General features: G+C 37.0%; 4 protein-coding genes and 1 pseudogene across 4 annotated transcripts in view; 3 read left to right on the plus strand and 2 right to left on the minus strand.

The window, feature by feature from the left end:
- Positions 1–22,001: 22,001 nt before the first annotated feature.
- LOC143578293 (uncharacterized) lies at positions 22,002–28,021 on the plus strand. The gene is made up of 17 exons (XM_077061920.1): positions 22,002–22,223; positions 22,334–22,422; positions 22,514–22,614; positions 22,692–22,746; positions 22,830–22,918; positions 22,986–23,052; positions 23,154–23,216; positions 23,365–23,523; positions 23,641–23,734; positions 23,900–23,979; positions 24,068–24,143; positions 24,271–24,314; positions 24,429–24,496; positions 24,825–24,910; positions 25,014–25,171; positions 25,799–27,080; positions 27,747–28,021. Exons 1-17 carry the CDS (start codon positions 22,112–22,114, stop codon positions 28,019–28,021), a joined length of 2,898 nt encoding a protein of 965 aa, XP_076918035.1. The 5' UTR covers positions 22,002–22,111.
- Positions 28,022–28,482: 461 nt separating this feature from the next.
- LOC143578285 (uncharacterized) lies at positions 28,483–30,491 on the plus strand. Its single transcript, XM_077061913.1, has 3 exons — positions 28,483–28,694; positions 28,857–29,013; positions 29,866–30,491. The coding sequence occupies exons 1-3, from the start codon at positions 28,557–28,559 to the stop codon at positions 30,153–30,155; spliced, it is 585 nt and encodes a 194-aa protein (XP_076918028.1). The 5' UTR covers positions 28,483–28,556; the 3' UTR covers positions 30,156–30,491.
- Positions 30,492–32,416: 1,925 nt separating this feature from the next.
- LOC143578286 (putative galacturonosyltransferase 9) lies at positions 32,417–36,662 on the minus strand. The gene is made up of 3 exons (XM_077061914.1): positions 36,446–36,662; positions 34,126–35,286; positions 32,417–32,828 (listed from the first exon to the last, which is right to left on the minus strand). The coding sequence occupies exons 1-3, from the start codon at positions 36,620–36,622 to the stop codon at positions 32,553–32,555; spliced, it is 1,614 nt and encodes a 537-aa protein (XP_076918029.1). The 5' UTR covers positions 36,623–36,662; the 3' UTR covers positions 32,417–32,552.
- Positions 36,663–67,482: 30,820 nt separating this feature from the next.
- On the minus strand, positions 67,483–67,950 carry LOC143578294 (protein NDR1 pseudogene; annotated as a pseudogene).
- Positions 67,951–71,650: 3,700 nt separating this feature from the next.
- The window catches only part of LOC143578287 (electron transfer flavoprotein subunit alpha, mitochondrial-like), a 5,144-nt gene continuing 4,705 nt past the window's right edge, over positions 71,651–72,089 (plus strand). The window contains exon 1 of the mRNA XM_077061915.1: positions 71,651–71,786. Coding sequence (XP_076918030.1) covers positions 71,727–71,786 — 60 coding nt within the window. The 5' untranslated portion in view covers positions 71,651–71,726. The remainder of the gene's footprint in view (positions 71,787–72,089) is intronic.

The following is a 72,089-nucleotide window of genomic DNA, read 5'->3' on the forward strand; positions in this document are numbered from 1 at the left end:
CTTTCTCCAACCACCAACCCTAATACCACTGCATTCTGAACCGAAAACTGCCGACCTTCAAACATTTTGCGAATTTCTTCATCAAATCCTCGATTCCAAACCTAAGGTATGTTAATCTAACAATTGTATTGTCCAAATTCATCATTTTAGGTTCAGTTTAACCCTAAAATCGCTCAAATCGACCGAATCGGGTCAAAACCCGAAAAGGGTATGGGTTAATTTGCTTGCATTTGATGAATAGATTGGTGAATGTTGAATGTTTAGGGTTTAATTGCAATAAACAATCCAGGTTTTGGGTATTGGCATAAATACCCGAACCACCATTAAACCAGTTTGATATACCCGGTTAGGAACGAGGGTTCGAGTCTGAGTAAGTTAGAAATCGATATTAATAACACGAGCCGTGCCCAAAACAACACGAGTCGTGGTCAACCAAAAGACAAAGGAACTAAACCAGAAGCAGCAGCATGGGGCCGTGCTTCTGAAAGCACGCCGCCGTGCTTTGCTCTCTGTTTCAGCAAAATGAAAATTTTTCATGAAGTTTTGACTAATTTAAGTGTAAATTGCAGATGGCTGAGTATGGGGAAGATTTTCATGCATTCCTAGTCTTCGGAAACCGCAAGACAAAGGACCGATCGGCAAACGAAAGATTAACATATCTCAACAACAGATATCCAGAAGCCCACTTCCGTGCATGTGAAGACACCTTAAGAAACGTAAACCAATGGGACAGCTATCAAAACATTGTAGAGGGACCTTGGAGACGGGTTTTTAACCAGACAGGGGATTCAGTTTTGGAACTCACAAAAGAATTCCTAGCCTCGTTCAACATAAAGAAGAAAAAATTTGACATGTGGCATACCAAGGCAATCGAGTTCCGATGTGGAGGTGTTTGGCATACAACTTCTGTCACTCAACTGGGAATTGATTTGGGTATTTACACGGCCGAGGAAACTGACACCGATATCTGGTTCGAAGCGAAAACAACATTTACAGATGAAGGTGACGATGATGAAGCCGCAGCAGGTCTCATAAGGGAAGAAACTTGGGAACAATTGAGTTATGGAACAACAACGTATAGACCAAGCGTCTCTAAAAGCCCAGCATTGCGTGACCCGCTGATGAGGTACATCCACCGTTTGCTAAGTCATACCGTCACAGCTCGAGGTCAGAGCGAAGGGGTTGTCAACCTAAAGGATCTTTGGGCATTGTACTCCATGAAAAACAAAATACCATGCAATATCACGATGCTATTTTGTAAACTTTTCATGTCAAATGCTACTGCCAGAGGGAATTCCCCGATCTTCGCTGGTCCCTGGATCTACAACCTCTACAGGGCCTATGGTGCAGACACAGAAGGAACTCCAAGCCCAGACACGATCGCTCTCAACCTTGATTACTGTGAAAGCATGCAGATGGTTCAGCAAATCAGCCGGGGTGTGTGGAGATTTTGTGACAAGAACAACCAAGTTTGGGACCCAGAAGACCCGTCAGAAATGATGATACAGGATGTGCATGAGAGACGACAATCACCGCCCAGACAATACCGCCGCCGAACTTACCATCAGAGAGGGGGCCCATCTTCATCAGGGGTCGGTCCCAGTTCGTCACATGATAGCCGATACTCTTTCGAGGGTATATTTGTACTTATTGATCAATTCTCAGCTAACACTACCGCCTCATTTAACAGGATTACAGAGCAGATGGCTGCCTCGGATGCACAACGAGCAGCCGAATATGCAGAGACGAGGCAAGAGATTGATCGTTTGGGCTATCACATGGACAGGCAGTGGGGACCATTTGACCCGGATGCGGGAAACTGATGACTGGCGGCACTGGTAGGTCGGGCACGGGCATGGGCACGGGTTGGCAGTATTTTATGAACTTCTTATGTGTTTTAAACAATTTACTTTTCGTCGTACTTGTTTGTTTGTTTTTATGTTTGTTTGGATATTTTTATGGCCATGGGTGCCAAAGACATTATGCTAGGGACTAATTTGGCCCGATAGGGCAAGGGATGGATGATTCCATACCCAATTTTCAGCAGTTTATGTTTGGTTGTTTGTGGATGTTTGTAGTTTTATATTATACAGGTACAAAAAACAGGAAAACAGACGAAAAATAGGGGACGCTCTGTCGAAATTTCGTTGACCCGTAGGGAAGTAACTCTCCATTTTTACCCAGAATACTCAATTAGAATTTTTATATTTTCATGAATCTTGTCACATTGAGGACAATGTGAGATTCAAGTGTAAGGAGGGGAATTATTTGACCAATTGTTTGTCCAACTAATTATAAAATTCTCTAAAACAAATATTTTTGCAGCAAACAAAGATTACTTAAAAACCTAAAGAGAAAACCAAGAAATTTTTTTGCAAATAACCAATCATTACATAAAAGTGAAAAAGAAAGAAGAAGTTTTGTAATATTGAGAATAAGTTTATGCAAAATATGGCGTTAATACACAATTCCTCCGTTACTATGAGATAAACCTCATGCCATATAAATAATTTTTTCTGAAGCTTTGAGTGAGTCTTATGTTTCGTGTGATTTAGAACTTGTCACAATTATTCATTTCGAGACCGCACGAAGCGTTGTATAAAGAAGAAGGTAATATTTACACAATTCCATCAAACCCATTACCAAAGTACAAAACCAAAAAACCTAACCAAAAACCCGATCACTTTATCCATTTTCACCGGTAAAATACAACACTGGTCTTTTACCGGCAGACCCTAAAGAACTGGAAATGCATTCTTTTGATCTCAATTTCCTTTGCTGCACACATTTCACACAACCAAGGTTGCCTCCAGAACTTAGGGAGAGAATCTTTCTCTTTAGTAATGAGGTGAAGAAAAAGTGGCGCCAAAACGAACAAAGGCCACCATTATATGGAATTTCCAAAAACGCAATGAAGAGAAGAGCAAAAAGATATGAATGATGCTAAGGTTGCGGAAACTGGTCCCATGAAGGAAGATGTAGAAAAAGCCAAACTCAGTCTCAGCATGAATATACCGAACTAATGAGGGTGGGGGCTATTAGGCTCAAAGCCGAACGATCCATTAGAGTTGGAAGTTATATTCAGAATAGGATTGAGAAAGAATTGATCCACATCCTCGATAAAACCGGTCTTGACGATCTGACCTTAAAAGAGTCATTAGGTATATAAAAAAAACTCTCGACTAAAAGGAGCTAACCAATGAAGACATCTCAAAACTCCTGAGAATCAATGGAAGTTGTATTTACCATTAACCCTTGAACCGCCACAAAATACCAATTCCTACTCACACTAAACCAAAACCCTTCTTACCTTCTGATCTATACAACCCTTCAAAAGGTGGAGATGTGAACTTGTAACAAGCTTATTTGTCGTAGGTTGCATTTTGACTAAGGTGTTCATATACATCACAGGTATGATCAGATATAAAAACCGAGTGTGAGTGAACATTGTGAGAACGTGACGTTTTGCATAAACAGAAGCTCATAAAAACAAAAGTTCTCTCTTATTTATCACTAACATAGAGATTTGTTATTTTGTTTCATCTTCTTGGAGCTCACTTAAGGAAGAGCTATAATCTAAATTTGCTGTTTTTAGAGGATATTTATAAGAAGATTGCTTGAGGACAAGCAATGTTCAAGTGTGGGGATGTTTGATGTACATAGAAATATACATCTTTTCGGCATCAAATAATCTCTAAAAACTGCAATTTCTATCCAATAACATAGCATAAAAGACTACTTATCATAATAAAATATAATTTCAGGTGAAACCAAGCCCCAAACGAAGAAACAAGCGAAAAGACAAAGAAAAACAGAAGAAAACACAAGAAAACAAAGAAACACGCCCCCATGCTTTTAAAACAAGAAAAGACAAAATCTGGAAGCAAAAGCACGAGCCGTGCTCATCACGCACGGGGCCGTGGACAAGAATGCAGAAAAGACAAAGAATAATTGAGCACATGTCACTAAAAACCATGGGGCCGTTTCCACCTCACAGAAAAGACAAAACAAATTTGGCACATGTCATAAAAATGCACGGGGGTGTGCTTATCAAGAACGGGGCCGTGCCTCACCATCCAGATTGCCTATAAATAGTGGCTCATGTTTCACTCATTTGGTGTGCCTTGAAAAGAATTCTCTCCGGTTTTCACTTATAAAAACACACACTAACACTCACTTTGAAGATCTAGTGAAGAGTTTGAAGGTTTGGAGGTCATCACCACTAATCATCATCATCAACCATCATTACCATCATTAAGAAGAAAGATTCATCTACATTTGGTTAGATTGTTCCAAGTTTAATCATGTATTTGTTATTATCAATCATCTTAATGTTTATCATTATGCTCATTATGAGCTAAACTCCCTTTACCATCTAAAATCTATGAAGAAGCTTTGTTTTACTTGATAATTAATCAAGACATGTGATGTAGTCTAGTAAAGTACATGGTTATATTACAATTATCTTTTGATGAGAAATGTTTCACCATCTTAAATTACTAATTCAAAGTTGGTGGTTGTCAATCTTATTGGCAATCGTTCATGATCGATTCATGTTCTTGAAAGATAGAAATACTTTGATACATTATCGAAACATGGATCCTTATATTGTACTTAGAAATGATGAGATATAAGTTATGATGTATTTTTCTAAACCTTAGTAATCCGAAAATGGCTTTGCTTAGGATATCAAATTAGTTAAAGAAACCATATGTTAACGGAATGTGTAATTATAATCTACATAAATCAACCAAGGGGAGGTTGTGTGATGAACTACAACCACCTGAAGTTGTTAGAATTAGTATTCGAGAAATTGAAGTCAATCCTAATCATTCTACTATACGTAACTACTTGCCAACCTAAATTGACATCATTGAGATGGTATGACATTAGGAAAGGGTGGACTTTAAAATGCGCATATCATCTCCTTAGTGCCAAAGATGCTCACTTAAGGTTTAAGGAGCTATCTATCATATACTGTTACGGCAAGTTTATCACATGTCTACATGTTAATTATCAATGCTAAAATGGAGTGGATTCTTGATCTTAGATGGTAACATTCGCATAATTGAACAACTCGTTAAGAATTTCTTGTCTTGGTCACCTATATATATATTATATATAAGTATTTACATTTTATAAAAAGTTCAAAAATTAACCCCAAAATGACTAAAACCTCCGATTGAAGTAAAACGACGATTTATTATTAGAAACATTTGTGTCCACGGATCGATACTTGGTTCTTACCAATACTATTCTATATATACGATAGGTACACTTGCCTATTTTGTGTGTGTTTAGTCTTTGTAGAAATCACTTTTATAAATTTAAAACACGATCTTGTGCAAAAAGAAAATCATTCCATCCATCATATTTTACGCCATGCGTAGCACACATCAAAACACAACATTAATTTCCCACTTCACGAAGCTAAAGAAAGATAAATGAAAAAGTTAAATTTCATTTTGTTTAATTAAAGACTATATTATATGATTACTTAGCACAAATTTTTGGTCATATGTCACAGATGTCTGAACCTAGGAATATCGTTGACCATTCCGACACTGACACCGATGACGAGGCGAGGGACATACCTTCTCCGAAGTCGGTACTAGAGGACAAACTAGCTGCATTCCGACAGCTCACTCACCCGCCCCCATCGCAACTTTTCCGCTTTCGGTCACATGCGTACTTCGGCTATTGGTTCGAACAATGGCTGGGTAGAAGCCAAAGGGGAACCTCCACTTGTTATGACCCCTACACCCTCAGTTACCCTACCCCCAACCAGCAAATTCAGACGGTCACATAACCTCCACTTGTTATGAGACCTTTGGGGCTGAGTTCACTTTGTCTGAGGAGGCCATGGCGGCCCTAGCTGCGGCGGATGCCGCTAAGGCAGCGGTACTTGCCTCCGCACCTACTGTTAGTCCATCCCCAGTGACCTCACAGCCTGTACTAGCCCTACCTATGACTGCTACACCTGCTACTCCGGTCACTGCTACCCCTGTTCCACCACCACCGACCGCGAACCCTTCTCCTGAGCCGGTGACACCTAAACCACTTAAGGTGTACACCCGAAGGGGTAAGCGACCTGTGGAAGGTGGTACTGGTCCTTCATCTGCTGGTGGATCCCCACCCAAGATGGAGAATATCCAGTGGGTAGAACGATGCTCTTCATGCGATCGTCACATGAGCCACGTTAAGGACAGACTAGGCACTCAAGACTCTGCTATTTATCACATATGTAGTCGCATCACCCACTTGGAGACGACGGATATCTTCGATGTCCAGACATTCTCCACTATTCTGCATAGGCTTAGGAGGGTTGAGGCTCACATGACTCACATTATGAGGGTATTGGGATTGCCACCACCACCAAGTCCATGATGTGTGGTAATGGGTATTAGTAGCTAAGGGGAAGTGATGTTGATGGAGATAGGATGTTGGTTTCTGTTGATGTTTGTTTGTTTCTTTATTTCCTTGTATGTTTCGTAGGCACTTAGGCCTATTTTTATTGTGTTGGAAAATTCTAAGACAATATAGGTACCCGTATGTATTGGTACCAAATTTTGGATGTTTAATATATTAAGAATTTTCCTTTATAAATGTGTATTGTGTTATTATTTACTATGCTTGATTATTAATTAATTATTAACCGTGATACTAATTGTGTATAATCTAATATTTCTTTATTATTTAAAAAGAAAATGCCACCAAGGACTAGGCAAAGCACCGCCCGAGGTTCTGGTTTACCCACAACTCCCGAGGAATTAGCCTAATTAATTGCGCAACATGTTAATACGGCTATGGAACAGCCGAACGTTAACCGAGGTACTGACCCCAACCGAGGTCAAAACACGGGAAATGAAACCGGGAACGGTACTCCGATGGGTACTGGTACCGGAACTGTTACGGGTAACCCCTCAGGAAATCAATTACTTAGATGTAACTACAAAACATTCCAAGGGTGCGGTCCTAAAACTTTTACGGGAGCCGAAGGTCCTTTAGCGATTATAAGATGGATCGAAAAGATGGAATATGTGATGAAGATTAGTAACTGTTCGCCAGCCGAAAGAGTCAAATACGGTGTTTGTTCTTTCCAAGATGAGGCTTTAGAATGGTGGAACCCTTTAATCCAGAATATGGGAAAAGAGGCAGCATACGGTTTATCTTGGGAGCAGTTAAAGGACATGCTGTTACAAGAGTATTGTCCTAGAAACGAGCTTCAGAAGATTGAGTATGATTTCTGGCATTTAACCATGGAGGGAGCTGACGTTAATACCTACACGTCACGATTTAATGCGCTAGCTAGACTAGTACCATGTTTGGTTAACCCGGAATATGTTCGAATCGAAAGATACATATGGGGTTTAGCACCAGAGATTAGAGGGATGGTGACTTCCTCTAAACCTGATACGATTCAGTCTGCTCGTATTTTAGCAAAAACCCTCACTGATGATGCGATTCGTAAAGGTATTTTGGTTAAAAAGGATGCTGGAAAGAAAACCATTGGAGATGGAGGGGAATCGGAGAAGAAGGTTGCCAATGTTGGATATACCAAAAGAAAATGGACGGGTAATTCAGGAGGTCAATTTAAGAAAGGAAGGAACCAAGGATCAAGTCGTTTGTTTGTTGCTAACACTAGAAACACTAATCAAACGCCTCGATGTAACACTTGCGGTGGAAGCCATTATGGTGCCTGCAAAAGATGCCTCCGATGCAACCGATATGGACGCTTGACGCAAGATTGTCGCAACCGATCAACGGATCCCAATAGGAGGAGATGTTATGAATGTAGGATTAAAGGACATTATAGGAACGAATGTCCAAAGCTTAAGGGTCAGATTGCAAAGAGGAAAGCATTTGAGATGAACGCAAAGAAGGCTCGTAAGGACTCATCTGTGGTAACTGGTACGTTTCTGATTAATAACCACTATGCTTATGTTCTTTTCGATACGGGTGCTGATTTGAGTTTCGTCTCTAAACAAATCGAACCATTACTTGGCATTAAACCTAGTAAATTAGAAAACAAGTATTACATAGAATTAGACAATGGGAAACTTATAGAAACCGGAGAAATCATTCATGGTTGCACCATGCAACTGGAAAATCGAAAATTCGAGATCTACCTTTTGCCAGTTGAATTAGGCAGCTTTGATATCGTTGTAGAAATGGACTAGTTATCTAGGAATCAGGCTGTAATTGTCTGTTCCGAGAAGATAGTTCGTATACCCATTCCTAATGGGGAAATTCTATCATCCGTGGCGATCAAAGCAACGCAGATTTGAAATTTGTCAATGTAATGAAAGCTCGGAAGATGTTACGAAAAGGATACCCCGCTTTCTTAGCACACATAGTTGACACAGGAGCGTAAACTCGAAGACATTCCAGTTGTTCGAGATTTTCCAGAGGTGTTTCCCGAAGATTTTCCTGGTTTAACTCCTGATAGGCAAGTTGAGTTCAGGATAGATCTTGTTCAAGATGCTGCACCGGTAGCCAAATCTCCGTATAGATTAGCACCGTCAGAAATGCAAGAACTGTCCAATCAACTTCAAGAATTACTGGATAAAGGCTTTATTAGACCTAGCTTTTCACCCTGGGGAGCTCCAGTTCTGTTCGTCAAAAAGAAGGATGGATCATTCCGAATGTGTATCGATTACCGAGAGCTGAACAAACTAACTATTAAGAATCGGTATCTACTACCGAGGATTGATGATCTGTTTTAATCAGTTACAAGGATCCAGCTATTATTCAAAAATCGATTTACGTTCTGGATACCATCAACTCAGAGTAGCAGAAGGAGATATTCCCAACACAGCATTCAGAACTCGCTATGGCCACTACGAATTTCTTGTCATGCCATTTGGAATGACAAATGCTCCAGCTATATTCATGGACTTGATGAATAGAGTTTGCAAGCCATACTTGGATAAATTCGTGATAGTATTCATCGATGATATACTTATCTACTCACGAACCAAGGAAGAGCATGGAAAACACCTAAGGTTGATTTTGGAACTACTTAAGAAGGAAAATCTGTATGCAAAATTCTCAAAGTGCGATTTTTGGATCCGAGAAGTTCACTTTCTTGGACATGTTGTCAATGAGAAAGTAATACACGTTGATCCTTCAAAGATCGAGGCTATTAAAAATTGGTAAGCACCAAAGTCTCCAGCTGAAGTGCGACAATTCTTAGGTCTAGCTGGGTATTATAGGAGATTCATCGAGAATTTCTCATCAATAGCGCAACCTTTGACGCAATTGACCCAGAAAGATAAAAAGTATGAATGGACCGAGAAACAAGAAGAGGCATTTCAGTTGCTTAAGCAAAAGTTGTGTAGTGCACCTATTCTATCCCTTACAGAAGGAACAGATGGATTCATTGTATACTGTGATGCTTCACGATTGGGTCTTGGATGCGTGCTTATGCAAAGAGATAAAGTGATAGCATATGCATCCTGACAACTTAAAGTGCATGAGAAAAATTACATGACTCACGATTTGGAATTGGGAGCTGTCATTTTTGCACTTAAAATCTGGAGACACTACTTATATGGTACCAAGTGTACAATTTTCACTGATCACAAAAGCCTCCAGCACATCTTTGATTAGAAAGATATCAATATGAGACAAAGGCATTGGATTGAACTGCTTAACGATTATGACTGCGATATTCTCTACCACCCAGGAAAAGCAAATGTCGTGGCAGACGCGTTAAGTAGAAAAGAAAGAGAAAAGCCATTACGCGTTCATGCACTAGGTCTAACGATACAGACAAATCTCACGACTCAAATACGTGATGCACAACGCGAAGCTCTAAAACCTCGATATATAAAGGCAGAGAAATTGAGAGGTCTTGAATGCGAATTTGTCACCAAATCTGATGGTACTTCATACCTCATCGATCGAGTTTGGGTGCCTAGATATGGGAACTTGAGAAAATTGGTACTAGACGAAGCGCACAAGTCTAGATATTCGATTCACCCAGGTTCGACAAAAATGTATAAAGATCTCCAAGAACTCTACTGGTGGCCAAACATGAAAGGAGACATTGTCGTTTACGTCAGCAAATGCCTAACATGTTCTAAAGTTAAAGCTGAACACTTGAAGCCACCTGGATTGCTTCAACAACCCGAGATTCCTCAATGGAAATGGGACAATATCACAATGGACTTTGTCACCAAATTGCCACCGACACCCAGTAATCACGACGCTATTTGGGTAATTGTGGATAGGTTGACTAAGTCAGCACACTTTGTTCCGATCCGAGAAAAAGACAGTATGGAAAAGTTGACTAGACTTTACCTTAAGGAAATCGTAGCGATACATGGCATTCCTGTTTCAATCATCTCTGATAGGGACGGTCGTTTAGACTCGCGCTTTTGGCAATCATTGCATGAATCCTTAGGAACTCGTCTAGATATGAGTACTGCCTATCACCCGCAGACAGACGGTCAAAGTGAAAGAACGATTCAGACTTTAGAAGACATGCTACATGCTTGTGTTCTCGATTTCGGCAAAAGTTGGGATACTCACCTACCTTTGGCTGAGTTTTCTTACAATAATAGTTACCACTCTAGTATTAAAGCTGCACCGTTTGAAGCTTTATACGGGAGAAAATGTCGATCCCCACTTTGTTGGTCAGAAGTTGGAGAAAAACAGCTGAATGGGCCTGAAATTGTTCAGGAAACCACCGACCGAGTTTCTCAGATCAAGGAAAGATTGAAGGCAGCTGCTGATCGACAAAAGAGCTATGCCGACAATCGCAGACGACCGTTAGAATTCCAAGTAGTAGATCGAGTTTTGTTAAAAGTATCACCATGGAAAGGAGTTGTTAGATTTGGAAAGAAGGGAAAGCTGAGCCCTCATTATGTTGGTCCATTTAAAATCATTGGTCGAGTTGGCCCTGTTGCATATCGACTCGAACTACCCCAGGAACTCAGTGAAATACACGACGTGTTTCACGTGTCAAACCTAAAGAAATGCTTGTCTGGCGAATCCCTAATCACCTATGTGAATGATGTTCGAGTAGATGATAAGCTTCGATTCGTCGAAGAACCCGTTGAGGTTATGGATTGGAAAATTCAAAAACTAAGACGGAATCGAATTAAATTGGTTAAAGTTCGTTGGAATTCCAGGCTAGGCCCGGAATTCACCTAGGAACGTCAAGACCAAATGAAAATAAAATATCCTCACATGTTCCCTGTTGAGTCCGACACTAGTGCTACCTCCTAAATTTCGGGACGAAATTTCTTAAAGGAGGGGAGAATGTGACAACCGAGCTTTTTAAAACTAATACTGTGCTAATGTAATCCGTGTTTATCGTGTAATCTCGCATTATGGAAAATAAAATAATAATATTTTAGTCTAAAGACTCTAAGAATATGAGTATTTTATTTTATTATGTTCAAAAATTTAAGTTTTGGCGTGTATCGAATACTGCTCAAAACTGACACTGACAGCGACCCGGGTAAGGTTAAAAGTCCAAATAAATTCCTAAACGTAGGGAATGACCTAAAATAATATAAATTCAGTAAATATATTAATATTAGGTCATAAGTATAATTTTAGAATGTTCGATTCACGAAATTTATAAAATAAGTGAGTAGAAGCCAATACCGCTCACAGTAAAGACACGAAACCAACCAACTCCAAAAACTTACATCTTTATATGGTTTCGAAGCTAATTTTACAAGGAATTCAGATATGTAATTGGTTTTACATAAAACTAATCCTAACTAGTTGTATTTTATAAAATAAGATCAATGGGGTAAATAAAATACATGTTGTTAATTAATTAAACAAAAAAATAAAATATTTACACTATACCCCCCCCCCTAGCCGTCCACCCCTTCACACTACCCTAACCCATGTTTGCTTTCTCATCATTCTATATACATGCATGTACAACACATAAACCTAGACTTCCACTTGTCCCAACATTATCACCATATTAATACTCCATCTTCCCAACACAAGCCACCACCCACTCTCTCCCTCCCTTTCTCCTTTCTTGCGGCCGAACCCCACCCCCACCTCCATTTTTCTCTTTCATTTTCATATTATTATCCAAATCACAATCAAAACCCTAGCATCAAATCAAGAAAAATGGGTTAGAAGCAAAGTTAGGAAGATTCAAGCCTTGAGCATACACTAAGAGACCATCAATCTTACTTTCTTACACCTCTCTCTAAAACCCTAAGGTAAATCCGAAACCCTAGTTTCATTCTTTAAGTTTTGGATGCAATATACTTGTTCTTGCATCTTAAAAGGGTTCACACAAGTAACCAAACCCTTAAACTCATGTGAAAATGGAAGATTTCAAAGTGTATATGTATGCATGTATGACCCGTGGGTTATGTGTGTGTATATGTGGAACCCGAATCCACATATACATACACACACACATGCATATCACCTTCATATTCATATTGTTAAGCTTGGTTCGGTGATTTTAAGATCTAAAAGATTAAAAAGGAGATTAAAAGATGAGAATATAAAGAGGTATAGAGACAGAGAGCCGTGAGTTAGAGAGAGAGTATGAATATGTATACTTACAAATGTTTAATGTTACATACATATGTGTATTTAGATGATTATGCTTGAATATTGATATGCATGTTAAAGTTTAATTATACATATATGATTCTTGACAAAAAAAAATGAGATTTAATATGATAATAATACAAGATTGGTAATAATATTAACTTAGATATATATTCTTGTTGATATAAACACATAAACTATACATGCATGTAATCTACTTAAGATTGTTATGTTTAAATTTGAATTGTTACTAGTAAACTTGTTAATATGATTTTGAAAATGGTTGACATGTATTAATAAAATAATATTAATAAGTTGAAAGAAACAAGAAAGTAAAAGTATACAAAAAGTTGTCATAAAAAGCTAGGATAAATCTTGGAAAAGTAATACTTTGATATAAACAATAAAAATAATAAATAGACCACAAAAGGAATGGAATAAAATCTGATTTTATTAGTTTAATTAAATGTTATAAATCATTAGAAATTAATATCATAATTATGGTTAATGATGTGTGACATAATAAACTTATGATATGAAATAAATGCATGTTTTTAACTAAAAAAAATATGATTTTTAAGACATAATATTAATTCTGGAAATTTTATGTTTTTACATGTTTATAATAATTAGATTTGATGTGATATATGATATACATGCTTCATTTGCTTTAAAATGAGTGTCGAGTACTTAACTAGTCGAAAAATCGGCTTTTTAAAGCTAACCGACAAAGATTTTAGGAGCTGATATAAAACAGCCCCTAAAACTTAACAACTCATATACATTACACCATATATTGTGTGTAAAGTGGTCAAGATGATAAAACTTGACAATAAACGAGTCACGTCGCGAAAGACGACACGAAAACGTTAAAAATGACCATTTTTGCTAAATTTAAACTAAACCGACAACAAATATATTTTTGCAAACTAAATTATAAAACACATTTACTTCAGCTATAAAAACTACATTTTTACTTAAAAAGATTAATTTTTAATAAAAACATTAAACAATTCATTGTTATTTAACTAAACCGACAAAACCGGTAAAATATTACAAATTAACATAAGTAATGTAAAATTTTGGAAAGACTTAAATAATTCAGAAAATAAAAAGAGGTTCTACTAAAATTACATTTAAATATTAAATTAATAATTAATAAACAATTTTAAGGAAATTACCTAAGTGTTTTGTTTGCATAATTGATGATAATATGTATATAAATAAACATGTTAATAACTTATAAGTATATATATAAAATATATGTGTATATACATATGTATATATATGTGCTTATGATATATATGTTATGTGCTTGAGTGAATATATATAATATGGACTTAACCAAACCAAATCCGTCAGTGGGTCGTTGAACACTTAAACTAATAAACAAGTTAAACATTTTTGGAAAGACTAGTGGTGTGAACACTTTAAGTTGAAAGAAAAACTTAAGACCATTGTGGGAATAAATTATTAAAAACTTGTACTAAATGAATAGGACACGAGAAGTGAACGAAAACCGACAGTAACCGTCAAGGTGAGTTTCTCAGAAATCCCCACCATTTTTAATTGTTTTTAAATGATTTGTCAATGTTTTCGGGGAGGAAACGCGTTTGTGTCAAAACACATTTTATTATCTTAACAATTGTGATATTGTAAGGCTTTAGATTTGACCAACGTGGGTAAGCGTGGTCATGCTGACGGGAATAAGTATTCTCTTGAATAATATTCCAGGAAATTGTGGTTATCGCAGCTGTATAATCATTAACTGTAAAAAGGCATAGAAATATTGATAGATCTATCGGGTGACGCCCTGCCTACCGACCAGTCGCACTGATTAATTGTTGGGGGAAAATATTTTGAATTATTGTACGCATTGATTATAGGTTTAGTAGCATTACATTTGTTATATTCCTTGCTAGTTTATAACTATCACAAATGTTGAAGAATAAAATGTTATTTCGAGAACTATCGTGGTAATACGAAAGGGGTCCATTTGATTTGTCGTTGAGGCGACTATATGATTTTTAAACGACTTTCGTGTAAGTTGGCCTTGATCCCGTGGGATCAGGGTAAGATATAAATATTGATTTGTATGGACAAAATAGTTTCGAAATGAAGAAAGTGAAATTTAATGAAAAAGGACATTTTATATTATTGAGAACTCACCAACCTTTGTGTTGACGTATATTTTAAACGTGTTTTTCAGGTAAAGGAAAACTAGGCGCTTCGTGAAGGAAAAGTGGGAAAATGCGGGATTCTAGATCCCGACAGTTGGACATAATGTTTTAATATAATACGTACTCTGATGACTTGAAACTTGTGTTTTCAATAATAAATGTCCAACTTGAACATTAATGGTGTGTGTTTAGATATTGTATGGTTAATCGGCGTCTGTCACAACTCGAACTTCTTAATTAAGACTTCCGCTGCTAAGTTAAGTTTTCGGGGTGTGACAGAAGATGGTATCAGATCCAGGGCCGGACCGGTGGTGCCAGGTCCTGCGAGGACGCTGGACCCCTAAGGGGGTGGATTGTGACATCCCACATTGGTTGGGAAGGAGAACTAAGCCTTCCTTATAAGGAGGTGGATACCTTCCCCATCATAACGCGTTTTGGGCGCTTAATGGTAGTGGATGAGAGGAGAATTCCACAGTTAAGCGTGCTCAGGTGGGTAGAAAGTGGCACTCCATGCTTAGTCACAACCTCTTTTATGAAAAAACTTGCTAACGTTTCTGACGATATAGCCTCTCGTATAGGTAGAAAGTGAGCACTTTTGGTCAAACGGTCCACTATCACCCAAATGGTATCATGATGTTTAGATGTACGAGGTATCTTAGTTATGAAATCTGTGGTGATGCTTTTCCATCCCCGTTCTAATGTTTCTAATAGTTGTTCCTTTCCATGCAGCTTCTGATGTTCTGCCTTGACTTGCAAGAAAGTCAAACACTTACTGACATATCATATCACTGCGGTTTCCATACTCGGCCACTAGTAGTCTATCCACAAGTCTTAATACATCCTGGTGGATCTCGCACGTCTAACGAATGAAAGGTAATGTTTAAAACGAAGATTCGATTAACAATGAAAGCTAACGTTTAAAACGAAGATTCGATTTGATTAAATAATTGAACTTTAATTTTTCTGATGAGGATTTTGGTAAAGGCTTATTAAGGAAAATATATTTTTCCAAACCCTTGAGGATATGCTACGTGCTTGCGTTCTAGACTTTGGAGGAAGTTAGGATGATCATTTGCATCTGGCAGAATTCTCCTATAACAATAGCTACCATTCGAGTATTGGTATGCCACCGTTTGAAATGTTGTATGGCAGACATTGCAGAACTCTTGTATGCTGAGGAGAGATTGGGCAGAAAGAGATTGAATGTCTAGAAGTTGTGCAAGAGACCTCTTCAAAGTTCGATCAGATCAGGGCAAGGATGAAAGTTGCTCAAGACCGACAGAAGTCGTATGTTGATAAGCGGCGACGACCAATCGAGTTTAACGTTGGTGACAGTGTGATGCTCAAGGTCTCGCCTTGGAAAGGAATCTTTCTTTTCAGGAAGAAAGGAAAGTTAAGTCCAAGGTAAATTGGACCATTTAAGATCGTCGATCGTGTGGGGGGGTATCTTATAGGCTGGATTTGCCTGAAGAGTTAGAAGGAATTCACTATACTTTTTATGTTTCTCACTTGAGGAAATGTCTAGCTGATGACACGCCCCACGTACCGTTAGTAGGCATCGAGGTTGATGAACAGTTGAACTACATCGAGCAGCCTGTAGGGATAGTTGACCATAAGGAAAAGCATCTTCGTTATAAAGTTATTCCTTAAGTGAAGGTGATATGGAAGCATCGTAAAGGATCGGATGCTACTTGGGAAGTTGAAGAGGAGATGCGCAAATTTTACCCAGACTTGTTTAAGTAAGAATTAGGTTTCGGGGACGAAACCTCTTTTAAGGAGGGTAGACTTGTAACATCTCGAAATTTCTAAATATAATATATAATATATTATTTATTTATGATGGATAAGTTTACTTGAGTTATAGAAAAATAATAAAATAATAAAGATGGAAGGTTAAGTATGCTTTAAAGATGAAATTAAATATGGACGAAAATAAAAGATGGGCCTAAGGTCCATGGGCTTAAGGGAGTATAAATACCCCTTAAACCCTAATACTTTCCATTTCCATCCATCTCTACACCATAGCCTACACCTTCAAAAACACACACTTAAGCTAAACACTCTCTACTCTATAATATTCAACAATCCGAGACCAACCGAATGTAAGAAATAATTTATCTCAGCTGACCCAACCTATTAGAACATGACACCACAGCCCTGTGATACCGTACGAGCCGTTTGGATCTAGATCTAGCTTATTTCAGGTGTTAAATCAACCAAAAACGAGCTTAAGGACCACCTTAGCTCAGATCTGGACACCCTGAAGCTACTCAGACCATAAAAGATCACACCCCGACCAACCATGGTGGTTAACGCCGGCTAACGGCACCGGAATCAAAGAAAAACCTTAAAAACACGTGAAGAGGAGCTGACCTGCACTTATACGGTCGTATAAGTATATATGTCGTATAAGTTGCAGCGTGTAAGTAGAAGCGTATATGTATTACGTGTAAGTATGGTAGCGTATATGATGCTTATACGTCGTATATGTATAACGTGTAAGTATGGTAGCGTATATGCTTATACACCCTGTAAGTATAGAGCATATATGTACATGCTTATACGCCGTGTATGTATAACGTACATGTATGACTTATGCGCTGGGGAGGCTTACACGCCAGAAAGACTTATACGCTGGATGGACTTATACGCCAAGGCATCTTATGCGTTGTAAATAGCTTATACGTCTACAAGGAACTTATACGCTTATAGGACTTATACGCCACAAATAAACTTATACGAACTTGGTATGATTTTATAAAATAAACGAAAGATAAACAAAGTATGTGTACGTAAACGACAGATATGGACTTATATGATATAAGGACTAAAAATAAGCAATTAATTAACAATGAAAGGTAACGTTTAAAACGAAAATTCGATTTGATTAAATAATTGAACTTCAATTTTTCTTATGAGGATTTTGGTAAAGGCTTATTAAGGAAAATAAAATTTTTCCAAACTCTTGAAGATATGCTACGTGCTTGCGTTCTAGACTTTGGAGGAAGTTGGGATGATCGTCTGCTCTTCCCCTTGGACCCGATAGGGGCTGCCGCCCCTAGAACCTTGCTGCCAGGGGCGCTGCCCCCCGGACCCCCGTAGCCTGGGGTTACAATAACCTAGAAATATGATATGGATAGGGCTAGTTAATTGATACATGTAATTATTATACAGTTAGCCGCACCCAATTAAGGAAATGAGTTACCATTAACTCTTAAAGGAATCGCTTACAGGTGAGTTTCTATGTAACATCCCGAAATTTCAAGATAATATTAATTATATTACTTAATAATAGAGGGAAAGTTTACTCGGGTTATCAGGAAATAAATAAAAGAATAGGAGTTGGTATGGGTCGGGCTAGTGTCGGGTATTGGATGCGGGTTGTGGACTTGGATTATTTGAGATGGGTTAAATGAGAATGGGATTTAAGGGATATAAATATCCCCTAAACCCAAAATATCTTCATTCTCACCCTACACCCTAAAAACTCCTAACACACACATACACACACATCCTAACCGATCAAGATTCGGAGCCGAGACCCGAGGTTTTGTTGATAGATCTGAGTTGGTAAGGTAAGAACATATCCAACAAAGCTATTATTACTGAATATGGTTAGGATTGGATGGGTTAACCGGACCCGAAACCCAAACTGCCCAAATCGGACCCCTAAAACGTCGATTTTAGGCCGATTTGATGGTTGGGATTTGTAGGCGCCGATCATACGATTCCGTGGGTACCAAAATCGAGTTATTTGGCTAAGAAACGAAGGAGTTATGGGCAAACAGATCTGCAGCGCGATAACTTCGCCTGCAAGATTAAGTTCGCCTGATGAACTTCGCCTTCAAGCGTAACTTCGCCTAAGGATAACTTCGCCAACGGCCAAGTTCGCCTAATGATAACTTCGCCTACGGCCAAGTTCGCCTAAGGATAACTTCGCCTAAAGCCAAGTTCGCCTAAAGGATAACTTCGCCTGAAGCCAAGTTCGCCTAAGGTTTAACTTCGCCTGAAGCCAAGTTCGCCTAAGGATAACTTCGCCTGAAGCCAAGTTCGCCTAAGGTTTAACTTCGCCTGAAGCTAAGTTCGCCCGAGGGTTAACTTCGCCTAAAGCCAAGTTTGGTTAGAAAATAATTTATAAAGCGATAAGTTAAAGTAAGCTAATACTAGGCCACCAGATTAGATCAGGCGAGTATTGATACGTGTAACTTGTTCAGTCAGCCGAGCTCAGTTAAGGAAGGGATTTACAGCTATCAGAAAAAGAAGCAGAGTTCAGGTGAGTTTCTAGCCCCATTTATGTGTTATGTTTTCGGGGCTGTGTGCATACTCAATATGTTTGTTAATACGCTTATCCTAAGAGATAAGTGTATGCCTTATGTGAATGATATGATACGTATAAATGATTGCTTGATGGTACGTGAACGATCTTCGGATATTGCACGTACTGTCAGGTTGTAACGCTATGTGTAAGGTAAGTATGATATGTATGTTTATGTGTATGAACGTGATAAAGATAATAAAAGAAAGAAATGATAATGTATGGTTGTATGGTTACGGAAAGGGTACCGAGCCCTAATAATACTCGAGGTATGATGTATGGTTGTATGGTAACGAAGAGGGAATCGAACCCTACTAATATTCGAAAACAAGGGACCAGACCCTTATAATATCTGTGATGTTAGGGACCAGACCCTTATAATATCTGTGATGTTAGGGACCAGACCCTTATAATATCTGTGATGTTAGGGACCAGACCCTTATAATATCTGTGATGTTAGGGACCAGACCCTTATAATATCTGTGATGTTAGGGACCAGACCCTTATAATATCTGTGATGTTAGGGACCAGACCCTTATAATATCTGTGATGTTAGGGACCAGACCCTTACAATATCTGTGAGGATAGGGACCAGACCCTTATAATATCTGTGATGTTAGGGACCAGACCCTTACAATATCTGTGATGTTAGGGACCAGACCCTTACAATATCTGTGAGGATAGGGACCAGACCCTCATAATATCTGTGATGTTAGGGACCAGACCCTTATAAAATCTGTGATGTTAGGGACCAGACCCTTATAATATCTGTGAGGTTATAGGGCGAAAGGCTCTTTAAAACGTATGATTATGAATGTAAAGAAAGTATGTAGGTAAGAAAGAAAGTATGTAAGTAAGAATGAAGGTATGAGTACTTATGTGTGTATGAAAGAAAGTTATGAGGTTAAGTACGTATGTATGTAATAAGGTATTGTATGGTATTGTATGATTAACTAGAACTCACTCAGCGTAGCTGACTTTTAGTATGCACGCAGGTGAGCTGATTATAGAGTTAGCATGAGGATGACACACGGCATGGATTGAACGGCTGGCATCTGAAGAAAGAAGTAAAGATGTTTTAAATATAAAGATTTGTGTTATGGTATAAAAGAAAAGATTTAATGTTTTAATGTTTTGTAACAAATGATTGATGTTTTATATTCCGCGAAAAGTTTTTAATAAACTCTGATTTGAAGGACTGTGTTTATGAGTAAATCCGACGCTAAAGTAGGGCTACCGGGTTCGGGGCCTTACATTCTAGCTCCATTTCCTTGTTATGTTTTCGGGGCTGTGTGCATACTCGATGTGAATAGTTAATACACTTACCTTAAGTGGTAAGTGTATGTCATATATGATATGTGTGATAGTAATCGAAGTTATGAATGAATGTTTGTCGGTACGTGAACGATCTTCGGATATTGCGCGTATCGTCAAGGAAGGTGAGTGTTAGAATATGTAATTGTGTATAAAGTATGTATGAATGATAAAGCAGGGTATGTATGAAATCGTATGAATGATAGTATGGAGGTATGGTTGTGCGAATGTAGGGAACATACCCTAATAATATATGCGAATGAAGGGAACAGACCCTAATAATATCTGCGAATGAAGGGAACAAACCCTGATAATATATGCGAATGTAGGGAACAGACCCTAATAATATCTGCGAATATAGGGAACAGACCCTAATAATATCTGCAAATGTTATAGGGCGAAATACCCTTAAAATATATATGAATGTATGTATGTATGAAAGAAATAATGAAAGTGTGTAAGAAATGTAACAAGCTAAGTATGTGATATGTATCTTCGAATACGTATATGTGTAAGTATGTGAATGTATTGTATGTTGTCTGATTAACTAGAACTCACTCAGCGTAGCTGACTTTTAGTATGCACGCAGGTAAATAGACTGAAGCAGTTAGCTTGAGGGAGACATGTTGCAGGAATTAAAGAGACTGACATCTGAAGATTTGTCATGATGTTTAAATAAGATATTTTAAGTTATGTTTTAAAGACAAGTTATGAATATTTGAAGTTTTATTTATTCTGCAAAAGTTTAATTTAACTCTGATATTTAGAACTGTGTTTATGAGTAAATTCAACGATAAAGTAGGGCACCGGGGCTGGGGCCTTACAAATTTCATAAAGCATGAAGCTTCATGAAGTTGCACAAAACGATTTAAGAACAAATCAAGACATTGGCAAATTATTTTTTTTTTTGCCCAACTATGAAATGTCATTTTTGTCCTTGTCACGTAATTGTGAAATTACCTCCGTTGTCCATCACTCTTCCTTAATAATATAGTATAGATATATAAAATTATTTTATTTATACACAATAATGATAGTTTTATGAGTCTCATAAAAATCTCATAATGTCAGATTAAATAAAACTATGAGCTTAAACAAAATCATAATGATTCATGAAAATACTTAAAAAGCCAAAATCAAAACATCAATGTAATAATGTAATTAGTGACATGGTTTTATGATTCAAAATCAAAACATCCATTTGATTTGTGACAAAATATTATCTTCGCATTAGTCCCAAATCACTAAAGATGTAACAAATTCTTAATGAAGTAACCCAAGTTTAACAATATTCATTCCAATCGTTAAATACATATTCTATTTATTTTTACTTCATTTTAAACACGGTTTATTTTAAACACGGTTTAGTTTGATATGAAGCTCTCAATAATATATTACAAACCCAAAGAGTAATCAATATAACATGTATAAATACAGTTATTGATGTCCAAATTTAGTTAAAACTCATTGCACTTACTAGAAAAATAACACCATTATTTAATTTCACCTACTATAGTGACATTAAAACGAAGTTTTATACATACGTAAACGACGCTTGGTTCCCTTTTAATGCAAAGTTTCCGTAAAACTGGAAGAAGAAAAAGAAGAAGAAGACATCCACAAATCACCGGCCCGAGATCCAATAACATAACGGCCAACAGCCTCACTACGCCATCGTCGACGTCATCCTACACCACCGCCTTTGATCCGGCCGGCGGTTATTAATCATTTGAAGGCGTACGTAAAGTTGTTAGGTATGGAATCGATCATGGCTAGGGCGCTTGAGTACACTCTCAAATACTGGTTTAAATCCTTCACCAGAGATCAGTTCAAGTTACAAGGACGCACTGTTCAGCTCTCCAATCTAGGTCTTTCTTTTATATTATTATTATTATTATTATTATTATTATTATTATTATTATTATTATTATCACGCAAAATATGTTGAAATCGATTACCTGAATTAAATTCATGATAGATATTAGTGGTGATGCTTTGCACGCTAGCCTTGGATTGCCACCAGCTATAACCGTAAGCATGGCCAAATCCGGAAAGCTCGAGATTGCGGTGTGTAACCTAACCTCTCCACTAGTTATGTCATTTGTGTATTTGTTATATATGTACATGTATTTTAATATAATTAATTATATGCTTGAAGCTTCCTTATTTGAGTAATGTGCAACTCATGCCAATTGTCGTGCAAGTCGATAAACTCGATGTGGTGTTAGAGGAGAATGATGACTGTAGGAGCACAACCAGGTGATTACTGATTACTGGTCTAGTTTTAGGTTTAGAGTAGTAGTAACTAATTATATAAATTCAATTTCATGTGTTAGTGCACAAGCACCTTCTAATTCATCGAAAAGCAGTGGTTATGGATTTGCTGAGAAGGTTAGTTTATGTCGGTTACTTTAATTGCAGCTTTTTAAACTTGATTCTTGAGAGTAGATTACTGACTTTAGTTTTTTAATTAGATAGCTGATGGAATGACACTGCAAATACAGACTGTCAATCTGTTACTTGAAACTCATGGTGGTAGTAGGCATCTTCAAGGAACAACTTGGTAAGTTTATGATTTTTGTTTTACAGAATGTTATTTCTCTTCTTATTTATGTGTTATTTATATGCAGGGCATCACCGATGGCATCTATTACTATCCGCAATCTGGTGCTGTATACCACAAATGAGAACTGGCAGGTCAGTTCCTAAATCCATGTCTAGTTTAATAGCCAATGTGTTATAATATCAAATAGTTTTTCTTGGAAAACAAATGATTATTCAACAATTACGTGTGACAGGTTGTAAACCTAAAGGCAGCAAGGGAGTTCTCTTGTAACAAAAACTTCATTTATGTGTTCAGAGTAATTTTCTTGTGAATGCTTCTCTAAATTATATCTCATAATTTGCATTTAGGTTCTTTATTGTTGGCATGTTATTTGTTTACACAAATGCATGCATATGTATGATTTTAAAGTGTTTTATTTATTTATTTTTTCAACTAATGACCAGAAACTTGAATGGGAGTATCTATCTATTGATCTTCTGCCTCATCCTGATATGCTATCAGAAAACTCGGAAGGGACTTCTAACCAAAAAGATGATGACGGTGCAAAACGAGTATTCTTTGGTGGTGAACGGTTTATTGATGGAGTCTCTGGAGAGGCTTATGTAACACAATGTTAACCCTCTTTTAGACTTGATATCCTGCAAACTTCCAGTCAATTTCATTTTATGAAAAACATTACCATAATTCTATATACAACTTCCCTTTGTTTTTATAATCAGATTACAGTACAAAGGACAGAGCTTAATTGCCCACTAGGTTTGGAAGTTCAAGTGCATGTTTCAGAAGCCATCAGCCCAGCATTAAGTGAACCAGGTTAGCAGAAGATTACCGATTAAGCGTATTTTTATTTATTAATGGGTCAAATTCATAATTTAGCTAAGAATATGGGTCGAATGGGTGAAATATATCAGATTAAACAATTGTTATACAAGATTATTTGACTAATTTAAGTGTTTATAATATACAAAATATGAACAGGACTTCGAGCTCTTCTTCGCTTCTTCATGGGCTTATATGTTTGTCTTAACAGAGAAGATGTGAATTCAAATACTCAGCAGGTTAAATCTTACTTTTTATACTTTTCCAGTTTGCAATATTTATCAAGTGCATTAATTGGCTTGTCTAAAAGCAACTCTTTTCTTGCAGCAATCAGCAGAAGCTGCAGGGCGTACACTAATCTCCTTTATGATAGATCATATATTTCTTGGCATCAAAGATACTGGTTTGTGATTTTTTACGAAGGAAATTTGTCTATTTTTTTCTGTTGTAGTAAATTATACATTTATATACGGGTATATCTACGCTATAAATTAATGGCACTTATTAAAGACTATGGACTCTACTTCCAGGGTTCCAGCTAGAATTTCTGATGCAGTCACTTCTTTTCTCTCGGGTAGTTTTCCACAACACTTAAAAATTTAAATATCAAAGAGTTACATGTTTATGTTTTGCCCTAATCGTCATTCTGCACACTTTAATCTGTTCTGTGTTTCATTTGATCTTGCAGGCAAGTGTCTCTGATGGAGAAATTGGCAAATGCTTAACTCAGTTCATGGTTGGTGGACTAATCTTAAGGTATACCTGTATTAATATACCTTTGCATATCCTATTAATATTTGCCTACTGTTCAGTATTGATGTTCGGTATGGTATTAATTACTCGGCATTAGTGGCATGTGATTCCATGCATTTGAAATCTTTTTAGATAGTACAGTTTTGTACAGATCTGATTTTTCTAGTCAACTATGAACATTGCTTTTTTTATAGGCAGCATAACTTAGAATGACTTAGCAGAATCTAGGAACCAGAACATGTAGTCACATCACATATTAAAATTTGGTGATCATGGTAAACTTTTGTCACTGTCAAACTATGAAACTTACAGTTATGATAATTAATTTCAGGGATACTTACTCTCGCCCTCCATGCCCACTTGTGCAACCGTCAATGCAAAATGCTCCAGAGGAAATTCTACAAACTCCAGATTTTGGTACGAACTGATTGATTTTTCATATTGTGTGGCTTATTAATCTGTAAAGTGCAAACACCACTTACTCATTTAAAAAATTGGCAATTTTCATTTTTCTTATCAGGCAAAAATTTTTGTCCTCCAATATATCCACTAGGTGATCAGCAATGTAGACTAAACAACTCTATGTCACTCTTATCCATTCACTCCCTACTATTTATGCCCTCTCTTGCCCCACCTTCATTTTCTTCACAAACTGTGATCAACTGCAAGCCTCTAACGGTACAACAACTGATTTCATTATTAAAAGGTAAATTGCGTAAAAGGTAACCAACTTTGTTCGAGTTTCTATTTCACGTAACCACTTCTTTAGGCAATATGCACCATCAAACTCTTAAAGTTTTAAGATAAACCCGACCTAGTTACCCGTTAACTTTGTCCATGTTGACTTTTCCTGATGCCACGCCTGGAAATTGGTTAACTTGAAATATCAAAATTTTCAAAACTTTGATGCTTTTTTTGTGAAGGAAAATGTCATATACTAGCAATATATGCGGTGGTCTGTTTTGGTAATTATGTAATTTTTTTTTTCAACCCATTTTGGTAGTTACAACTTTTTGAGCGGCCTATTCTGGTATTTATAGCACAAAAAGCGTAAAAAAAATAAGCAAGATAGGGGTAAAAAAATCTATAACCGAGGCAGCCTGTTAAAAAAAGACCAAAATGAATCAAAAACATTATGGTTATGGATAACCACCTAAAGTATATTGCTATTCATTGACATTTGCCCTTATTTGCGGCGATGAAAAAAGTTGGTCGCCTTTTCATGCAATTTCCCCTTACTATATAAACAATCAAACATGCGTATTTAACTATTTTGGTTCTGTGATATGTTGCAACTCAATCCAGATTCATCTTCAAGAAGCATCATGTCTAAGAATATTATCCCTTTTAACTGATGGAATTATAGTTAATCCTGATGATGTAGCACCTGATCCGTCCATCAGCACCCTTCATTTGAATATCAAGGAATTAAACATTACCGTTCCACTTGAGGCAAGAATGCCTGATCATTTAACAGATCATGACAACTCTAAATACAACCTGTTTAAAGGGGCAAGGCTTCATATTGAAAACCTATACCTCTCTGAGTCACCTGCTATGAAGCTCGGACTGCTTAATCTTGACATGGATGCTGCATGTTTCTGTATGTGGGAAGGTCAACCAATTGACTCCAGCCAGAGAAAATTGACAGCTGGCGCTTCTCACATTGGTTTGTCTCTGGACACATGTAGCAATTCCATTGGAGGTTATGATTCACAATCAAACTCTTCAGAACTATGGAGGTGTATGGAGATGGCTGGTGTTTGTGTGCAGGTCGCGATGGTGACGTCAGACGGAAGCCCATTAAGAAACATTCCGCCACCTGGGGGAATCGTCAGAGTAGGAGGTGCTTGTGAACGACTTGTGTCCAACATTTCGATTGAGCAGTTGTTTTACGTGTTGGATTTTTATTCATATATTGATAATGTTAGTGGTAAAATGGCGATGACCGGAAAAGATAAATGGAGTAATAAGATGGTTAAAAAGGAATCTTCTGATGATAAAAGTTTTAGCCAAAAGGGTCCTGTTGATACTGCTATCAGCTTAGTAGTTAAGAACATGGAACTGAAATTCCTAGAACCTTCTATAGATACTCAAGGAACACCTCTAGTTCAGTTTATTGGAGATGATTTATCACTGCAAGTTGCTCATAGAACCTTGGGTGCTGCAATGGCAATTTCATCAACTATACGCTGGGATAGAATACAAGTGGATTGTGCAGCGAATGATATGTTGCCGCCTGGTGAAATGATAGCTGTATTCTGGGTGGAAAATAAGAGGGATGTTAGATCAAGAAATAATACAGACTTGATTCCATTTTTGAATTTAAGCATAGTGCATGTTATTCCATATGATGCACAAGATAGAAAGTGGCATAGCTTACGTGTCACTGTCTGTATTGCGGGTGTACGCTTTGCTGGCGGAATGAATTACAACGAAGCCTTACTTCACCGTGTTGGGATTCTAGGGCCAGATGGCGGGCCTGGAGTGGGGCTTTCTAAAGGTTTAGAGCGTTTATCTACAGGACCTTTGTCAAAACTGTTCAAAGCATCACCTCCATCTGTCAATGAGGTGAGGGAGAGTCAAAGTAAGCTATTTATCCAGTATGTTATGATGTTTACCGTCTGTGGTAATTTTGATCCATACACTTCTGAATGGGTCTGTGATATATCTTAAATGGGTCAAATGATAGAACACAAAACATTAGCTAAAGGGGACGTCCAAAGTCTATTTTTGAATGCACAAATCTTTGTGAATTGTTTTACACAAAGAATTATGTTATTATTATTTACTAACCATTTATAGTTTTCCAAAGGATAATATATGTGAGGCCACCAATGTGTTCTACTTTCTCATTAAGAACACCCGTATATTAAAACTACTTTATAGGCGACAAACGTATGTATCCATTCTTATTTATACCAATTTCAGCCAAAAACATGCCTAATGATGAAAATGCCCTTTAGAACAAAGTCAAAATACCGTTATACGGACCTATCAAAAGGCAATGATTTGATGTAAAAAACACTTGGGTATTTTTGCCATTTTATAATTTTCTGGTACGTTTTTTAATCGTGTATTGTACAATTCAAAACTGAATACATTCTTGGGTAGCCTGTAAAGCTGTTTTAATAAACGGGTGGCCTCCATATATGTTATCCTTTTTTTTTAGAAAAAAGGATAATTTTTTAATGAATAAAAAATTAATTGTTATTCAGTTCTTCAGATTAAATAATACGCATTTCTCATTTAGATGAAAGTATAGGGGGTGACAAGAACAGTAGTTACCCGAGCTTGGGTGCACCAGAAGATGTGAACATATCACTAGAATTGAATGATTGGCTATTTGCCCTGGAAAGCATGGAGGTAATGTTGGAAAGACGTATATTCAATGATCTTGAGGATTCTTACAGAAACATAGGATCTTGGCACACATGTTTTGAGAGTATTAAAGTTCAAGCAAATGGAAGCCAAAATGACAATGAATCACATAAGTATCCTGTTGAAGTAGTCAAGGTGTGTATTTAGTATTTGAATTTGTAAGAGTTCCCAACTTTGTATTTCAGTTTATTAGGCGTGTAAACTTACTGAACGTTCATTTAACAATAATCGCACAAACAACCGAACATGAATAACTAAACGAACAGAGATTTCTTGTTCGTGTCCGTTCTTTAAGATATTCGTGTTTGTTTATGTTTGTTAGTTAACGGTATAAATGAACTGCTCATGAATGTAAATGAACGCATATAACCGAGCTAAAATCATTAAGAACGTATACGAACAAACTTAAACTAAGGAGTATAAATCGACGTAAATGAATGAACATAAACGAATTTAAATAAAGGAATGTTCATGAACATAAATTAACGAACAAGACATATGTTCATGACTTCATGTTCAGTCGTTTACTAAATAAATGAACATAAATGAACTTCCCGCCGAACGGTTCACGAACTTTTCATTGAACGTTCGGTTAGTTTTCAAGCCTACGGTTGATACAAATTTTAACTTTGTGCGGTCGTAGGTTCGCGTTGACAGCTGGAAGATAGTGAAACCTCAGCAAATGGAAGATGCACTCACAAAAGTAGAGTCGAATGATGGGATAGATCTTGATTTTGACATAGCACTTTCTCAAGATAATGATGTCAGTCGCACGATTGGTTGTGCACTGGAACATTTGAAAATTTCCTCAAAGCAACCAGTGAGTTGTGTTGACCGTTTATGATTTGAACCCATTTTCGTGTTGTGTTTTAGTTGCTTGACAGGAATTATCATCCCTAGTATTTTGGTCTGTGTTTCCAAAGGATTGTGTGATTTGACCAATTAGAATTATAAGCTTCTGATATCTGTTGCTATTCTGCAGATTGAGGTGGCTGTAAATAAGGAAGAAATTCAACATTTTTCTGAATTATGCAAGATGGAAATTGGTTCATTGGGGCGAATAGCAACTGGAATAATCCAATTGCTTAAGCTTGATGGGTCAGTTGGTCAGACAACACTAAATCAATTAAACCACCTTGGTAATTTCCTTTTTCTATATCATGTATTTTGATAATTGTGACATGCTATGAAAGAATTAGTTTGAACTTTGAAACAAGGGTGCATCTATTAACATTCAAAAAGGTTAATCAATACACCCATGATGTGACATGGTGTGATATTATTGTTTTTCTTTTTTCTGATTACCTATTTTCTTATTACGATGGGTTTATCTTTAGCCACATTTCATATAAATTCTATAACAAAACGAGCCGCCTTGATGAATTCTGACAAGGCTCAGCTTTTTATAAAACTTGTATTGAAATGTGTATAAAAGATAAACTCATTGCAACGGAATATTTGAATTTATATAAAACATTATATTTTAGAAGTTATAAAAGGAAAATTAAAAACAAAAAAAAACAAAAAAAACAATGGCACCCCTATCCTATGGTTTTTTATTGGATTTACCCCTGTCACATCATCTCTCTACTTTTTACTCACAGGAGGTACATTCAGCATATAGAGATGTATATGTTTAGCCTAATCTTAGTTTTTTTGGGTGAGAATAGTATAACCCAAGAAATGATAAGCGAACTTGTCAGGAAAACCCTGTCGACTATCGCCAACGCCAAGATAAAGTTAAAAAAGTGTTCAAATTATGATTACAAAAACTAATTTTTTCAATGGTTTTTATGCTTAACTAACGTCCGCCTACTACCTTTAAGTTTAACCATGAAATGACACCCTTTAAATTTTAAAACATAAAAGACATTCTTATAGACATCCCTTAAGGTTGTCGTTATATAATATTTCAGAAGATCTCATATATTTTCAATACATTTTGTGACGTACTTCCATTTTAGCCAGTTTAGATAAGTTACCCATCACAGGAAGTGAAGAGAGGTTTTCTCCAAGAAAGCAGATCACAGATACTAAACCTCCTAGCATTGACCATGGTCAAACTTCCGTTTCACCTCCAGATAACCAACATTCTTCACTCGAGTCAACAATATCTGCACTTGAGATAGAATTGTTGGATTCACAGTCCAACTGTGAAACCTTCTTGGCTGAATTAAGCACATCAGATTCTAGCAATCCCCATTTTCATAATGTACAACAACTGGCCCAGAAACTAGAGAGTATGCAGAGATTACTAACCAAGTTGCGGACTCAGGTATGAATACTTTCTTGGTCATGTAATTTTATTTGTTCTTTTGTATATTAGTTTACATGTATAATGTACAAGTAACTGCATCATTAGGTAATTTTTTTGTAACAGTCAACGTATGAATGTTGACCGGAAATTTTGTACTAACAGTTGGTACTTGGTAGAATTAGTGAAAGTTAGTTGGTGTCACGGACCTACCCATAAGGGTCCAGTGGCACGTGACACCAGATACATTTTTTGTGTTGTATAGTATATTTTATACTTGTTTTTAACGTGTTATATGCATATCCGACCCTTGAGCCAAGTAGGCTTGTAAGCTACTCGAGATCGGCTTGTTAAAAGCTCGAATCGAGCCAAGATTGAGTATTGAAATAAGCTTGTTTAATAACTGAGCCCGAGCTTCAGTTAACCTAAACAGTAAACAAGCCTAGTTATTATATAATTTTGAATTAATGTATATGATATATGTGATAAGATATTATATATAAATTATACTAAGAATAACTAAATAATATATATTATCTTACATATATGGATTATAATTTAAAACTGTACATAAATTAATTAATAAATGATAAACGAGCCGAGCTCGAGATCTCCTAGGTCAAAACGAGCTGAGCGAGCTCTCATAAGGCAAAACAAGCCGCACTCGAGCCTTGTCGAGCTCGGGCTCGCTCAGCTTGTTTACATGTGATACTCATTTGATGTGAGCGAACGTAAAAGATTTTATGGTCCGCGATTGGCCTTGGCGTGACTCGTTTTAGCCGGATACTATTGAACCAAAATTTTAAATCTCCTTGTATTGGTGATATATATGATAGTTATCTATTTCTTATTTTTCTCTTGTCACTGATTATTGATCATATATCCATAGGGTTATGTTTAATACATAAAACAATTTATGAAATCCATATAAGCATTTATGTGCATTGAAGATATCATATGTAATGAGACAAAGGAAAATAAAACACAATGATTAATAAAAATACACAATGATTTTTACAAGAATTTGAAAATCTACTAGCTATAAATCGAAAAGTGAAAACTTAAAATCTAATATCGTAGAGTTCGACGAGGCGGTTCCAATGCCGCTAGTTTGAGTTTAACTGGAGTCCGTTTGATACCCTTTTAATGATTTCTAATTTTAAATGGCTATGTATTTAAACTCAATCATTCATTTCAAATCAAATTTTAATAGCTTTTAATTATTTGAAAAGTGTAACTAAGATTACATCTAAAGGAACAAATCAGTGATTATTAATTTGTATTAAATAACAATATACTTGAAATTGATGGATTTTGAGACCGTTGACATCGTAATCAATTATGTTAAAGAGTTGCCATTACGTCAATTTTCATAATTGGATTTTAGTGTAATATAATAATTAAAATTTTAACTCATCTAGGTATGTTTTTGATTTTTATCCGATGGGGAATATACAAAGAAACATTTAGGCATGTTTTTGTCCAACGGTGAAAATACAAAAAAAGAGGGACAAGATTGATGTTTAGAATTTTATCCAAACCAGCACCCCAATCACTCTGATTAAAAGCTAAATTATTATTATTGATATAATATAATATATATTTTATTATAATCATATTTGAAATGATGACATATACAAATTTAAGGATTTATAAAATGTTCGTATATCCCAATTTATTAGTTTAAAATTGTCAAAATAAATAAGTTGAGTTGGTTACTTGGTTGGTTTAGTCGGAACCGATAGATTAACAACTTCACAGTTTTAACGGTTTGATTCATCCGGTTTATTTTTTGTTCTAATCGTTAATCTATAAACATACCTAACCGTGTGTTCTAAAAATAAATATAACATAAAGCGTTTAACAAATTGTTCCAAGTTCCAAACTAACGACCAAAGTGCTGAGCCAACCGAACCCTAAATCTCAAACCAGTCAAACCAACAGACAGACTTCAATTTGAACAGTTCGACCGGCTACGAAACCCATTTTGGCATCTTAAACAATCAGACGCTTATATTCATCTCAATTCCCAGCCAAAAGTTATAAAATTAGCACCAACTACCAGATACATTCATGAAGAAATTTAAAAGTAGCATATGATTTTTAGTTCTTTAGTTCCATGGGTCCGACCGATACTATCGAAGAGGAATTCAGATGCCACCCGAATGAAGCCGATTAACAATCCATTTAAACCTAAAGTAAAATCAAGACAGATAACTTATACTTATAATGCTTGCCTTGCTTATACCTTAAACATATCAAGAGATGCAAAAGAATCACTTTAAAAATGTATGTTTCCAAAGCCTGTTTTGACTTGATATTTCAACACTATCGAAACATGTATAAAAATAACGTTACACTATTTAAACAAGGAACACACAGCAGCTAGCAAGAACAGCCCAAAAATGGATGCAATTCCCTCGTTTACAGCCCGAAATTGCACATTTGCACAAACTCCATTTCACTATCGACATATTTAGTCCACAAATGCTTGAACTGGTTCATAGCAATATCGAGCCACGGTTTCATATTCCCGTTGTAATGAATGACAGCAGCTCTATTAATCTCATCCATACTTATACTCGGGTTGTATCCTAGTCCAAGAACATGCCATGTTTTGTCCAATGGTTTTGTTGTTGAATAGAATGTCATCAATCCCGGTGGTAGCGTCCCCACTTTCCGCAAACTCTGGTCCTCGTTCTGATTCAAGATTTATTAAAAATATCAGTTTCGTTATCACTACTTGAGCTCGACTTCTTAAAAGCTTGATTTAACCCGACCCACAATGGGCTCGAGCCCAATCTTCATTTGGTGAGCCTATTAGTTATATAAGTAAAATGATATATTTCTAATAAATGAACCGAGCTCGAGCATGTAAGATTTTCCATGAGTTGTAGCACTCTTATATTAAACAAGTTGATAGGGGTATTCAAAATCTGCTGAAACCGCCCGAACCAAAGCAAGTCAACCAGTTTGAGTTCCAAAAAGTTCGGTGTTCGGGATTTGGCGGGTTTATTCCCTTTGAAACTTGGAACCGACCGTTTGACCTTTGTTATTTATATTTTGAGAATATGTAGCCACGCATGTGTATTATAGTCATGAACCATCTTCACCATTTTATCACTTTAATAACTATTTATTTTGGAAAATAAAAAAAAAAGAAAAAAAAAACACTCACTTTCAAATCGTTAAAATTGTATAACAGGCCAACCCACACACCGATTTGTTAGCAGTTTGGCCTAAATTTTTTTTTCAAAACCGGACCATGAAGACCCCTATTTTGGGTCTAAAATTAAAATTATATTTATATGGGTTAAAAAATTGTGTTGTGTTGAAATAAGAATATTTCTATATAAGATGTTCTACATTTTTGTGAGCTTAGTTGTATTTCTAGTAACAAAGCAAAAGCTGTGTCGAAAATAAGAATATTTCATGACTTGGATTGTGCTAGAATAAAATAACTAAACTTAAGTTTAATATATGTTATAAAAGAGAGTTAGTAGGACTAAAGGAGGCAAAGGCTGTAACTTGATTTAAGTAGCGGTAAATCTATTTTGTTACGCATATCTAGTTCTAGAAAATTCAAGCGCGCGAGCATGAGAGAAGTAGTGATCAACAAGGTTAAAATTAAATTTTAACCTTGTCGACCTCCACCCCTCTCACACTAACACACTTGAATTTTCTAAAACTACATACATGTCTAGCAAATGGATCTACAACTAGTAATCAAGTTTCATCATTTGCCTCATTTAGCCCTTCTACTTCTCTTTTATAACATGTAAACTTAAAAGCTCAGTTCAACTCAAATTTTGTTTAGTTACTAGAAACACAACTAAGGTCACAAAAATGTAGGACATACTACATAAAATAACGCCCATATAACATATACGATTTAAATGATTAGATCCACAAATCGGGATGCTGCAATTTTAAAATGTAGTATAGATTAAAACACCTTAAACAATAGTAACATATCACATAAACAAAGAAGACGTACCATATCCTTCCAGTAATGGTACTGCTCGGTTAAACCTTCACGCCTCCACGCATCAAGATCAAAAATATTCATACCAAAAGCCCACGCGCATGCTTTAGGATTAAACTTATCCTTAACCAACGGGTGTGAAAAATTCAAATAATCAGCATATCGATGAAACGACCCAAAACACGTCTCAACTGCCCCGTTGACCTTATTATCCAAGTCAACTTTCCACAATGCGGTCAAATCCTTTTGAACAACAACATCATCATCCAAAAACAATATCTTATGCAGCTTCGGGTACATCTCAGGCAAGTAAAACTTAAGATGATTCAACATTGACGAATGTTCCGTGTTATTATTATCTGCCTTGTTGTCCAAGTAAACCTTTTTTAAGAAAGCGAACTCTTCAATCGCTTTAATCTCAACATGTGCCCCACCTTCAACAGGCCTCATTTTAAACCATACTTTCATTGCAGCAAGATTCATCTTATCAGTAACAACATGAAAAACATGCTTCCAAGGTTCTTGCGCGTTTTTAACAGCTGAATTCACCACAACCGAAACCGCAATCACATTATCAGAAAATACAGCATAATGGTACAGTAACGGGTCTTCAAATTCGGGTTTGGGTTTCTCGTCTCTATATTTTTCCGGGTTGTAAATCCGCTCGCCCATTAACCGCATTGCAAGACAATGTAAACTTTTCGGGGTTGATTTAGCAGCGATTAAGCTAGCAAACGCCCCGTTCTTCTTGGCTTTAGTTAGCAGCTCGTTAACTGCAAATATTGTGTCTTTTAGTTTCTGAATCTTCAGTTGATTGTCGTAGGATTCTTTATTTTCTGCAATCATCAATCTAGCAACCTTAATCTTGTCCTTAACTTCCTTTTCAAACTGTCTCAAAATTTCCTCGTCTACTGGCTCGTCTGACTCGAACAATGCGGTTCGGTAGGTTGGTTTAAGGTTCAATTCTGAAAAGTTTTGTGCCATTTCATCGAATGTTTTAAGCTGCTTTGATATTTCAAGCTTGAGCTTTCTTGCATATGAAGCATATGCATTCACAAGCATAATATGATCACTTGCTTGCTTGTGTATTAATTCTAGCCTTGTCTTCAATGGATCTGATTTCAGAGCAAGAAATGTTCTGTGCATATATGCTCTTCCAGTTGTTTCAATTTCCTATTAATAAGAAATTGAAAATCATTCTTACGGTATTTTTCATCTTAAGGAATACTTTAATTCCATTACAAAAGTTAAGAGGAGCTAATCCAAGAGTTAACAGACTCTTACCTAGCAAAGCTAGATAGAAGAACAAATGTAGAAATGGGTTGTGGTTTTGGTCGGTTTTGGGCTCAAACCGAACCAAAACCCGAAAATTCAGTTTTTTGAAAACCGTTTGGCTTTCATAATAGGCTGTGTTGGATTCAGTTTCAGTATTTTCAGAATTACCATTTGGGCAAATAAATATTGGCCGAAAAAGTGGCCCAAGATAATAAATCTCTGCATGAAACTTTGGTCATATATTTCTTTTTGTTAATTAGATTATTATTATAAGTCTTTTTGTTATTGTTAATGTAGTTTGCAATTCAATGTATATCGTGTGATTTTATTGAGTGGATGAGATCCAAGTAAGATCAACTTTCTCAGCTTGAAATTGATCACAGAATGTAATTAGTTTTGTTGTTTTTGGTGGCAAATTAGGTCCCCACTTATGTACATACATCAAGCTCGATTCTTTTAGAAAAACAAAAAAAAATTATAACTTATTTAGTTGCAAAATCAATTTTAGTTCCGGTTTTAAGCACAAAAGATTATGTGAACATGAGACTGATATTGTCAAAATTCATGATCAAGTTGTAAAACAAATGTTGAAAGTCAAGACATATATAATCGCGTCAATACGCACGTTTGATTGGAAATCACACAAACTGAGAAAAAAATTGCGTGAAGAAACCGGAACTCTCAATTTGAATGATCTCCAATAAATGTGTAATCGTGTGATTTATTTATATTTGTGTCTTGACTTCCAAAATTAGTTTCATATTATGATAAAATTTAACAATACCTATCTAATATTTTCATAATCTTGTGTGCTTAAAAGCATAACTAAATTGGTTTATGCAACAGAATAACTTATAAATTAAGTAATTATGAAAGAATCAAGCTTCAATGATACATAACCTGACCTAAATCACCACCAAAATCTCTAAAACTAATTACAAACTATATCAGTTTCAAAGCAAGTAAATCCAACCTTACTCAGATCTCATCCACATAACAAAATGACACATATAGTTGAATCATGAAATTACACAAAAAGAAGTAAGTGGCGACTTACAGAACTATTAATATCTGAGAAATGAGCAGGATTTGATGAGAAGAGTACGGAGGCAGTAGCGAAGAAGAGAAGAGTAAACATGGCGGATACGAAGATCCGGTATGAGAAGAAGCTCCGTAAGCCGGAGGATAACGCCGATCCACCGCCGCCTCTGCCGGAACGTGATACCACCGCCATTGCCGATCTAACTAATTGATTAGCTAGCTAGTTGTTGACAGTACCTGAATGTATAGATTGAATACAAAATGTAAGTGAAGTGGAATTGGTTTGAAAGTGTGTTAGATTTGAGAAGACTAGTGGTAGCTGTGAGAGTGTGAAAGCTGCTGCTGCATAATAATAATAATAATAATAATGAAAGAGATCTGATCTGAAAACGGGGTTCAGAGTGTAAATTTGGGGGAGAAGAAGAACTTGATGGGGGGCTCCACATTACGCGTCGGTGGCTTTAACTTACTTTTATTAATGTACCGAATGTTGTTAAAGTAAACACTGGACAGTTTGACTAGATTATTGTTACTGGGTTTGTACCAGCATTAGTTGAACCGGTTTTTTTTCATGTTCTTCAAACGTCATTGGGACCTTCTTTCTTCAGGTTTTAGCAAGGTTCTTTATGAGATTTTTTTATCAGGTATGGTACGGTACAGCTATATCCTGAATTTTACCTTAAATACCATTACCGGTATCGAACCAAACATTTCGGTATCAATACCGGTGCCAAAAATTTGCGATTTTCTGGATTGCGATTTCGATACCATGGTCATCCCTACTCTAAAGTTATGTTTACAGACACTCTTTCTTTATGTACTAAGGTTTTCATTATGCGACAAAGTCAATTTTATTTAGTGGGTAAATGGAACTGAGAATGTGGAAAACACATTGTGTCACTTAATAATTAACAAAACTAAATGCAAAAATTCTATATCATCATCATAAAAAGACTATGAATTAAAGTTCCACATTTTGTAATTGATTTCTCAACACTTTGTCACTCCATTCACTTGATTAACAATAGTTCTAAACGTAATTTTGCACACTACGCACCAATGATTTAACAAGATATTACATTGAAGTTTACCTTGTGAAGTTTATTGAATGTTCATTTATAGCTTGTGCTTGGAAATTTATCTACGCCAAGTACATTACCGCTCAAACAGTGTTGACTTTCACAACCCGATATCAAAATGAACTAATGAGTTCCAAAACATTTTTCTTGAAAAACTAAGTATTAATTTTTCAGTTTAAATATGTTTTCTTTAAGTTATTACATATAACATTTTTAAGTGATCTAAGTGAATAAAAATAAGTTTTTTTTTAAGAAAAAAGTAATCTTTTTATTGCATATAAATCTATTTTGAGTTAAAATCAATTAATTCTGAAACTCGCCAAATTCGGAATACAATTGGTCCGATTTAGACAAGTTATTAATTTGTGGAATTCGGGTCCAACTAGTTGCATTTGTTATTGCTTTTAAAACCAAAACAGAGACCATGAAAACTAGCCACAAGTCCACAACAATGCTGTTGTGAAACAAGCCTAATAACCAATGAATATGAGAAAGAGATAGGAAAAAGATGAAGATTTCATTAATCATATGTATATTACAATGAGATGCAATGGATTATATATAGGAGATGAATACTTGTAGAAGAAGCTGATCTATTTTAGGTGTTGATAACCATAATAATAATATATATTTATAACACTCCCCCTTGGTTATCAACTTAATACGCTTGGAGATGCTGCCTCGTTAAAAACCTTGCTAGGAAAACCCAATGGGACAAAACCATAGCTAAGGGAAAAAGAGTGCAGCGCGTATTGTCTCCCCCTGATTTATATATCCATTAAATATGTAAATATCGATCTTATGTGAAAGTTGCCCAAAACTTTTGTAGTCAATCATTTGCATCTCCGTCCCTTGAAATTTGAATCTTCAAGTTGAATAATGTTGTATTATCTTCACGTGAAAACTTCTATTGCTTCATCTGGTAAACACTATGATCCGGTTGTGTTTATCTACATCGACAATACTAGCCAAACTTGTTTTGATGGGTTACTAAAATATAAACTCATATATTTCATACCTGTAATATATGTATTAACCCATTATGATGTCTCCAAGCCGGACACATGCTGATAAATATAAATAAAAGATATAAAAATCATGTATAGTTAGCATCGCATATTAATGCGCATATGCATTTAGTTATGATACTTTTGAACCAATAGTGTTTCATATTATGATAGGAAACGATATAGAGTGCAATGTTGGATATCCTTTAACGTACTCAAAGAATGAATCTTGTTTTTGGTAAATTTGTCTTAACAATTTTAGATGGACTTTGATAGATTGATACACATATAATTACACATATACTCAAACTGCAGGTCGAGCAATAATCACATCGTGTCAAGGTATTTCAAAAATTCTCATTCTAAAAGTTCTGCAGTTTCTCTCGATGATGTGTACATCATCACTGTAAACTGTGATTATATGAACCTTTAAGAGTAGAATTTTGATAAAAGTATGACTAATGACATCCAACTGATCTCCCTCCTTATCAAAATAATTATTGAGTGTACAATGCTCAATCCGACTATATTAGTCCATACGCAATAAGCATAACTCTATGCATTTTCCAATCTATCATGAACTTCTTTCCAACTTGACAAATTATGCATGTGTGTTCACTTTTCTAGGATTTTTTCTACATAAACTTGCTCATTTAACACATCAATTTTGTATCACATATCAAAATCCATATTGTAACATTTCTTTGTTTATTAAGATATTGTACTCATCATATAGATTATCTTCTATATGCATTGCTTATTGATGCACAAGAATTCCATCACTAAGATGTATTAGTTAACCTTTCAGGTATTCAACTACCTTATGAAACTCTTTAGGTTACATTTATGTTCAACATATTCAATAATCGTAACATATTCAAATATGAATCTGTATACAACATGAGTTATAGTGTTCTCGAGAATTTAATTTACATGATTTGATAATTCAAATCCTTCGAAGACTTTCTTGTAAACTTTCAGTATCAACTGAATCACAATACTTATTAGACGCATATCAATTCTCTCTTTTTATTACCAGACTATTTAGATATCGAAAAGTCAATGCTTCCACCATTGGAGAATGCGTCTCCTCATAATTAATCATGGGTCTTTGCAAAATCCTTGTGCTACCAATTTTACCTTATATCACTTGTGCTACCAATTTTGCCTTATATCACTTTATTGAATTTTCATAACTCACATAAAAGACCTGTTTATATCTAACATATTTTACAACTTCAGTTGTATGGACTGCTGGTCCGACAAACTTTCCGTTATTTAGAGAATTCAACTCTGCCTTGTTTGCGTCTTTTCACTTTGGCCAATCATTTTTTATAGGCAGATTTAGAATCTTGATCCTCATCATCATCATTTCAAGCGCTAATTATATATATATATATATAAAAGTATAGCGACGTCGACTTTATTTTGATTCCATATATCTTTGTAGACATGATACAATATAATTTATTGAGAACTCTTTGTTTTCATGTACCTAAGGTTCTTCAAGAACCATCATGTCTAATCTCTTTCAAGAGACCTTTTACTTCACCTCGACTTGACCATCTTTATTACTTGCTCCAATTTTCGAGGAAATTTAAACTTTTGAACCGATCAATCTACCACGCTACAAGTGTGCATTAGAATTATTATCAATTTGCGTTTGTCCTTCCGAGACATTTATTAATTGGAGCATTAGCAGTTCGTGTAGGTGTCTTAGCTATACACTCTTTTTTGGTCAGAGAATCGTCTGGTAATTCATTGATCTTTATTCATGAATTATCCTTTGAACTTTTAGTTCATATAATTTAGCTTGAGGATCAATGATTATTCATTCCAACTAAATTTGTTTTCCAACTGCTTTAAATCTCCCTCTAATGTTGGGAATGTTGATTCACTAAAGTGAAAACTAATGAGCCATAAGCAAATATCTCATTAATGGCTCTAAGTATTTAATCATATATAATATTTAATACCGACATATATTCCCAACTTCCTTTGTGTTCTCATCTTTGTGTCTTGTGGTGGATTAATTTCAGTATATAACACATACGAAATATTAGATGAGAAATATTTGATTACTGACAAAAAACCAATTGCAATAGGGAGGAAGTATCATAACTTGTTGGCTTGATGTGAATTAGTTTAAAGACAATAAAATCATATGTACTCAAATACAAACATGAACCTTTGCTCTCGTGATGATTGCCTTTGCAACGGATTATAGACGTTTGAGTAATCGTCTTTAACAATACAATTTATGTAAGAACATAATCTGTTATGAAGTTCAACACTTATTCCAATGATCATTATTAACTTCGGAATCAAATTCATTATTATAATCGAATGTAAATATACCAATCTGGAATAATATGCTTGCTATCTTATTAGCTAAGCAATAGATCACGCAAACATGAAGTTGCGATCTTGATAACCATTTAGACGATGCATCGATTTTGAAAATACTAAATGGTATCATATTAGATTCCATAATATTTAGAGATTCACACCCTATTCTATTTAATAAATAGGTAATTTTCATTGAGAGCAAACTTTGCATGTTTAATCATCATGAAGAATCTCATGGTTTTTCAATATATTTCACATCATTGACTCGGTGTGGTCTAACCGGTCATGCCATTAGATAATCATGATTCATAAACTTCAGGTTTATGATCGTATATGTATCATGCTTCTTTAGTACAAGATTGTAAATATGAGTGAACATTGTATTATCGTTTCAAACGATCATGTAATTTCACTTTTGTATTTCTAGATTTTGTTCTCATATATAATCAATCTCTTTGCCACATGTGGTGGTTGATCTCATTATTAGCATGACCAACATTATAATTTCGATAGCCGATCTCATTATTAATATAATCATTATTACAAATTTTCTATTATGTCCATGATCGCAACAATCAGTGCGTATTCACATTCACTTCGGGGAATGATATCAAACCAAACACTTTTCATGGTTTATTCATAATTTTCTCGGACATAGATACAAAATCACTTCAAACATTTCATACGCTTTAATGATATGCTACTTCAGGAGCATACTTGAGGTCTAACTAATGAAAAATTGTCGTTTCCGATTTTTCCTCATAATTAATCTTCTCTTAATCATCTCTTCATATAACAAGTATTGAGAAGTAACTACATGAATGAGTCATATAAGATTTATCGTGCTAATATTTTATAACCTTTGATAATGAGATCTAGAGAGAATGGCACTTCAGGTGCCATATATAAGCACATCTCTTTCATGAGAGTAATAATAAAATACAACTTTGGTTAGTTGTTTGATTGTAGACTATCTATATTAATAAGATATAGAATACAAAGCATTCACAAAGCTAAATAATAAATATATGACTTTATAACATGATATCATATAAAATGAGTTATTATATAACTCGACAATATAAGAGTTTTCAACACTTACAACCAAATACATATAATTTGTGTGCCAACCACCTATATAACAATAACAAACAACAAATATATCTTATATGCGAGAATTTTCATTGTAGATTATCATCACAAAATATATCCATATAGTTCCAACTTGTCACCTTTTTTTATAACAAATTGTATAAATTCAAATTCTATTGAAAAGAAATCTATTTCTTGAGCTAAGGCTCAAATGAGATTCAATAGCAAAATTTGTTGAAAACTAGCTGTCATGAAATGTATATATATTTCATTGTACCTCTTTTATCGTATGAGCTTTCAAAACCATCTTCATATCTAATAGAGTTAATGGCCATTTTCGTCCCTGTGGTTTGCTACTTTCGCCACTTCAGTCCAAAATTTGTAATTTTATCAATTTAGTCCTCATAGTTTTAAATATTAGCCAATCACGTCTCATCTGTCTAACGGCATCCAGTTATACCGTTAGTTTAAGGGTATTTTTGTCTTTCTTCTTTTTATTTTGAGTTAATGGTCATTTTCGTCCCTGTGGTTTGATACTTTTGTCACTTCAGTCCAAAGTTTGAGATTTTGTCAATTTAATTCAGTTTTTTTTGTCTATAACCCTAGAGAGCATTGTCCAAGCCCAAAACAGGTCTGCATTTACTCTGTCGACAACAATATGCATACCCTCTCCTCTCGTATTTAGTTTCTAGACGGTTCCTAAACTCTCCCCCATGGTGGAATTCAATGGTAAAGTGGTCAAAGCAATTCCGTGAAACCAAATTGTACGGAAAAAACTAACAATCGTTTCTTTGATGAATGCATAATAGTTAGGGTTTAGAGATTAACATATCATAACGAAAATCTGGGCCGTAATCAACTATTATACATTAATCAACGAAACAATTTTTAGTTTTTTCTGTACAATTCGGTTTCAAGTAATTACCTTGACCACTTTACCATTGAATTCAACCATGGAGAAGATTTTAGGAAATGTCTAGAAACTAAATATAAGAGGGGGTATGATTACTGTTGTTAACAGAATAAATGCATACCAGTATTTGAGGTTTCTCGATGGTTTTGGGCTTTAATTATGCTCTTCAGGGTTATAAATAAAAAAATAAAAAATAAAAAAAAACTGAATTAAACTGAACATTAAATTGACAAATTTTCAAACTTTGGACTGAATTGGCAAAAATATCAAACCACAGGGACTAAGATGACCATTAACTCAAAATTAAAAGAAGAAAGATAAAAATACCCTTAAACTAACGGCATAGCTGGATGCCGTTAGACGGATGGGACGTAATTGGCTAATATTTAAAACTATGAGGACTAAATTGACAAAATTACAAATTTTAGACTGAAGTAGCGAAAGTAGCAAACCACATGGACAAAAATAACCATTAACTCTATCTAATATTGAAACCCTCATTTTTCAAGTACATGAAAGCCCACATGTACAGGTGTTACAAATTACCTTGTACTTAAGTTCTAGAAACAAAAACTTTTATTAAGACAATGCGTTTAATATATTGATTTTGTAACCGTGTACTGGCCACTAGGTATATACCAAGAATGATCTTAAGCTGTCAACAAGCATATATTAGCTAATATATTATGACAATAAGAGACCACCAGCATGGTCAGTTGACCACAGGAAATTCACATAAATTTTGACCTAAAAATTCAAAGTTGACCAAAAATCAGTTTTGACCATAAAAAGTCAAAGTTGATACTAAAATGATCATTTTTAAAGTGACACCTTTTGACCACCAATCCAAGCCTACTCTTTAAGGTGACTCGTTTCGACCTGAACCAAACCGACACTATTTCATCGTGACTCGTCACAAAGCAAAAAATGACATCAGAAATTTTTAGTTTAACATATACCCATATTGTACTTCCAAAAATTCTATAATGGTGATAAACATATAAAGAAAATGAGTGCTTAAAGAAACAGCCAAAGTGATAATATTTGTGTGATGATGAATGAGAGCGTGAAAAATATTAAATTGAAAATTGTATATTGACTTTTAAAAGTCAAACTGCACAATGTTAAACATATGAACCGTAATTTAAAGTATCAAGCCAAATATGACACAATTGAAACTTAGATACTAACAAACTGAGCGTCATACTCATCTCACTAGGTTCTCTTTTATGATTCAATCTAACTCTATAATTGTTCCATAAAAACAACTTTAAGACTTTTTAATCTTTTTAAAACATCTTCTCTAATTCAATTTAACATCAACAATATAGTTATACATATTTTTTAACAGTCTAGCAGGAAAGTCATATACGTTTATAGAACCATGTGAAATCACATCTGAGTCAATTAAAGTCAAACTTACCCTAATTCTCACGAATGGTCTATAAAATTTATTTTTCCAATCTTTTTAAAATGACAATACTACATTTTTCTTCAAAAGCAGTCCATCTCTCTGTACTCCTGATTATGATCACTTGAAGTATGAGATTCCAGCAATCTAACTTGGTTTGTAAGTTAGCCAAACCAGATTGGGTTGTAAACAAGCCAAGACCGAAGCCAGAAACCAAATTGTTTGCAAATGAGTCTAGCGGAGTCTGCTTGGTTGTAAGCCAGCGAAGTGTAAACAAGCCAGGATCAGCTCATTTATGAAATTTAGCAACTAAATAAAACAAGCATCAAATATACATGAATTAAAGAATATTCATGTAGGAAATAAGAATTTATATCATGAACCCATAAGTATGTCAACATAAATTAGCAATACCCAAATAACTTTGTAAATGCACTATGCACCGTTTGACTTTCACTTGGTCAAAATAAAAGTTGTACATTTAATTTTAACCAATTCTCTTGTATCCCTAAATTATACTTGTTCAAATATTGTCAACAAAACTTGCAATTTTGACTTTCAAAAGTCAAATTGATTTTACCATTTTGCAATAATCTACAGCTTTAGTTTTTACTTAATCAAACTCCAACATTAAAATTATATAAAATTGTACGAGTCGGGTCGGGCCAACCCATAACTTCACATGCCATAGTACTGTTTGAAATCTGAATTTCTAACAAAAATATATACAACCTGCAAAGTTTGTTACTAATGAAAAATATAACTCATATGTTATGCATATAATTAGATATATATTTTAATGACAGTTATGGCCCTAGCTCATTTTATTTTGCTAACAAAAAAATATATACAACCTGAAAAGTTTGTTACTAATGCGAAATATAACTCATATGTTATGCATTTAGATATATTTTTTAATGATCGTTATGGTCCGAGCTCATTTTGTTTGGAACCCATTTAGACCCGAACCCGTTCCAACCTACTACTTGGCCTGTCCCGGTCTACAAAGTACATTTTCATGATAGAATGTAAAAAAGATGCAATCCAATTCAACCTTACTTCTGACTCTAAGGAGTCAAATGTAGCATTTTTTGGCGTTGAAAATAAAAAAAGTGTAAAATATAATAATAATAATAATAATAATAATAATAATAATAATAATAATATATCGTTTATAAGAAAAATCCACTTCAAAAAATAATTCTATGACTATATCAAATTCCCTTTTACAAGCATAAGTAAAAGTAGCAACCCCCAAACACATACAAATTGACTTTTTTTGGCATATTTCTTTTTAGTCAAATGCTCTATTTATTACTTCGTTTACAAGCCTAACCCTTATAGAATCAAATATGATGGAAATTTTTAGCATGTTTTGTTTTAGTCAAATGTTCGGTTTGTTACTTCATTTGTAAGCGTAATCATTGTTAAGTCAAATGTGACAAAAGTTTTCGACATGTTTCTTATTAGTTAAACGTTTGCCATGTTTCTTTTTAGCCAAATGTAATCAAATTTTTAAGGCGGAAAGAAGTGGATAGACATGATACTTTGCCAAGAATGACGACGATCGTACTATCCTTTGTTATACTATCAAGGACAACAATCCATTATTTATACCAAGACTCTAGCAACCCCATAATTAAGATCTTATTTCCGTACAAACTTTAACTTTCTAGCTTTATCATCCCCTTTATTTTAATCATGCAAATTTAGAACTTTGTGTTCTCAAATTATCTTTCTTTTTTCATTTTTTTTGTTTTATATGTTTTAATTGGTTTAATGAAGGATGTAATGAATTTTGTTATGTTTACAATCGATTTGAACCAATAAATATACCTAACACGTCATTTACCATTACTTCTATGATTCCAAGGCATTCAAATCTTTAATTATATATGACCTACATGGAACTTAAAAAATATAATCATCACATGATCATTTGCTAAAAAAGGTTCCTAATTCCCACTGACACATCAATCTAATGCTTCATGTATAAAAATAATAATAAACTTTAATAAGAATCCCAGCCTATTTAGTTAAATATGTGTTGGGTATGTTGAAATCATTTAATAATTTATGACTCACTACAAGCAAGAAAGATGAATTCCTAAACCAACCAACTGCAAAGTTTGAAGACTTCCCATCCTTTACACAACTAAATTATACGGTCTGATTAATTTAGGCCAAAATTCATAACGATTAACTTCAAGAACGACATGCAGCAATACAAATATATGAAACTACTGCTCTAAATTATTATAAACTGAAATAATAAACTAACAAATATCATCCCTAACATCATGCATGTAAATATCACATCTTTGAACATAACCTACTATGTATCATTTGAAGTTGTAATAATAAGATGCCCAAATGTTTAAACATATATAGTATAATGATTAATAATATCCTTAAAGTCATATTAATATAAATAACTTATCATTTTATATATTCATTCATGAAATGAAACTCCTACTTCATAAACTTACAAATTAACACTTGCATTGAACTTTAACATTTCAATTGCCAATTAATGGCAATTGAGTTACAAAAATACCTCCCCTTATTTAATCTACACTATATAACTTATTATTATTATTTTCACTTTCCTTCAACATCTTTATTCCTTCCTTGCACCACTACATCCCACGGATATGGGCTACTTACCTCTCGACATCATAATTTTCTACATACTAACACGCTTGGATGCCATCGAAGTTGTTAAATGTAGGAGGAAGAGTTTTGATGGTTAATCAAGTGAGCAATGTAAACCATCAAAATCCTTGTGCAATTTATGATTAATATATATTTAATACAACTTAAAATTTTGGAGGTTTTTAATTGTTATTGTTTAATTAGGAACTCACCAGTGCATAATGTTAGGAGACCATGGGAGCAATCTAATGATTGCTCTCGTCAATATCCTCCCACCTTATTGTTGACAACCGATGACGCTGACAGGGTTGTGCACTTGCACACCTTGAAATTTTTGGCGGTACGTATTTCATTTTCGTGTCTATATGTGTTGGGATAATATATAGGTTACCAACTTTGGTTAAAAATCAAACAAGCTAGTATATATAAGCTAACAAAGTTAATAGAAACATAAGTAGTAACATATTTAAACCATAGACCTTTGTTGGGCAAGACTATAAATAATAATATTAATAACCCGGTGAATGAATTCGTGAAAGGTCTTTTCATATGAAATCCCTAATTTTTACTTTCCAAAATATTTTTATTAAATTTTCACAAACATAATAGTTATTTTCAAACTTAGGTTAGTTGTTTGTTTAAACAGTTTTTATATGGTAATTTTGTCAAATTTGTTTTATTGTTCCATTAATCTCAATATTGGTAACATGGTCACTAATGTTTCTTTAAGAACTCTTATGATTATTTCATTATAACAGTGTGGATCAAATAAAGATAGAATTTTTTTCATGTAAACAATTTTTTAGTTCAGGACAAAAATTACTTAAAAGCAATAAAATTCGAACTACGAACTATAAACTTTTTAGTTAATTATTGTTGGTCCCAAGCACGAGTAAATGAGAATGCCTTATATAAAAAGGTTTTTGAATAGGCCCCAACTTTTTTGTTAGCTTGAGGCCTTTAAAAACCTTGGGGTTTCAATCAACAAGCAATAGGGCTGAGCACGGTTCGGTTCTGTTTTTGGGTGAAACCGAAACCAAAACCGAAAATTCGGTTTTTTCATATATACAAACCGTTCGGTTTCGGTTTTTTGGTTTTCGGTATTTCGGTTTCGGTTCGGTTATATTCGGTTTTTTTTTTGTTTTTTTAGTTCTATTAGTTATTTTATGCGACTAGTTCCTACGTACAAAAATACATATTAACATTTACTATTCCTTTCACCAACTCTAATTTCTCTTACAAATCTATTAAACCAACAAACTCCTAATTTGTTTCGGTTGTTGTCGCATATGGCTTAGTATAAATATATTAACAATCATTTAAATTATTTATTTTAATATTTAAAGTTTATCGGTTCGGTTCGGTTTTTTTCGGTATTTTTGAAATGGGTAACCGAACCGAAACCGAAATTTCGGTTTTTCAGAAAAACCAAAAAAAAAATGTCGGTTAACGCTTCGGTTCGGTTTTTTCGGTTAATTCGGTTTCGGTTCGGTATTTTCGGTTTTCTGCTCACCCCTAACAAGCAAGATGGCCTAATTTTATACACATTTTTTTTGCATAATATAAATATAGGGTGAAGTTAAAGTGACAACTTTAATCTTTTCATACATATTGTATTATCCATCGATTTTACAAATTTCCAACACTACCGAAAGTGGTTTTACAAATTTCCAACACTACCAAAAGTGTGCTTAGTTTAGTCCGAACTTTACACTATCATCTTTTTCCTTAGCCCAAATCGCCTCAAGTTTTGCTTATTACATCCTTCTAACCTTGAGAAATAGTGTATATAGGGAATGATAAGTGGAGAAAAGGGAGGTTGTTATTCATTGGTATGCATGTATGTTTATGTAATAGAAGCACAATTATGCACTATATATAGGCTATCAAAGTTCATAGAAACATAATGACAAATGAGAATTAAGAATGTGGATAGTTACCATAATAATTATAATAATAATGTATAATAATAACACATGTAAACCATAAGTTTTTGTTTTCTAAAGGATTGAAGAGTAATGTCTCAAAAATTGAAACTTCATGATGTTGTACATAAAGAGCTTTTAAGAGTTGATGGATAGATTGACAAATTACTTTTGTTGCCCTATTATGAAATGTCAGTTTTGTCCCTCGCACGCAATTATGAAAAGACGTTTGTGCCCATCACTCTTCCTTTATATATAATATAGATAAAATAAATAGGTTGAGTCGTGAACTTGTATAGTTAACCCAAAACCAGTCATTTAGCTAACGTGAAACTAAAATGAGCCAATGCCAATCTACGGTAGATCTAATTTCAAATGTGTATAATATGAAAGCTTAGATTTCATAACAACTACTCTTCACTGTCATTAATAAACTTATTTCAAATTTTATAATCATCTAAGATTTTATATTAAATTAAACCGAGTAAACATAAGTTAGTTTATTTTTTAAAACAACAACATTCTTGTATTTAGGTTACCGTACTCTCCGAATTTGGAGAGTTCCGACGCCCCACTCAGGCCAGACTATGTTGTCTTAACCTGACGTACGCTGGCTTCAGAGTTTGACTTTAACGTTCACTCGGAAAATCATACAACCGACTGCCACTAATTATGCCATCACACGTACAGAACTCTATAACGTAATAACAGATATTTTTACCAAATGAAAAAATAATTCATAAATTATGTTTATCATTGCTAAAAACAATATTTAAATACAAAACTACAAATACAAAAAAAACAATATTTAATTAAACAAACACCAATAACAACAAACTAAAACCAACCAATAACACCACCACCGGAGACCCACCGGAAACCACCGCACCGGACTTCAAGCGTGTACCTTTATACTGTTTCTTCTTCCCCACATCATTCACCTCAAAATCAGCCCTAACCACCAGTCTCTTCCTCTTCGTCTTCCAAAACACTATCTGAAGAGGTAGGTCCCAGCAGAGCCCAGTTGGACCCGCAAGACTCACCTCAAAGAGGGACGTCTGCGCAGTTGAACCCGCAAGACTCACCTTCAACAGGGACGTCTGTGCAAAGGCTAAACTCGCAACTCACCTTGAAGAGAGACGTCTGCGCAGAAACCAACTGGATCTGCAGGACCCACCATGCTCAGAGACGTGACGTCCTTACGCGCAGTACGCAAGCTGTTCCCGCAGGAAAAGCCTCCCAATGGTCGACGTACTCCGCCTGTTCCCGCAGCAACGGATACTAGCCATCAGGGAAGGCTACCCGCGCAGCAAGGCTACACGCACAAGGCACTTAACTCTTAAATAATTCAGTAATGTCACCTGAAGAAGGAGTGAGCAAGCTGGGAATACTCCCGCCCAAAGCCGGGAAAACTCCCGCCCAAATGAGCCAGTCCGTACGCTACTGGAGGATCTTTTGTACTGTACCTGACGAGGTATGGACAAAAGATCTGACCAAAGCTGCGACAGCTCACTGACAACAGTACAACGAGCAGCATGCTCTATTACTTAATGTCACTATCAGCCGCTGCCTACTCACCAACCTGTCGTAGCACGTGCATAGCCTGCAGTTGGTGGAAAAGGAATAGTACACAGCCGGCCTGGTCACTATCAGCCGCTGCCTACCCACCAACCACCAGCATGGCATGTGCGTAGCCCACAGTTGGCAGAACAAGAACACTATTCAGCCGACTGTACCTTCTTGGAAACCTACCTTCGGCTATAAATACTCCAACACCTTGGAACGGTATTATCATCTTATCATATCTTATATCTTCATATATTATCTGATATCTGCTCTAGTCATTCTCTTAATATACACTTATATTCAAGAGCAATCTAGTCTGATTCTCACGTCGGAGGGTGGTCACAAGGAGGTACCCCCCCTTCTCAGTGACGAGCTCACGGTGTCTGTTTTGCAGGTCATCAGAAGAACCATCTTCGCCGGACCTAACCCTCGTGGGAAACATCTACTTAACCCCCAGATTATCCGTAATCTGCCCGGGGTCACTTAGTGTTTCTTCATTGGCGCCATCCGTGCATAAAAGCTAGAACTAATTCTCAGTTTTTTTTCAAAACTTCTGGAAAGATAGTTAACGTTACTCCGGTCCCAAAGCCAGGGAGTAACCAAGAAACCCCGGTAACCACAACCCCAGCTACTGGGGGGAACACCGGCGAGTACACACATTTTACGAACACTACCCCGGTTACCCAAGCCGGGGCAAGTGCAGTAAATTTTACGAACACTACCCCGGCTACCCAAACCGGGGCAAGTGCAGTAAACAATCATCCCCTGGGATTCATTAATACCCAGGCGGAAAGACAACAGACGAGGCTCCCCCGCCAAACACTTGAACAAGTTAAAGCGTGGGCGGAAGCACGTCAGAGGGAATTCCAAGCTGAGTTGGATGAACGCTTACGTTCACTCCAACAGGCTGACGAATTCGGAAGCACTCGACAACAGCTCAACATGAGCAGTGAGTGCGAGTATTCGGACGATGATCGGGAGGAATCCGACACCGACGCAAACCCTCGCCATAGGGCGAAAGGGAAGCGTAAGGAAACGGACTTCCAACCGAGAAGGAATTTTGGAGAAACTTTCAAACCAAAAAACGCGGGAAGAAACCCACGTGACTTCTCCAAAGCTTTTAGACCAACTGTTGCAAATGCGGGAACGTCCAAGTTTGCAAGGGACATTGCAGAAGCAATCGCCCCGAAGAGTGCCAAGCAGATGCCCAACATCGGCACTTATGATGGTATATCCGACCCAGACGATCATTTGAACAGATTCATAGCGGGGGCAACCGTCAACAATTGGACGGAACCCACGTGGTGTTATATGTTCCAGATGACGCTGGTTGGAGCGGCTAGAGCGTGGTTTGACCGTCTACCGGTCCACCACATCTACGATTGGTAGACTTCCAACAGAAGTTCAGCCAACACTTCAGTCAACAAAGAAAGTACACTGAAGAGCAATGGACGATCCTCAACTGCATCCGTGAGGAAGATGAATCTTTGCTAGACTTCATCACTTGCTTCAACTCAAAGAAGCTGAGTCTGGGCGCTATTAGCGAAGATCTTGTTCGCGCTGCTTTCATCCAGGGCGCGAAAGATCCAGAGCTCATCCGCACCTTAACGGGTAAAGACGGCATGCCATCCACATGGGATGCCATCATGACAGCAGCTAAACGCTTCGCGGAAACGGAAAAGCAACTAGGTAGAAATCTTCCCCAAAGCACAAACCTCTACACCCAGAAAACAAGAGAAAACAACGTCCTTACCGCCCGACTAAACAAAAAGAGGAAGCTAGGTATTTGGCAGTCAAGGGTAAACTTCGACACCTCATCCGGCTCGCACCCTCGGTTAGGCGAAAAGGACAACATGCAGTCGTCGAACCGGAACTCCAGATGGACGCCACTCACCAAAAGCGTCACCGAAATATTTGACACTGAGAGGCTCCCATGGCCAAAGGCTCCAATAATCCGAGAGCGTCACAACGCTGATCAGAGCAAATTCTGTGACTTCCACAGGACAAGAGGCCACACCACCGAGGAATGCTTAGACTTGAAGGACATCGTCGAAGCATTTGTCAGAGATGGGACGCTCACGCACCTTGTGGCGTAATGAACGCTGAGCAGGCTAATGCGTGTAGAACCCCAGTTGGGGAAAAGAAGGACGAAACTGCAGCTACAATGTTGGAGACTACATACTGCGTAAACAACGAGATTCCGAACCAAGTGCATATCGGCTCGATGGCACTCCCATCCAAACAACATGGAAGGGAGCTCAATTACACAGTCTGCATGTAGATCAATTCCAAACTTGTAAAAGAAAAGGCCCAGAGCCACTTCTAATGAAAATGATTCTCCTTATCACATTGACGCTGATAATCTTACATTTATACTTATGAACTTTCCACACTGATATGCCGGTCTTCACCGCATACATAAGTGGGGAAGTAAGTCGTTGCGTGTGGAAGGCGGCAAAACCCGCATAAACACAAAAAACGGCCAACCTTCACGCAGGTCAGTTATAGGTAAAGTTGGGTCATCCCACTAAATGAAAGTGCCGGTCCTACCCGCACAAATCATGATAGAGGAAACCGAACTAACCTATTGACAACCGCGCGTCGAACGGTTAATTTATTCAAAACACTGATATGCCGGTTTTCACCGCATAAATAAGTGTGAAGAAATCGTTGCGTGTGGACGGCGGCAAAACCCGCGTAAGCACAAAAAACAGATGAGGACAACCTTCACGTAGGTCAGTTATAGGTAAAGTTGAGTCATCCCACTAAATGAAAGTGCCGGTCCTAACCGCACAAATCATGATAGAGGAAACCGAACTAACCTATTGACAACCGCGCATCAAACGGTTAACTTATTCAACACACTGATATGCCGGTATTCACCGCATAAATAAGTGTGAAAAGTCGTTGCGTGTGGACGGCGGCAAAACCCGCATAAACACAAAAAACGGCAAACCTTCACGCAGGTCAGTTATAGGTGAAGATCGGTCATCCCACTAAATAAAAGTGACGGTCCTACCCGCACAATCATGATAGAGGAAACTGAACACTAACCTATTGACAACTGCGCGTCGAACGGTTAACTTGTTCAAAACACTTGGAAATTTGCTAAGTTAAAGTATGCACGAGCGAATCATATATGGTTTATGCGGCAAAACAAGTGCCAAATCAAGCTATAATATGCATGAGCAAGTCATATAACGTCTATAAAGCAAGTCATCCAGTGAAAGTGGCGGTCCTACCCGCACAAAGATTTATACATTCCATAAAAATTCAAGTATTACAAGAATGGCCGGGTATCTACCCGCCTACAAAAGTGTAAATCTATACAAAAACATAAACCTATCCTAACAGTGGGAAAGGATCTAAAGGTTCAAGCTTCAGGACCACTCCCTCCAAACCCACTTGTACCCGCACCATCAGTTGGCTGTGGCGGTTCAAGGAAGGTCTTGAGAATGGTTAGCCCATCATCAGCAGCAGCAACTTCGTTCACCTTCTCCACCACCGGATGCGGGAAGGCAGCATACTGGTTCACTGCTTGGTCATACGCAGCTTCAGTATCTACATCATATAGAGGGAAGTTGGAAGGCGGGATGCCATTCTCAACAAACCCCAGACCAAGCAAGAAGCCAGCCTTTTCCCCATCCTCATGAGAAGCGTTGAGGGCTGCGCTCATGGCATCGTCGTAAGATGTGTCCGTGAAGATCCGATGCACAACCTACAAAATTATCAACTTTTCTAAGTATAAAGAAAAGCGTGAAGACATTATGAAGCTAAGCTTACCTGCGACAACGCTTCTCGTAGAAGTCATTCCTTGGTAACCAGAGCCTCCTGGAGGGCAGCTTGAGCTTGGTTACGGGCGCGTTCGGCTTCACTTTTGTTAAGGTTGGCAAGCAACACTTCCTTAGCAGCAGCCTCTTCAACGCCCTTTAGCTTACGCTCAGTATGGTCAAGCATACCCCTCTGGTCCAAGATTTCTTGAAGCTTCTTGGCGTCTTCCATAGCCAAAGCATCATGAGCCTGCTGAAGCCTCTAGTTTGGCTTTAAGCTCCTCATTTTCGGCGCGCGGAGGTTCAGCAACGGCTTCAGCCTTGGTGGCCCTCTTGGTCGCGTTCCGCGCAGTTTCCTTAGCCAACCGAAGCTGTTCGTTAACAGCTTGGGTAGCCTTGGAACGGGCCTCGAGCCGGGCCTGCACTTCAACCTCGAGGGCCTTGAAGGCCTTTTCCTTCTCCGCAGCAATTGCGGAAAGTCTCATGTTCTCCTCCCGGATTGCCCGCGCCTGAGCCACTTCTTGGATACGCGCAGCCTTTAACTTGTCGTTTTCAAGACAAAGCAACTCGACACGCGGCTGCATCCGGGCAAGGAGAATCCGAAGCTCATTTGTCAGCCTACCCTCCTGGTAGCTAGACATGGCTTCCCCCAACGCGCCACTTGGGGCCGCGTGACGCGCCCACTCAACGCAGTCTACAGCCATCCGAAAGGTTGTTCCCCGGCGGATGTTCCACCGTGGAACATACACCTCATTCGAATCCAACACTGCAAAAACAAAAAGCAGTTAGGAAAAGATGATAAAAAAAGAGAATAGGCCAAAATAACCCTACGCACCTGTAGGGTCGACAACAGGCCGGTAGCCGCCGAACCCATAACCCGAACCTAACGGATATCCATCCAAGAGGTCAGGCAGATGGGAAGGAGGCAGAGATTGGCTAGAAGCCCCAAACATACCTGCTGAACCGGCCGGGGGCGAGGTAGTCGCCGGTGCCGGAGGCACGGTTGAAGCCGCCGCGGTAGAGACCATCGGTGGTGAACTCACTGGAGGTGAACTCACAACCGTGGCCGCCGCTGCGGAAGAACCCGCAGAAAAACTCACCGCCGGCTCAGTAAAGGACGCCGTGAATATGGCACTGACAGCCGGCGGAGATGACGTTACAGTTGGAACAGTTGCCTCAACAGGATGAGCAACTGAACCAATACTGCAAACAGGCGCAGCCGCCTAGGTCGTCGCCTCGGGTAGGTTGACCAAACCTACCGCCATGGGTCCAGAACGGCTCCTCCCCGCATCACCTTGGAATGCAGTGACATCCACGCCTGCATGAAGACAAGATATTAAAAACAATGGCCGAAAGAATTGCGGGTAAGATAAACAAAGTACTTACGAGTTTTCTTAATCTTGAAGGATCTGACGGGCGGGGACGAACCCGATGGAACTGGCCTCTTCACGCCAGTCACCGTCGTGGAACTTGGTCGCGCGGAAGTGGCAGCTGTCTCAACCTCCGAGACAGTTGTCTCACCACCACCAGGGTTCCCCGCCGCCTCCTCGCTTTCGGTCTCTGAGTCAGACCGATTCACCAGATCGGCAGTGGAGGCAACCTTCGCCTTCCCCTTCCCGCCAGCAGCCTTCTTCCTCGCGAAGAAAGGACCATCTGCGGATTCCTCATCAGAAGATGACAAAATTAGAGGAATTCCGTCAGAGGTTTGAGCATTGAGAGGGCGAGGGTTAAATAATCTTTTACCTGGCCGCGTGGCGCTCAGTATCTCGTGGCCTGGCGAGTAAACCTCCACAAACCGACCCACCGTCTGCTCAAGGATGGGCAACTCGTTCTCATCAAGAGCACGAGTACCCAGCTGAGCGGGACCACCAGCCTCCCGCGGATGCAGGAGCGATTGTAAGTCATTCCCCTCTGAAATAAAAAGAGAAACAGTTAGAAGAAAAACCCTAAATCAGCAAAGAAGACGGAGCATACCGTAAGGGACAGAGTTCAAACCGTATTCGAGGACGATTGGAATCTGTGGCGCCTCCGCCCCAGCATCCTTCCACACCCGGCTCATCCCGAGCATCACCATCCCGGACTCCGCAAAGCGGTAAACCGGAGACTGGACTCGGGAAATCTTGGAGAACCATTCCGCCTCCTGGTAGTTGGAGGCGTGAAGGATCGGGAGAGCTCTCCCGTTCTTGAACGTCATCGCTATGGGGACGACGCGAGCGGAGATATAGAAGAACTCCCGCTTCCAGGACCGAAGACTGCGCTCGGTAGCGCAGATCTTCAAACCCTTGATCCGAGTGATCAAGGTATACCACCCCTTGATGCACCTCCAGGAATAGAAGGTCATCAGGCGGTCGACATGGGGCTCCACGCTCAGAATGAGGCACACCCATTCAAAATGGCGAATCTTGGCGATCGCCATTGGGTGTACCTCCGTCAGATGTACACCGTGTCTCTCCAAAACATGGTACACAAACTTCGTCAATGGGAACCTGAGATTCCCATAGACGAAGAATGCGGCATACACCCCTATCTTGCCCTTGGGGGCATCGTACACCGTCTGATGAGGCTTAGGAAACTCAGGCTCGAAAGGCTCGAGCATGAACTTCCTAATAATGTACTGGTACAAGTCGACGGTAAGAGCACACTGGCACTCACCAGCAGTACTCTTATCGTCCTTATCAGAAGTAGACGACGGATTCTCGGCATACACGTCAGACTCCTCGGCGGTAGCCTCAAGATCATGAACGGAAGACATGTTTTGGATGTGAAGAATGATTTCAGGAGAATGCTCGACGGAAAGGTTAGAGTATTCGCCGGAAATCATCTAGAAGAAGAAGAGTGAAGTGAAGGTGTGGATTAAGATACACCCTCTCCCCCTTTATATACTCATCGCAATGAATACGATCAATTTAATGCGGAAGAGAGAGGAAAACGCTGGTGCAATGAAACTATGACACGTGGAAAAAGCAAGCTGGCAACAGCTGTTGACAGGACGCGCGCCGTAAACTTCGCGGCCACGCGCCCGAAAACTCGTGCCCACACGCCTGAACTGTCAGAAGAAACCGTCGGACTGACCATATACTGTCGGATTGACCATATACTGTCACGTCGCCATAACTTCCTGCACGTCCCGAAACTGTCAGAAGAAACCGTCGGACTATGCAACCGTCCCTTCAACAGTTTGGACCGTTCTTATCCTTTCACCAACTCTTAGAATTTCAAAAAGATTCAAAAGTAAGCGGGACTATACCCCTTACCTTGGCAACCAAGTAACTATAAGACAGGTGCGAGTACAGTGTTAAGGCAAAACCCTTCACATACTTAGCACCCGCAGGGAATTGAAACCAGGAATACCTTGGAAGTAAAGTAACTATAAGACGAGTGCGGGTACAGTGTTAAGGCGAAACCCTTCACATACTTAGCACTCCGCAGGGAATTGAAACCAAGAAGGATCTTCTGGGCCATGCTTGCGGAAACGGGAATAACATCCCCGCATAGCGGGAACGTCGAGAACTAGATTGTTTGAAGCTCCAAGATGGAATTGGTTGTTTAACATAATTGATCACTATGTTCAAAACTACCAAAACCTCATGGAGAATCTACACAAGTGGAACTCAACGCTCCTAACTTGCGAGGAGGTTACAGACCTACCCGCATCATACCCAAAGATCAAGCAGAAAAGTCGGGAATTTCTGCACGTGACATTAGGACTTCCGCTGGAAGAATCCCCATGGAAAACCTCAAACTAAACCCTTTTCAAAACCCTTTGCTTAAGTCCAAAAGTTCACCTCACTTATTAACAATTCATGAGAAGAACATGTTGGGTTTCTATGGATATTTTAGACTTAGTTAATCATTTAACTAGTCATTAAAAGGCGGAAGCGTGATTATCTATAAACTTTATGTACATATATCCATATATATATTACAAGTTCATATGTGTGTTAATCTATGAATAACCCTTTATTCTTGTTTCAAGATTACCATTAATCTTAAGATTAGAAACCCGAGACTAAGGATCAAATAATACGGAAAAACTAAACTATCAAAGCTTGTAAAACTTACATTCTTAACTCCTTAAGAGATGTAGTTGATGGTTGAAGAAGATGATGATGTTGATGCTAGACTTTCAAAGGGAAAATCCTCAAACGGAAGATACCCCGAGCCTCCAACACACACCGAGCTATGTTAGGAAGCTTGAACACGAGAAACCAAGACTCGAACCTCTTTTGTTTCTTGACTTCGGCCGAACCAAAAACAAGAAGGAAAGAGAGTGGTATATATTTGAAAGTGTGTTGAACCATTCTTATATATATGAGATCATATCTCAATCAAATCTATGGTTAGGTTCATTTTTGGTCAAGTAAACTTTACTCAATCTCCAACAAAACTTTACCAACTTTGACCAAGTGTATGGAGTGTGTGTGTGACTCATGTTTAAATGATATATTTTATACTTTATAAAATATATAAACACCCCATCTTTTATAAACCATTTTATAAAAGAACACATGTCTAAATAATCATTCCAATAATAATTATTTGAATAAATAAATTAACCAATTAATTTATTTAACACTTTCAAGTAATTATTCAGAAACCCGATTTCTGAATGTGTCGTGTTCTGTATTTGTTTTATAGATTATATCTCAACAAATACATAATTGGTGTGTGTCTAACTCGTTATTGGGTATGACCCGACTTGGATCAAACACGGCTAGCCACATTAACCTAATTATGTGTCTCGTGCATACGGTATTCCAACAATCTCCCACTTGCACGAGACTCATGGGAAGTTAATGCTAATGGTGAATACCGCCTAACAACAGGTCACCATCCCTAGTGTGTTTGACTAAGTGCCATTCAATAACATCATCCCCTTCAAGTCCATACTTGATATGATATAGGTAAGTCTTATCATTACATCTTTTTGTTACTAGATGTCCTGTCAAATCGAAGAGACACAGAGTGATCATTCTCTCAATGATTTAACTTAACAGGCCTTAGACATCTAAACTCTCAACACATAAGAGGAACAAATCCCATCTTGACTGCATACACCCTTGTTGACATCTCGTATGATATCTGAGCTCTTTCTTACACGTTATCGTGTTACCGAAATAACAAAGAAGAGAGTCAAGTTATCAGACTTGATGAAAAACCAGATCCAATATGCATCTTAGGTCAAAGGACACAATGATACTCGCCTTTACTCAAGGATTACTTATGATCAGTTACACTAACTCTATGCAGTGATCCTTGAGAGCGGGTCAGTCCAATATTTGTATCCCACAAATATCTATGAACTTTGGTGGCAAACCTATGCCCTATATTCATCACATGAATATCAACCAATCCGGGTTCATAATAGTCTTACCTTCATACTTGTTCCCACAAGTATGATCGACTACGGACGTTTAGAACAACATAAGTCATTCATGGATTAAACATGCAAATATAGAACATAACTCATTGAATAATTAAAACATAATTAATTTTCATGAGATACCCATTACATTCGTTCTTATACAAACACTAAACACAGATTAAATCCACTCACTAGAATACCGAAGTCCTAATGCACAAACATGACCCTCATGCTTTGGCCTATCGAGGAGCTTCGTGAGTGGGTCCGCAATATTTTGATCGGTATGAACTTTATGAATACATATCTTTCCCTTTTCAACTTCATCCCTTATGTAGTTGAATCTGCGCTCAATGTGCCTCGTTTTCTGATGAGCACGAGGCTCCTTGATCTGTGCAATAGCACCCTCATTGTCACAGAATATCTCTAGGGGCTCCTGAATGGTAGAGATAATCCCTAGATCCATGATGAACTTTTTCATCCATGCAGCCTCTTGGGCTGCCATTGAAGCGGCGATGTACTCAGATTCTGTAGTGGATAACGCGACAACATCCTGCTTCGAACTCTTCCAAGAGACAGCGCCTCCATTCAAAATGAAGACATATCCCGACTGTGACCGAGAATCATCTCGATCATTTTGGAAACTCGCATCCACGTAACCCTTTACGACGAGTTCCTCCTCACCAGACCCATATATTAAAAACATATCCTTAGTCCTTCTAAGGTATTTTAATATATTCTTGACAGCCATCCAATGACTGTCACCTGGGTTGTGCTGGTATCTACTCGTTATGCTTAAAGCATACGAGACGTCCGGTCTAGTGCACATCATTGCATACATAATAGATCCTATTGCCGAAGCATAAGGAACATGCTTCATCCTATCCTGCTCTTCCTTAGAGCTAGGACTTTGGGATGAGCTTAACACGGTTCCTCTAGGAATAGGTACCAAACCTTTCTTAGAGTTATCCATCCTGAACCTTTTCAGGATTTTATCAATGTATGCACTTTGATTGAGTCCGATCAATTTCCTTTGTCTATCCCTATAGACCTTTATTCCCAAGATATATGTCGCTTCTCCAAGATCCTTAATTGAGAAACGACTACTTAACCACGCTTTAACGCTTTCCATACTTGGTATATCATTTCCAAATAAAAGTATATCATCGACATACAAAATAAGGAACATGACTATACTCCCACTAGCCCATTTATACACACACGCCTCATCACCGTTTTGGACGAAACCAAACGCTTTGATTTCTTCATTAAAACGATGATTCCACATCCGTGATGCTTGTTTCAACCCGTAGATTGATTTCCTTAACTTACATACTTTGTCAGGATTAGATGGATCGACAAAACCTTCAGGCAGAACCATATGGACATCTTCCTCAAGATATCCATTAAGAAAAGCGGTCTTGACATCCATCTGTCATATCTCATAATCAAAATGAGCTGCAATGGCAAATAATATCCTGATCGACTTAAGCATCGCGACCGGCGAGAAGGTTTCATCATAATCAATCCCTTGAGTTTGTGTGAAACCTTTTGCTACAAGTCGTGCTTTGTAAGTATCTAGATTTCCATGCGTATCGGTCTTCTTCTTGAAGACCACTTACATCCAACCAGTTTGGAGTTAAGTGGACGATCAACCAATTCCCAAACTTGGTTATCGTGCATGGATTGCATCTCGGCGCTCATGGCTCAAGCCATTTTTCACAATCAGGTTGTGACATAGCATCTTTGTAGGAGATCGGTTCATCCGAATCGACCAAGTAGCAACCATCCACGAGAAATCCATATCTCTCGGGAGGTTGACTAACCCTACTAGATCTGCGAGCAACGTGTGTATGATCAACCATTTGATCACCTTCAACATCCTCGTGTTGAAAGCTAGTATCGACCAACTGTGTATCATCCAGTGATTCTTGAACCTCTTCAAGTTCCACTCTCTTTTCACTAGGTCCTTCCATAAGGAACTTAGTTTCTAAGAAGTATCCTTTGCGTGAAACAAACACTCTTTGTTCACTAGGATCATAGAATATATATCCTATATCATCCTTTGGGTATCCTATAAAGATACACTTGATGGATCGAGCCTCAAGCTTATTTGGGGTGTCACGTTTAACATAAACTTTGCATCCCCATACCCTTAAATATGAAAGGGATGGAACCTTTCCATGCCACACTTCATAGGGTGTTCGATCCACCTTTTTGGTCGGGGCCATATTCAAAATACGAGCTGCTGTAAGTAGTGCATATCCCCAAAATGATGGTGGTAGTGAGCTTCGTGCCATCATTGATCGAACCATGTCCAACAGTGTTCGATTCCTCCTCTCGGATACTCCGTTATGTTGAGGAGTACCAGGAGGAGTGAGCTGTGAAACAATTCCACAATCTCTAGACTTTGAAAAACATCACTTAGGTATTCGCCTCCTCTATCGGAGCGGAGTACCTTGATTGTTCGGTCGAGCTGATTTTGTACTTCATTTTGAAATTCCTTGAACATTTCAAAGGCTTCATGTTTGTGTTTCATTAGATACACATACCCATATCGACTAAAATCGTCGGTAAAGGTAATGAAGTACCTTTCACTATTCCTACTAGTGGGCTTGAGAGGTCCGCATACATCCGTATGTATGATACCTAACAAGTCCTTAGCCCTTTCATTTGTACCTTTGAAAGGCTCTTTGGTCATCTTGCCTTGAATACAAGATTCACACTCATCAAATGAACCTAACTCATTTGTTTTCAAAAGACCATTCTTTTGGAGAGTATTTACACGATTCTTGTTTATGTGTCCAAGGCGACAATGCCAAATGTAGGAATCACTCAAATCCTTTTTGAGTCTTTTGGTGGAAGTTTGATATAATGAGCTATTTGAGGTATTATCATGAACCAATTCATAAATACCGTTGTTTGGTACAGCTTTAAAATAAAAGATACCATTAGATGATACATGCATTTCTGATTTTACAAATTTAAAGTCAAAATTACATTGTCTAAGAAGGTGCACGGAAATAATGTTCCTAGTCAAACTAGGAGCATACAAAACATTCCTCAAAACAACTTCCAAACCACTTGGAAGCGATAAAGTGAAGTCTCCTCTAGCGACCACGTGCACCCTTGCACCGTTGCCCATGAAAAGACTCACTTCGCCCTTCTTTAAGTCTTCATTCCTTTTGAACCCCTGCAACCAATTGCAAATGTGAGTTCCACATCCGGTATCCAATACCCATGTGTTAGAAGAAATAAGATTTAGCTCAATATTAATCATAAAGACATTACCCGAGGCATGCCCCGCATTCCTCTTGTCTCTTAGCTCCTTTAGGTAGACCGGGCAATTGCGTTTCCAATGTCCGGTCTCCCCACAACCAAAACAAGGATCATCCTTATGACCCCTCGGTTCCACAACCTTTTGTTTCTTTGCCATAACCGGTGCCTTGCCCTTACCCTTAAGATGCACAGGAGGACCCTTTCTTTTTGCTACCTTAGCCTTAGGATTGGGCTGAGATCGATTCTTGGATCCACCTTCATTGATCGCAAACACGGGTAAAACCCTTTTACCCATGCTCGCCTCGGCTGTTTTAAGCATTGAGTGAAGTTCTCCAATGTTTTTGTCCCACCCGTTCATGTTATAATTTAACACGAAAGTGTCGAACCTTTTCGACAAAGAGTTAAGGATCAAATCCGTTGCTAACTCTTTTGAGATGGGACAATTGAGCTTGGCGAGGCGATCAATGTAACTTTTCATCTTAAGTACATAAGTTGAAACTGGTTGATTATCATCCATTCTACATGCATGCAAGGCTCGAACCGTTTCGAACCTTTCAACCCTCGATTGCTTAAGGAACATTTCCTTAAGTTGAGTAATCATGTCGTACGCATTATGGTTTTCGAAATCCTTTTGGATTTCGGGAACCATAGTCGCCAACATGAGGCATGACACTTGAATGGAATCTTCCGTGTGTTGGACCCAATTCATGTATTCGACCTCACTTCCCTCTTCCGGTTCGTTGGGGATAGGTGTTTCCAAAACATGATATAACTTTTCTTGTTTTAGAACAATCCTTAAATTTCGGAACCAATCCGAAAAGTTATTGTGGTTAAGACGGTCTTTAGCGAGAATAGATCGGAGAGATACATTTTGGACGTTAGGGATTATGTTGTCGTCGACGTGTGCGGCCATCTGCAGAATTTTAATTAAGTTCATTTTAGTGTTTTACTTATTTTAATTATTAATACCCTTTTATATATACCAAATATAATTAATAATTAAAATCTAGAATCCAACGATAAACCCGACTCCGGTTAGGTGACCTTTTTCCCATTGTCGGTTTATCAAGGTAGTTATTCATAACAATTGCAAACCCTTTTGCAACTTCTAGAGTTTATGGGACCGGTTCGAAATCATATTTCGTGTCGGCATGTTTATCCCATCAACACCTATTATACCCCATGCTTGGGTGACCCTCTTCACATGGTTCTAATTTAAGTCGTCCTACTTGTATCAACTTGTAATATCAACATACAAATGGTTAGGTGACCTTTTTCCCATTTATATGCCAATATTACCTCAACATATTAATTTACTCTACGCGGTTAGGTGACCTTTTTCCCACTAAGAGCTTACTAATATGTTAAGCGTTATACAAAAGGATGGTGTTTAACTTGTTATCCTTAATTTTAAAAGGGATTTTTAGTTTTAATAATTCTAGTTGTAAAACTTTAAATCATGTTCTAACATGCATTTAGTAACATGATTATTTTGAAACCATTTTCAAAATTCTAATTTATAATAAAACCATTTTATTATGGGCGTGAGACGGCTAGTTAATAAATCCATTTTATTAAACTACGTGTCACGTGATTACCGATAATTGTTAGAACCCGTTTTATGCTTTGTTAATTAATTCTATGTGACGAAGTTGATATCCTAATATCTAACAACCACATAATCAAACAATCAATTAACAAGCATACACAATTATACTAGACACGAGCCACTAAGTTAGACCACACTTGTTAGCCGAAACAAGTGTGTGTCTTAGGTCCGATCCTAAGGGACACACGACACATGGATGTTGTAGCTCCCACTTGATCCCGCATCCAAATGCGTCAAACATCTTCTTCAACCCCGTTGTAATCCATTGGGCTTGAACTTGGGCCTTAGCTTCCATAAGCTTCCATTTGGGCTCAATTGGTGGGCTTAGGTCCTTTTGGGCTTGAATCCCCTTAATGGGCTTGTGAGGCCCATTATCACCATACCCGGCCCAATAAGGCCCAAACTTCCAATTTTGCAATCTTCTTTAATTTTACAAAACCAAATGTTCTAATACATTTTTAATTCTATAAAATAAAGATATTACAAATAATCTATTTATTACATACCCATATGAATAAATAATTACAAAATTACAAAACTGCCCCTAATTAATTATTACAAACCGAAACTTGAATAATTAATTACAATTACAATCATCAACCACAAACAAACATCCATTTTGGTCTACGGCTCGGTCTAGTTTTAATAAATAACAAACATAACCCGTTATGTTTTAGGATCCCGTTCCAAAACCCCTTGACCTTATCGGGCCTAGCCCAACCCATTTGGGCTTGACCCAATAACTTGTTCTTGGGCTTCGGCCCATAAGAAAGTCTCATGGGCTTCGGCCCATTTAACTTTCTTCCCCTTTTTCGGTTAACCCATTAACCAAAAGAAGTGGGCTTCGGCCCAATAGCTCGGTTTTATTTATTTATTTATTTTTTTTTTTTTGAACAAAGCCAAAAATATAACAAGATTAAATACAAAAAAAAATCATGCATGTTAATTTTTTGTATAAAATCTTTCAAGGGGAAAATATAAAACCGAAAACCCGAAGCTTAGTTTCCCGTATCCCGGCTCTTAATGCCATTTGTTGGGTTTCTATGGATATTTTAGACTTATTTAATCATTTAACTAGTCATTAAAAGGCGGAAGCGTGATTATCTATAAACTTTATGTACATATATCCATATATATATTACAAGTTCATATGTGTGTTAATCTATGAATAACCCTTTATTCTTGTTTCAAGATTACCATTAATCTTAAGATTAGAAACCCGAGACTAAGGATCAAATAATACGGAAAAACTAAACTATCAAAGCTTGTAAAACTTACATTCTTAACTCCTTAAGAGATGTAGTTGATGGTTGAAGAAGATGATGATGTTGATGCTAGACTTTCAAAGGGAAAATCCTCAAACGGAAGATACCCCGAGCCTCCAACACACACCGAGCTATGTTAGGAAGCTTGAACACGAGAAACCAAGACTCGAACCTCTTTTGTTTCTTGACTTCGGCCGAACCAAAAACAAGAAGGAAAGAGAGTGGTATATATTTGAAAGTGTGTTGAACCATTCTTATATATATGAGATCATATCTCAATCAAATCTATGGTTAGGTTCATTTTTGGTCAAGTAAACTTTACTCAATCTCCAACAAAACTTTACCAACTTTGACCAAGTGTATGGAGTGTGTGTGTGACTCATGTTTAAATGATATATTTTATACTTTATAAAATATATAAACACCCCATCTTTTATAAACCATTTTATAAAAGAACACATGTCTAAATAATCATTCCAATAATAATTATTTGAATAAATAAATTAACCAATTAATTTATTTAACACTTTCAAGTAATTATTCAGAAACCCGATTTCTGAATGTGTCGTGTTCTGTATTTGTTTTATAGATTATATCTCAACAAATACATAATTGGTGTGTGTCTAACTCGTTATTGGGTATGACCCGACTTGGATCAAACACGGCTAGCCACATTAACCTAATTATGTGTCTCGGGCATATGGTATTCCAACAGAACATTGGACTGGGGGGACTTGAAGAGGTAGGTCCCAGCAGACTCACCTCAAAGAGGGACGTCTGCGCAATTAAACCCGCAAGACTCACCTTCAACAGGGACGTCTGCGCAAAGGCTAAACTCGCAACTCACCTTGAAGAGAGACGTCTGCGCAGAAACCAACTGGATCCGCATGACCCATCATGCTCAGAGACGTGACGTCCTTACGCGCAGTACGCAAGCTGTTCCCGCAGGAAAAGCCTCCCAATGGTCGACGTACTCCGCCTGTTCCCGCAGCAACGGATACTAGCCATCAGGGAAGGCTACCCGCGCAGCAAGGCTACACGCACAAGGCACTTAACTCTTAAATAATTCAGTAATGTCACCTGAAAAAGGAGTGAGCAAGCCGGGAATACTCCCGCCCAAAGCCGGAAAAACTCCCACCCAAATGAGCCAGTCCGTACGCTACTGGAGGATCCTTTGTACTGTACCTGACGAAGTATGGACAAATGATCTGACCAAAGCTGCGACAGCTCACTGACAACAGTACAACGAGCAGCATGCTCTATTACTTAATGTCACTATCAGCCGCTGCCTACTCACCAACCTGTCGTAGCACGTGCATAGCCTGCAGTTGGTGGAAAAGGAATAGTACACAGCCGGCCTGGTCACTATCAGCCGCTGCCTACCCACCAACCACCAGCATGGCATGTGCGTAGCCCACAGTTGGCAGAACAGGAATACTATTCAGCCGGCTGTACCTTCTTGGAAACCTACCTTCGGCTATAAATACTCCAACACCTTGGAACGGTATTATCATCTTATCATATCTTATATCTTCATATATTATCTGATATCTGCTCTAGTCATTCTCTTAATATACACTTATATTCAAGAGCAATCTAGTCTGATTCTCACGCCGGAGGGTGGTCACAAGGAGGTACCCCCCCCCCTTCTCAGTGACGAGCTCACGGTGTCTGTTTTGCAGGTCATCAGAAGAACCATCTTTGCCGGACCTAACCCTCGTGGGAAACATCTACTTAACCCCCAGATTATCCGTAATCTGCCCGGGGTCACTTAGTGTTTCTTCACTATCTTAAACCTAACCGCCGTCGTCAAATCCACCCGAAACACCGGCACTTTACCATCCAAAGCATCCTCCCACGGCACTCCATACATCTCCGTCCAGTTCTTCCGGCGAGCCTTCTTATTATGCCCTTGGTAAAACCCACGAAGCGTGTAATTCGAAACAGTGATCCTGGTGTTGTTGTTAACGTAGTATCGTAAAGTGATGTTGAGTGGGTTGTAGTGGACGCCTTTGTCTTTGTTGGTGTTGTCGAGTTTAAGGTCTAGGTAGATTTGTTGGTACGAGGTTGAGTTTAAGGTTTTGTTTAAGGCGGGAATGTAAACGTCTTGGATGGATAGTATTGGTTTGGAAGTGCGTAGGCTGAGCCACATGAAGAGAGATGTGAGGCCTAGGGTTAAGGTTAAGCTGAAACAGCACCGGAAACAGCCGGTGCCGGAGCTATTGTTGTAGTCCGACATGGTTCCGGTGAGGTAGGATGTGAGATAGATAGATAGATAGATAGGTTTGGATGTTTGTCAGTGTGGACTGTTGACTCACGCGGTGTGGTGGAAGCCTTCAAGTAGTTTACAAGTAATGGTTATTATTTATAAACTTATAATTATATGAAAATGAAAACTTGTATATAGAATGTTAAAAAAAAAGGTAACGTTTTTTTTAAATTGATTAAATTTACTATGTTAAGCAAGGCAAGAATAGAAAATTATGAGTTATCATGTTTAATATAGGTTCTTAAAAGGCTTTAGAATATATAGAGATAAAAAATCTAGAATTTAATTAAAAGACAAGCACTTTTACTCGTGTATTGGCGTGGGCCACGCTAGACATATTACGTGTTTGAAAGTTATTGCACACAACGATTGGTTGGTAAAGTTTCGATTTGTAGTAGTAAAAGTTTTGTGATCAAAGTTGAAATGATAAACGTTTTGAAAATTTTGTGCCAAAGTTGAAATGCTAAAAGTCTTGTGTCAAAAGTGTAAATTTATGAAAGTTTGATGACTAAAGTTTAAAGAACAAATAAATAACTTGTCCCAACCCGAACCAATAAAACCCTTTTTCAAATCGACCCGTTCCAACCCGTTTGCTAGTGCTCCGTAGTGAAAATTCCCCTTTATAGGTGTGAGTATCATCAACAAATATTTTTATTCATTTAATGAATAGTTTTAGAACCTTTTTCATGGCGTCTGCATCACGGGTCAAGTTTTGCTTCCAATTTGAAAACTCTTCATCCGATTCCATGAGAAACGGATGGGACTTAAGCACCGGAAGATTTGCACAATTTTGTGGTTGTTGCTTACGGAGCCGGAGTTCAATAGGAGGGGATGGCGGCGGCTGGATGAAGAAAGACAGGATCTGAGTTTGAAGGTTTGAGTAAAATTATATTATTAAAAACAATCAAAACTGTTAACGGAACTTGAATTGGATTCGTCTGGAATACGTATTCGATTAAAACAAGATGCAACAATTGGAAACAGAATTCACCGTTAAAAAATATGCTGAAAGATAATTTCAAACATTTAAAAAACTATTTATTTAGTTATAAAGCTTCAATTTTCAATACACGTTTCCTTCACCTGTTACCTATGCATATTAAAAAAAATAATTTGTTTAGCTTTTTTTTTAAATAAAAAAAATTAAATGAAAAAACAAACCAATCGTAAAAAAAAAAAAAAAAGCAAAGCCACCATCGGAACTGTACCAAGACACAATTTTAATGATCCCAAATTCACCCGAAACATGAATTCAACTAAAACATAACGATTGGTGAAACAATTGGGAACAATTAGTTTTATCGATCCGGATCGCGTATCATTGGTGATCAGTACGATTTTGTCCCCAATTTTGATACGGGCGATCCGAAACGACGATCGCAGGTCATGATATGTTTCATGTCTGTGGATTAGACTAACAAAAAGGCTTTAGATTTTACCTTTTCCGAAGTACTATAAACAATCAACATGTTATAGTTTCCACCAAATTGATTAGCCAAATCCATTTGTATCATGAGATGCGTAACACCAAACCTAACACTTAAATGGACAAAGCAAGTAAGAGATGTGATATCCGCAATGCATTTAACAAATTAAATAAGGAACCAAAAAAAGTCCGTTACAACTTCTTTTCATTTGTTTACAGATCTATGATAGAACATGAATGTTGTAAAGATAAAATTCTTAAAATACTTTAAAAATTTTAGGCGTTAACAGTTTTCTTCATTTTCCAACCGATTTGAACATGTTACATTGATACACTCAAAGTCTATGGATATACGTCCATAAGAATTCCAAAATTAAAAATTCCACGATCCCTACTTTTGGAAATAAACAATAATTTTGTAAAGAAAGATTTTGAAGCACACCAGATCAGATCAAACAAAATTAAAAGTGCTTACAATGCTACCGAATAAGAGATGCCGTTTTTGAGAGCGATATGTGAATGAGATAGAGAAGCAAGGGTGCGGCTGAAACTAAAGTTGGATTCATTTAAATAGAAAGTTCAGTAACCCTAATTCAAAATTTTTCATAACCACCTAAGGCAGCCGACATTCTTTAGATAATCAATTAGGTATGGACCCAAAATTTTTAAGCCCAAACTCCCAAAAAAAGCAAAAAAATAAAATTGTTTATATAAATAAAATTCACTATTTGGATCCAACTCAACTAATCAAAGCCCGTTGACCGGTCCACATTTATGTTGTGTTCCCAAATCATTTTTAAGGGGGTGTTTGGCCTAGCTTTTTTAACCAAGCTTATAGCTTTTTTAGCTTTTTTTTGTACAAAATAAGCTTAAGTTAGTGTTTGGTTTAGGTTTTTAAGCTTATGCTTATGAGCTTATATAAGCTAATTTGAATAAACTTATTTGAAGATGGTTTTTTAGCTTATTTGAATAAGCTTATTTATATAAGTGTGTAGGTTACTTATTTTTGCCCTTAAATTGTGATGAATTAGTAATTATTGAAGCAACTTATCACTCTAACAAATTAAAGAATGGTGAATTTAACAACTTATTAAGACATATAATTAATTTGTAGACTATAAGCTAATCCAAACACTTAAAAATGACTTATTAAATAATAGAAAACAAGCTATAAGCTACTTAAATATAAGCATAAGCAAAAAAATAAAAAAGGCTAGGCCAAACACCCCATAAGTAGAGAATTTGAAAGAAATGGATGGAAACTCAAAGACATTTGTGCATTATAGATTTTTTTTTTCAATTGACGTAAATGAAAAAAAAGGAAAACCTTTAAATGAATATAAACGAGCATAGCTAAACATAAATGGATTAAAATAGATCAAAGTATATTACAATTTTTCTTACAATAAATTAAATTAAAATATAATAAAACATTTTTACAGTATTAAAAACAACAAATGTAAAGATACCCTATAATATGGGGGTCTAAGAGCATTCACGTCCAAACCACTAAATTTTGGGAGTGTGGTTTTTATAATTTAGGGAGTGGTTTAGGGTGTTGAGAGTAGATGAAAAAGAAAATACAGTGTATATTTGAAAAAAATACTATTCACTCCTTAAAATTTTTTAATATTTGTTGAAAGTGGTTGTGAGTGAAAGAGACATAATGGGCAACGATAAATATATAAAAGAATATTATTTAATTGAAAAAAATGTAATGATTTTTAGTATAATTTTGGATTTATAGATTGAAGATTGAATGTAAATGATAATATGAATATATATTTTACAATATATTAGGTTATTTTGTTGTGTTCCTAACTTATATCACATTTTTCAAAAACAAGATGGGTACAACATTTTTACATATAAACCTTCTATATGTTATATTAGCGTATAAAAATAAAATCTTATTTTATGCTTCATGTATCATTTTTACTTACTATATGTGAAAGTTTGTTAGACAGGAGTTGTTTGGGATTCCTTATTTTACATGCTTATAATTTTCATTAAGTTAATAAGTTATAAAACTATAACTTATGAAACTTTTCCTTTCACAATATAAGCAATTCCAAACACTCAATTGCTTTTAAAAAAATTAATAAATTATAATTTAGTAAAAATAAGCCATCCCAAACACCCCATAGACTGTCTTTAATCTTAAATGATTGAACAGATGGATTGAAAAGATAAGAACAGATGACGTGGATAATAAACGTTACATTATTATTATGAAATGTATGTATGTATGTATGCGTTTTATTTATAGTATACGGCTCTAAACTAGAATCCCAGACTAGACGGCAGTGGCAGCAGTAAGATGTTGAGAGCTAAATACCTAATCACTCATTCTCATCGTTCAATTGCATCTTCCAGATACGTAAGCATTCATCATGAGTTTTTTTCCCAATTCAATTCTTTAAATTGTAATTGGATTTGCATTTGCAATTATTGATTCTACTGATTGATAAATGTTTACACCATATTTTGCTTATCTAATATAATACGCTCCTTATCATTTATGCTACTCCACTAAAATCTGTTGATCGTTGATTTATATGATTATTATTATTATTATTATTTCAAATTGCTCATCGATTTGGGTTTCGATTCAAGTTTTGGGTTTGCATGTGCTGCAAACCTAACTGCAAACCTAAAACGGGTCGGGTGTGTTCGGGTTACA

The sequence above is a fragment of the Bidens hawaiensis genome, unplaced genomic scaffold, assembly GCF_021521415.1.
Source record: "Bidens hawaiensis isolate Kalapana, Puna unplaced genomic scaffold, B.hawaiensis_p1.1 tig00029115_1, whole genome shotgun sequence".
NCBI classification, from domain to species: Eukaryota; Viridiplantae; Streptophyta; class Magnoliopsida; order Asterales; family Asteraceae; genus Bidens; species Bidens hawaiensis.

Coding starts and splice junctions, on each gene's coding strand:
- LOC143578293 (XM_077061920.1), top strand. CDS start 22,112: ATGGAATCGATCATGGCTAGGGCGCTTGAGTACACTCTCAAATACTGG. Junction 22,615..22,691: donor GACTGTAGGAGCACAACCAG/GTGATTACTGAT, acceptor TTCATGTGTTAG/TGCACAAGCACCTTCTAATT. Junction 27,081..27,746: donor TGAGGTGAGGGAGAGTCAAA/GTAAGCTATTTA, acceptor TTTCTCATTTAG/ATGAAAGTATAGGGGGTGAC.
- LOC143578285 (XM_077061913.1), top strand. CDS start 28,557: ATGGAAGATGCACTCACAAAAGTAGAGTCGAATGATGGGATAGATCTT. Junction 28,695..28,856: donor AAATTTCCTCAAAGCAACCA/GTGAGTTGTGTT, acceptor GCTATTCTGCAG/ATTGAGGTGGCTGTAAATAA. Junction 29,014..29,865: donor AAATCAATTAAACCACCTTG/GTAATTTCCTTT, acceptor TACCCATCACAG/GAAGTGAAGAGAGGTTTTCT.
- LOC143578286 (XM_077061914.1), bottom strand. CDS start 36,622: ATGGCGGTGGTATCACGTTCCGGCAGAGGCGGCGGTGGATCGGCGTTA. Junction 35,287..36,445: donor TCTCAGATATTAATAGTTCT/GTAAGTCGCCAC, acceptor TCTTATTAATAG/GAAATTGAAACAACTGGAAG. Junction 32,829..34,125: donor ACCATTACTGGAAGGATATG/GTACGTCTTCTT, acceptor ATCTTGAATCAG/AACGAGGACCAGAGTTTGCG.